The 72,089-nt window shown below is 44.0% G+C and overlaps 2 protein-coding genes across 2 annotated transcripts; one reads left to right on the plus strand and one right to left on the minus strand.

Annotated features, from left to right (window-relative positions):
• The first annotated feature begins 17,907 nt into the window (after nt 1–17,907).
• Nucleotides 17,908–21,643, plus strand: LOC124666497 (B3 domain-containing protein Os03g0120900-like). The gene is given in 5 exon segments (XM_047203847.1): nt 17,908–17,993; nt 18,752–19,183; nt 19,588–19,912; nt 19,989–20,427; nt 20,429–21,643. Coding segments are annotated over 5 exon segments (2,319 nt in total). The 5' UTR covers nt 17,908–17,927; the 3' UTR covers nt 21,486–21,643.
• A 118-nt stretch (nt 21,644–21,761) lies between these two features.
• Nucleotides 21,762–26,982, minus strand: LOC124660171 (putative ABC transporter B family member 8). Its single transcript, XM_047197968.1, has 9 exons — nt 26,676–26,982; nt 26,519–26,573; nt 26,242–26,420; nt 25,057–25,514; nt 24,422–24,962; nt 24,162–24,341; nt 22,796–24,073; nt 22,272–22,678; nt 21,762–22,171 (listed from the first exon to the last, which is right to left on the minus strand). The coding sequence occupies exons 1-9, from the start codon at nt 26,916–26,918 to the stop codon at nt 21,820–21,822; spliced, it is 3,693 nt and encodes a 1,230-aa protein (XP_047053924.1). The 5' UTR covers nt 26,919–26,982; the 3' UTR covers nt 21,762–21,819.
• Nucleotides 26,983–72,089: the final 45,107 nt, after the last annotated feature.

Consider the following 72,089-nt stretch of genomic DNA (forward strand, 5'->3'; position numbering starts at 1 on the left):
GATAAAAATAAAAAGTATACTAAAGAAGATTTTATTGCTAAGAAACATGGTAATGAAAGAGAACCTTGGGTACAAAAGCAAATGCCTTTTCTTGCTAAGAAACTAAAATCAAAGGAAGAAGAACACTATAATAAATTCTGTGATTGGATGAAACCTTTATTCTTGCAAATCCCTTTGGCTGATGCTATTAAATTGCCTCCTTATTCAAAGTATATGAAAGATATTGTTACTAACAAAAGGAAAATCCCCAATGAGGAAATTTCCACTATGCTTGCTAATTACTCTTTCAATGGCGAAGTGCCAAAGAAGTTGGGCGATCTAGGTATACCTACTATTCCTTGTTCTATTAAGAATAATTATGTTAAAACTGCTCTATGTGACTTGGGAGCCGGTGTTAGTGTTATGCCTTTTTCTCTTTATAAGAGACTTTACTTAGATAAGTTGATATCTACTGATATATCTTTGCAAATGCTCGATAAATCTCTTGCTATTTACTGTTGGTATATGTGAGGATGTTCCTGTTCAAGTTACTAATAAGCTGCTTGATATTAACTGATTTTGTTGTGTTGGAAATGCCCGAAGATGATAATATGTCTATTATTCTTGGGAGACCTTTTCTTAACACCGCAGGGGCTGTTATTGATTGCAATAAAGGAAAGGTTATTTTTGTTGATGATAAGGAGCATACCGTCTATTTCCCCAAGAGGATTGATAAAGTATGTGGAGTCAATACTATTTCTAATGTGAGAACTATCAAAATTGGAACTATTGATTGTCCTATATATGAGCCTAAAGAAGGATATCAAAATCTTATGATTGGATCCATATTAATACAATTCAAGGTAACATGATTGATTTGAGGTTTATTTCTTCTTATGCTATGTAAAATTTATTTGGTGGCAAGACTTGATCAACCTTGTTAACAAATACCTTTTATATGCATAGAGGAGGTAAACAACATCTCTTTCTCCCTCCACTTGTTTTACTTGCTGTAGCACTTTTGATTTGCAAAGTTCCTTAGTTAATTAGAGATTTCAAAATTTTCCTGGCCAGTAATAATAAACTTAATACCCAGAAATGTGCATTTTCAAAGTTTTCAAAAATTCAAAAAAATTATACCGTTGGTCCTATTTTTCGAAAATGCACCTGGGAGCACCTGGGGATGACCTGTGGGGCACCCCAGGGTGGCACCCCACAGGCTGGCGCGGCCAGCAAGGGGCGCGCCACCACGGCGTGTGGGCCCCCTTTACCCCACTTCGAGCATCTCTTCCTCCCGGACTCTTCTCTCTCCCGAAAAAATCGACACCAGACTTTCTCTCACTCGCGTTTTTGCTCAAGAGCTCGGGATTTTTCGATCTCTTTGCTCAGCCCAGATTTCTTTCTGAAATTTGGCACATTTGCTCTCCGGTATGTGACTCCTCCGATTATCCAAGTAGAATTTTGTTTGGTTGAGTATATCTTGAATATTTTGCTGCTGTAGGTAACATGTTTAGTGAGCTTGCATGCTTGTTCTAAGTTGTATAAACTAGTTTTGATGCATGATTAGTACTCTAGCAAGTTCCTATAGTAGTTCCCCTTGATTATATGTCACCAAATCAAGTTTTATATCATTTGTTGAAAAATTTCAGAAAAGGAGAATGAAGAACTTCAACTTTGGAGAATTGTTTCGGAGAGGGACAACCAGCACCGCAAGGCCCTCTAGGACCGCCACACGACTCAGGCGATCCTACAATGAGGATATCATCGCGCCAAGCTTCGCGCCCGAGGAAGACAATGGGACTCCTAATGCTTTGTCTTTCCCGTGTTATGATTTTCTGAGAAATGCAGGGTTATTGGATGATTTCTTCACCCTCGTCAACAGGGCAGGCTTAGCTGCCTATGTGGGAGATGAAAGGGAGCAATACTACATGCTCACCAAAATCTTCGTCGAGAGCTTCAAGTTCCACAACAAGCAATATGGGCCGACAGTTGCATTCAAGATCTATGGTAATCCTATTACTATGGAATTAGAAGAATTTTGTGTTGCATTGGATATTGCCCCTGTAGGTACAGCAAGGAGGATTGATGACAACCCCCGGGACATGTTGGAGCTCTATCGAGGGATCACCGATGATGATTGTCGCACCATTCAGCGTGGCAAGATAAGAAACATCCAACTCCCCGCCATTAAGTACTTTGCCTATTACATTGCTACTAGCATTCTTGGTAGGGAGAACACTAGCAATGTTTCTAGCTACCATCTTGCTTTCCTGAATGCTGTACTTACTGGACAGACACCTTATCATCTTGGTTCTCTTATTGCTCGCCGCCTGTCTAACAGGGGGCCTATTTTTGGAGGAACTATTGCATTACGCATTTTAACACATTTAAGATTTCCTCTTGATTCTAATGATGTGCCATTAACCCCTAGGAGGCTTGATATTGCTGCTATGAAAAGCCATCATTTTGTTACCGCTGATTCCACTTTAGATAATATGGTCTATAGAATGTTGTTTGTCGACGGGGATGAGAAGGAAATCCCTCTTCCCCGAGCAAGATTTGTTTAGCATTGACAGGGAACCATGGTCGCGCACTAAGGAGGAGGTGGAGGAAAAGATAAAGATACAAGACTTCCACCAGCAGCATGACTCCGAGGACGCCGAGCCCTCTTACGACTACACCGTCACGTATCCGGGTGCTTCTTCTAGCACATACCCGGAATATGATCCATCTTCGTCGTACTACGGAGATGCTACTTCATGGCCTCGATGGGATTGAACTCCACTTAGGCCAAAAGCCTAATCTTGGGGGGAGGTATACCGGCATCACTCATTATTTGCATATTATGGTTGCTGGATACTTGTACATACTTGTTTAGTTTGTTTGAGTGGTTTCCTAATGAGAGGGAGATGATATTTGGGGAAGTGCTGCCTGAAAACAGATTCTGGACTGTTACCGAAAAAATTCCCAAAAATAACCAGAATAGTATTTTGTGAAGCCAATTTTTGTGCATGTTCCCCAGGTTGTTATCTAACTTTCATTTGTTGAACACTTTTCGATTTGAGCAGTGGAAGAATTTCTTAAAAATCGAGTACTGTACTGCTGTCAAGTTTGACGAATTTCTGCTGTTTTGTGTTTATGTGAGTCTTCTAATTTGCTATTTCTTGTTTTTGCTTTGTTTCTTTCCCAAAACATAAAAAGACCAAAAATATTTCTGTTGTTTCTCTTCATCATTTGTTTATTTTGGTTTCTTACATTTGTTTCGCTTTATTTGCTATCGTTGGTTTGCTACAAGAAAACCCAAAAAGATTTTGCTTTGTTTGCTTGTTTCCTTTTGTTCTTGTTTCCAATTCGAAAACACCAAAAATATTTGCTATTTTTCTTTGGTTTGTAAAGTTCATCATGAGTTCAATGGTCTTCGGTGGCTGGAGCGTGGTTTTCATTTCATATTATCCAAGCTACACAAGTGAAAGGCAATAATGACGATCTACGACAATTGGATTGTGGTGAGAGGCTGGTATGAACTCTACTTGTTTTCATTTTTGTACATATACTCATCCATGTGAGCATGCTTAGTTGGTTCATGTGAGGTATATGTCATTTGAGAAAGTCTAGTAGTTCATGATCTCTCATGTTTAGCTCCAATTTATTAATATGAGTAGCATGTCATGGATGTTTGCTTGCATTATTTTATTTATAAGTAGGTATGGTATTGTGGTATCCTCCTCTGAATAATTCATTTATATCGACTTGGCACATGCTCACGCATGCATATGACTGAACAAAAGTCAATTAAGCCTCTATGATTTACGAGTGCTTCGAGTTCTTGTATCACTTTTATGCCTCCGTTAATTTATTTTGCCGCAAGCATGATTATGACGATTCATTGCTCTCCTGATTTGTCGCTCCCCAGTCTATTGCTAGCCTTCACTTGTACTGAGCGGGAACGCTGCTCGTGCTTCCAAACACCTGAAAACCAAGTTGTTCCAAAGTGTCCACCATAAATACCTATGCATGGCATTTCAAACCATTCCAAGTAAATTCTCATGCGCTACCTTTAAAACCTTCAAAATGCTTCTCAATTTGTGTTAATGTTTCATAGCTCATGAGGAAGTATGTGGTGTTTAACTTTCAACCTTGTCATTTACTCTTGACGGACTTTCATTATGGACTAGTGGCACATCCGCTTATCCGATAATTTTGCAAAAAAGAGCTGGCATTGGGGTTCCCAGTCCCAAATTAATTAACCTAAATAGACACTCCTCCATGGTATGTGATTGTTGGACGGCACCCGAAGGATTCGGTTAGCCATGGCTTGTGTAAGCAGAGGTTGGGGGGAGTGTCATCATAATAAAACTAAAATAAAAAGGCACTCCTTCGTGGTATGAGATTGTTGGCAGGCACCCGAGGATTCGGTTAGCCATGGTTTGTGAAAGAAGGGTTGGAAGGAGTGCCACATAAACATAAAAATAATTCATGGGAGCCGCTCTTGGAAGTCCGGTTGGCGAGGTAGTTGGTGTACCCATTACCATTCGTTGACAACAACAAACAGCTCTCAAAATAATTTTACTCCTGTTTTAAAAATGAAAAGCTCTAGCGCATGTTAATCCCTGCTTCCCTCTGCGAAGGGTCAATCTTTTACTTTTATGTTGTGTCTCCATTCTTTCTTTGAGCACTATCTTGAGAGCACAAGTGTCATTCTTAGTATAATATGCTTGTCTCAAAATATGATTGATTGTGGTATAACTTTGATGCTTTTATCTTTGACAATCACTACTTCTAGTCTTTCTATGAACTTCAGAGGTGCCTGAGCATTTATGTTTTGCTGATCAAATATGGGCTTGCGAGATACCACTTTATCATACTCTCTTATGAACATTGCAATCCTGCTTATATACATGATTCATGATGCTTATTATTAATTGTTGGTACCTCTCCATGATTGACATAGGTGTTAGATGATCTTATTTGTATGCATCTCATTATGAACTGCCTAAGTGTTAGCCATAGCATGAGAATATATACACCATATGAGCAAATGTGTTCGTGAAAGTTCTTTTATCGCTCAGTTGTTAACTGAATTGCTTGAGGACAAGCAATAAGTTAAGCTTGGGGGGAGTTGATACGTCCAAAACGTATCTACTTTCCCGAACACTTTTGCTATTGTTTTGCCTCTAATTTGTGTATTTTGGATGCAACTAACACGGACTAACGCTGTTTTCAGCAGAACTGTTCTGGTGTCTCGTTTTTGTGCAGAAATCTAACTTTCAGGAAAATCCTCGGAATTTATGCAGAAGGTCCTATTTTCCCAGAATATTGGCGGAGCCAGAAGGGCAAGCCAGGTGGGGGCCCGAGGGCCCCACACCATAGGCCGGCGCGGCCTAGGAGGGGCCCGCGCGGCCCTATGGTCTGGCGGCCTCGGTCAGCCCCCGATGCCCTCCTTCGGACTATTTATTGCCTTCGACCTAAAAACGCACGGGGAGAAGTGGAAGTCGCCAGAAAGCCTCCAGAACGCCGCCACATCGCGAAACTCCGTCTCGGGAGCCAGAAGTCTCCGTTCTGGCACTCCGCCGGGACGGGGAATTGGAGGAGATCATCACCATCATCACCACCGACGCCTCTTCATCAACCAGCCATGTTTCCCCCATCCATGTGTGAGTAATTCCCCCGCTGTAGGCCGAAGGGGATGGTAGGGATTGGATGAGATTGGTCATGTAATAGCATAAGATTGTTAGGGCATAGTGCCTAGTGTCCGTAATTGGTACTTTGATGATATTGTTGCAACTTGTTATGCTTAATGCTTGTCACTAGGGCCCGAGTGCCATGATCTCAGATCTGAACATGTTATTGTTTCATCATGATATTCATTGTTTTATGATCTCACCTCGCAAGTTGTATACACATGTCGCTGTCCGGAACCAATGGCCCCGAAGTGACAGAAATCGGGACAACCGGAGGGGATGGTAGTGATGTGAGGATCACATGTGTTCACGGAGTGTTAATGCTTTGCTCCGGTACTCTATTAAAAGGAGTACCTTAATATCCAGATAGATTCCCTTGAGGCCCGGCTGCCACCGGCTGGTAGGACAAAAGATGTTGTGCAAGTTTCTCATTGCGAGCACGTACGACTATAATTGGAACACATGCCTATTGATTGCTTTGTACTTGGACACCGTTTTATTATTATCTGCAAATGCCCTGCTATGATTGTTACATGAGTTTCTCTCATCCATGCAACGCCCGTCATCCGTCCCCGTGCCCACAGTATTTTAATCCTGCTGTTTACTATAATCACTACTGCTGTCTTTGTTACTCTGCTGCTGTTATTTCACTACTGCTACTGCTATATGTAGGGATTCGTTGCATAGAAAACAAAAAAATTCCTACCGCGAGAACGCAATCCAAGCCAAGATGCAATCTAGAAGACGGGAGCAACGAGGGGATGATCAAGACTAACCCTTGAAGATTTCCAAAGCCTATAAGAGTAGGCTCTTATTGCTGCGGTAGACGATCACTTGCCGCTTGCAAAAGCGCGCAGAAGATCTTGATCACGGTGCCACAATCGGGCAGCACCTCCGTACTCGGTCACACGTTCGGTGTTGATGAAGACGACGTCCTTCTCCCCGTTCCAGCGGGCAGCGGAAGTAGTAGATCCTCCTTGAATCCGGCAGCACGACGGCGTGGTGGCGGTGGCGGTGGAGATCTCCGGCGGAGCTTCGCTAAGCGTGCGGGAGAAGAGGAGGAGAGAGGGGGCGGCTAGGGTTTGGGAGAGGGGTGGCCGGCCACCTATGGGTGCGGCCAAGCTATGGGCTTGTGGTGGTCAGCCCCCTCTCCTATGCCCCTCATTATATAGGTGGAAGCCCCAAGTGTTGGACTACAAGTCTTCGAATAAGACCCGAACCAAAAACCTTCCATGTGTAGGGAAACCTACCCAAGGTGGGAATCCCACTTGGGGTGGGATTCCCCCTTCCATGAGGGGGTTGGCCGGCCACCCTTGGGGAGTCCACCTTGGACTCCTCCCCTTTAGGGTTGGCTGGCCATGCAAGGTGGAGTCCCTCCGGGACTCTACTTTCCATGGTGATTTCTTCCGGACTTTTCTAGAACCTTCTAGAACCTGCCATAAATGCACCGGATCATTTCCAAACTTGGAATATGACTTCCTATATATGAATCTTATTCTCCGGACCATTCCGGAACTCCTCGTGATGTCCGGGATCTCATCCGGGACTCCGAACAAATATTCGAACTCCATTCCATATTCAAGTTCTACCATTTCAACATCAAACCTTAAGTGTGTCACCCTACGGTTCGCGAACTATGCGGACATGGTTGAGTACTCACTCCGACCAATAACCAATAGCGGGATCTGGAGATCCATAATGGCTCCCACATATTCAACGATGACTTCAGTGATCGAATGAACCATTCACATACGATACTAATTCCCTTTGTCACGCGATATTTTACTTGTCCGAGGTTTGATCTTCGGTATCACTCTATACCTTGTTCAACCTCGTCTCCTGACAAGTACTCTTTACTCGTACCGTGGTATGTGGTCTCTTATGAACTTATTCATATGCTTGTAAGACATTAGACGACATTCCACCGAGAGGGCCCAGAGTATATCTATCCGTCATCGGGATGGACAAATCCCACTGTTGATCCATATGCCTCAACTCATACTTTCCGGATACTTAATCCCACCTTTATAACCACCCATTTACGCAGTGGCGTTTGATGTAATCAAAGTACCTTTCCGGTATAAATGATTTATATGATCTCATGGTCATAAGGAATAGGTAACTATGTATCGAAAGCTTATAGCAAATAACTTAATGACGTGATCTTATGCTATGCTTAATTGGGTGTGTCCATTATATCATTCACATAATGACACAACCTTGTTATTAATAACATCCAATGTTCATGATCATGAAACGATGATCATCTATTAATCAACAAGCTAGTTATACAAGAGGCTTACTAGGGACTCCTTGTTGTTCACATAACACACATGTATCAATGTTTCGGTTAATACAATTATAGCATGGTATGTAAACATTATCATAAACTCAAAGATATTATAATAACCATTTTATTATTGCCTCTTGGGCATATCTCCAACAGTCTCCCACTTGCACTAGAGTCAATAATCTAGTTTACATTTATAAAGATATAACACCTTGGCCTTCCGGTGCTTTATCATGTTTTGCTCACGGGAGAGGTTTTAGTCAACGGATCTGACATGCTCAGAACCGTATGTATTTTGTAATTCATTTGCGTCTCAACGCATCACTCATTTCCAAATGAGTCGGCATTAAATATGTTTGGTCTTCTGGTGGAACCTTAATTCCGCGGTCTGAAATATGTCACTAATATTGTCACACACAATATAGCTTCAAAGTTCTGACTCTGTCGCAACTACACCAAGCTCTCAAAGAACCTCTTGACTTAACATCCTTTGCCATTGTCAAAACAATGACATACTCTGCCTTCTTTTGTAGAATCTGTCACAATATTTTAGAACTCTTCTAAATCTAGCATAGACAACTTCTAGCTCATTGTGCTACCTTTCAAACAACACTTAGTCTAATTTGAGATTGAAATTTTATTTTCATATGTGACAAAACAAATATCGGTGCAACACCTTACAGCAATTTGTTTGTCATTTCTCCATACAAAACTATATATATATCCTTGGTTCTTCTTAAGTACTCAAGAATATTCTTACTATTTTTCAATGATCATCACATGAATCATTTTGGTACATGCTCATAACACTTTTAAGAGCACAGGACATCTGATTGTGTACATATTATCCGTGATCTATAATCACTCATGTGTTTTTACTCATTGAGTGTCTGATACACTCAAGTCTTGTTAAAACTTCACATGACAAGAATATTTTCTTAATATTTCTATATTGAACTATTTCAATATCCATTATATGTACTTTGACTTAAACTTATTTTGTGTTTCAATCTATCTTCATAGATTTTGACACTAGATATGTTTCAGTCCATATCCTTTCATTGAAGTTAATTTCTCAATGAAACCTTTTTAATCAAGTATATAATAACATCATTTATAACCAACTATATGTCATCTACATAAAGTATTATAAATATGTCTCAGCGCTCCCACTTAATTTCTTGCAAATGCAAGTCTCTTCATCGTCTCTGATGAAATCAAAAACTCTTTGATTATTTCATCTGGTGAAGATTCCAACTCCATGATACTTACTTCATCCGATTGAAGTTTGTATACCTATCTAGTATTTAACGGACTAGCAAAACTTTTGGTTGTATCTTGTATACACCTTTAATACACACTTCTTATAAGCAATGTATTTTGCCATCCTACTAGCATATCTCATAAAAGAAATATGTAGTGATTACTAGAATAATCCACATAGACTATAAGCATTGCTACGGAAGATCTAATCTTATCGTAGTCAACTCTTTGAACTTTGTCGTAAACAACTTTTCAACAAGTCAAGCTTTCATCAATTTTTATAGATCCATTTACTTTCAAAAAGTATTCATCTATCTTGGATTTCATGGCGTATAGCCGTTTTAACGGAGTCAGGGCCCATCATAACTTCTTTGTTTGTAGTTGGTTTATCATTGTTCAAAATCAATCCTTTGTCCACAAATCATTTATTTGATCACAAAGTAAACCATACCTACAAGGTTCAATATGTACTTCGATCTTCATGGCTAAAACACTTTGTAGTCATGGGAGCCATGATCGTTGTGGCCGCTTCCGGAACCAATTTCCGATGCTGCGCTACTCTGATCATTATGCTCAGGTTCATAAACCTTATCAAGTTCTATTGTCCTCCCACTCAAATACTTCGCTAGAAAACAATTTCTTGAAATAAGCAAGTAACATTAACAAACACTTTTGTCTTTTACTTCATAGTGGAAAGAATTCCCAATTAATTCTTTGGGATATCCAACAAAGACATTTATCCGATTTCGGTTGTAAACTTTTTAAACCAAAATTTAAAGAAAGGACTATTAAGGTTTATACCCATGCCATAACTCGTATGGTGTCATTTCTACGGATCATGATGATGCTCTTATTTAGTGTAAAAGCGGTAGTCTCTAAAGCATAATCCACAAAAATATAATGGCATCAACATTTTATCTCATCATTAATCAAACAAGGTTTGGATACGTCTTTTGGATACTTCATCATCACTATGATACTCCAAGAAACGTGAGTTGTAGAACAACTTCATAACTCTCTTTAGATGTTCGCTAAAACTCGTAATTCAAATATTTCCACCATGATCCAATCATAGATATTTGACTTTTCTATTACGATGATTTCCACTTCATGCTGAATTTATTTGAATCTATTCAAATGTTTCAAACTTCTTCCTTATCGAATATATCCACATATATATATATATTCAATTCATTGTTTGAAGTTTTCATGAAGTAGAAGAATCTCCCGCATACAACTATGCCCAGTGAACCATATACATCATCATGTATGTTTCCACTAAGTTAGTTGCCCGTTCAAATCTTGCCATATGAACGGTATTTCAGTCATTCCTTTTAGAAGAAATTTGCAAGCGCCAAATGATTCATAAATCAAATGACTCCAAAAATCCATTTTCATGGAGTTCCTTCATGCGTTCCTTTCTAACATGACCTAAATGGCGGTTCCACAAATAAGTGGAATTCAAATCATTTGCCTTATGGCATTTTAGCGTCAGTGTTATGTATGTGTGTTTCACCATTAAGATTTATAATAACTCATCCATCGTACATGGAGTAATGTCATAATTTGAACAACTCATTGTTTTCATTTGACCAGAGCAAAATAACAATTATTAAGTTCTTTATTATAAATTCTAAGGGCTAGATAGAATGCTAATGATGAACATAATAACACTTTATTTTGTTCCAGACGTGCATCCTTATCATATTCCTTGTCAGTCACTTAGGCCATTGTATTCTTGTATTGCGTTGTTTTGTATGACACTTCATACCAACCAATATAGTACTAATACCCAAGAATTTCATAGTGTGACTTAACTAGGAATACAACCATAACATGTATATCATTTATATACACCTGAGCTAGACTTTCTAGTCTTTTCTTTTCTTTTTGCCAAAATATCTTTTGCAGTTTCTCTTTTAGCTTTCCTCATTATTCAGAAAAACAATTCAACATCAATAACTTCTAGGTTTGTTGGTCAAATACCAATAACCTTGAGGTTCTTACTTTAAAGTTGATCATCATATGACAAGTGTTTCAGATTTCACTATTAGTAACTTTGTAATATGATGAACAATTTTACTCATAATTTTATCCATCATATCATGACGACTTTTCGAGACCATGTCTGTACATGCTAGGCTCGTAAAGTTTTAACCTTAGTATTTGCATGTGCAAATCTAACTTGCATCCGTTGTATGCACACGTAGAATCTATCAAACCCGATCATCACGTGATGCTTCGAAACGACGAGTCTTACCAACGGTGCATACTAAGGATGATTACTTCATGGATATGCGAATATCGTTAGTGCCCCAATGGTTGGAGGATTGGGACGCCTTGCGTCTTCAACCTTCGTACATTCCCATAAAACTTATGAGTTTATGTAGTCTCACCAAATTATATTCTATCATCTTGCAATAAGGTCTTAGATATCACATATATCTCATACCTTGATTATTTACGAAAACTAAATTTTCAGCTCCTTACTTTTCAAACAGATTTGAACTTCAAGTTTCACGGAGACAAGATAACTTTAGGTACTAATTGAAACCATAGCTCTTTGAATCAACAATGTGAGGTTTACTAAAAGTTTGCAATAGAACTTAATCATTTCTTGATTCATTAACAATACGGCACCAGTCCGTAAAGTTATTTGTCAGATTTAACAGTATTTCTATCTCAATTACAAGACTAACGCATAGTAGTAAACGGATGCCAATTCTACAAATTAATTCAAAATACTACTCAGACTATGTTTATGATAACTCGTCAAGCAAACCCAAGTATTCCGTGTGTGCAACATGGCTTACACCCGTTGTATGTTTGAGTTTATCACATCCGATCATCACGAGATGCTTCAAAACGTCAAACTATATCAACGGTGCATACGAGGGGAGAACACTTTATTATCTTGATATTAAAGTGAGGGATCATCTTATAATGCTACCGTCGCGTTCTAAGCAAAATAAGATGCATAAAGGATTAACATCACATGCAGTTCATATGTGATATGATATGGCCCTTTTGTCTTTGCGCCTTTGATCTTCATCTCCAAAGCACGGACATGATCTCCATCATCAACGGGCATGATCTCCATCATCGTCGGCGTAGCGTCAAGGTTCATGGCGCCGTCTTCATGGTTGTTCACCTCATGTAGCAACTATTACAACTACTTTGAAATACTACTCAACATGAAATTTAAAGACAACCATAAGGCACCTGCCGGTTGCCACAATACAATAATGATCATCTCATACATATTCATCATCACATTATGGCCATATCACATCGCCAAACCCTGCAAAAACAAGTTAGACGTCTCTAATTTGGTTTGCATATTTTACGTGGTTTAGGGTTTTCGAGTAAGATCTAATCTACCTACGAACATGAACCACAACGGTGATACTAGTGTTGTCAATAGAAGAGTAAATTGAATCTTCACTATAGTAGGAGAGACAGACACCCGCAAAGCCTCTTATGCAATACAAGTTGCATGTCGAACGAGGAACAAGTCTCATGAACGCGGTCATGTAAACTTAGTCCGAGCCGCTTCATCCCACTATGCAACAAAGATGCAAAGTACTCAAACTAAAGATAACAAGAGCATCAACGCCCACAAAACCATTGTGTTCTACTCGTGCAACCATCTATGCATAGACACGGCTCTGATACCACTGTAGGGATTCGTTGCATAGAAAACAAAAAAATTTCCTACCGCGAGAACGCAATCCAAGCCAAGATGCAATCTAGAAGACGGGAGCAACGAGGGGATGATCAAGACTAACCCTTGAAGATTTCCAAAGCCTATAAGAGTAGGCTCTTATTGCTGCGGTAGACGATCACTTGCCGCTTGCAAAAGCGCGTAGAAGATCTTGATCATGGTGCCACAATCGGGCAGCACCTCCGTACTCGGTCACACGTTCGGTGTTGATGAAGACGACGTCCTTCTCCCCGTTCCGGCGGGCAGCGGAATTAGTAGCTCCTCCTTGAATCCGGCAGCACGACGGCGTGGTGGCGGTGGCGGTGGAGATCTCCGGCGGAGCTTCGCTAAGAGTGCGGGAGAAGAGGAGGAGAGAGGGGCGGCTAGGGTTTGGGAGAGGGGGTGGCCGGCCACCTATGGGTGCGGCCAAGCTATGGGCTTGTGGTGGTCAGCCCCCTCTCCTATGCCCCTCATTATATAGGTGGAAGCCCCAAGTGTTGGACTACAAGTCTTCGAATAAGACCCGAACCAAAAACCTTCCATGTGTAGGGAAACCTACCCAAGGTGGGAATCCCACTTGGGGTGGGATTCCCCCTTCCATGAGGGGGTTGGCCGGCCACCCTTGGGGAGTCCACCTTGGACTCCTCCCCTTTAGGGTTGGCTGGCCATGCAAGGTGGAGTCCCTCCGGGACTCTACTTTCCATGGTGATTTCTTCCGGACTTTTCTAGAACCTTCTAGAACCTGCCATAAATGCACCGGATCATTTCCAAACTTGGAATATGACTTCCTATATATGAATCTTATTCTCCGGACCATTCCGGAACTCCTCGTGATGTCCGGGATCTCATCCGGGACTCCGAACAAATATTCGAACTCCATTCCATATTCAAGTTCTACCATTTCAACATCATACCTTAAGTGTGTCACCCTACGGTTTGCGAACTATGCGGACATGGTTGAGTACTCACTCCGACCAATAACCAATAGCGGGATCTGGAGATCCATAATGGCTCCCACATATTCAACGATGACTTCAGTGATCGAATGAACCATTCACATACGATACCAATTCCCTTTGTCACGCGATATTTTACTTCTCCGAGGTTTGATCTTCGGTATCACTCTATACCTTGTTCAACCTCGTCTCCTGACAAGTACTCTTTACTCGTACCGTGGTATGTGGTCTCTTATGAACTTATTCATATGCTTGCAAGACATTAGACGACATTCCACCGAGAGGGCCCGGAGTATATCTATCCGTCATCGGGATGGACAAATCCCACTGTTGATCCATATGCCTCAACTCATACTTTCCGGATACTTAATCCCACCTTTATAACCACCCATTTACGCAGTGGCGTTTGATGTAATCAAAGTACCTTTCCGGTATAAATGATTTATATGATCTCATGGTCATAAGGAATAGGTAACTATGTATCGAAAGCTTATAGCAAATAACTTAATGACGTGATCTTATGCTATGCTTAATTGGGTGTGTCCATTATATCATTCACATAATGACACAACCTTGTTATTAATAACATCCAATGTTCATGATCATGAAACGATGATCATCTATTAATCAACAAGCTAGTTATACAAGAGGCTTACTAGGGACTCCTTGTTGTTCACATAACACACATGTATCAATGTTTCGGTTAATACAATTATAGCATGGTATGTAAACATTATCATAAACTCAAAGATATTATAATAACCATTTTATTATTGCCTCTTGGGCATATCTCCAACACTATAAAACTGTTACTACTGATAAACTCTTGCGAGCAAGTTTGTTTCCAGGTGCAGCTGAATTGACAACTCCGCTGTTAAGGCTTTCAAGTATTCTTTGTCTCCCCTTGTGTCGAATCAATAAATTGGGTTATACTACCCGCGAAGACTGCTGCGATCCCCTATACTTGTGGGTTATCAATCTGCCGCGGTGCAATTTTTGAAAACAATCTCGGCAAACATATTTATTTGTATGCTATGTTTAATAAATGGTTGTGTTTTCAAAAACCCTATAAAATAGTTTGGGAACGGCGTTTGGGGGACGCGGCTAGGGAGCGACGTCCCCCAAACACGGCACAAAGAAAACACGTCCCCCAAACGTTCGATCCGACACCGTTTAGGGACGCTTTGTGGACGCGGCTGGAGATGCTCTTAGAGCATCTCCAGTCGCGTCCCCCAAACCGTCCCCCAAAGGGATTTGGGGCGCGCCGGATAGAAAATGCGTTCCAGCCGCGTCCCCCAAAGCCCATTTTTGTCCGGCGCGCCCCCATACGGTGTCCGGCGCCCCGAGCCCGTCCCCGTCCCACAGGGGACGCACCGGGGATGCCGGACACAACGAAAAGCGAGACGGGGAGTGGCGGGGCCGACCCGTCAGCGGCACAGGGAAAATTCGTCTCACACTCCCGCCAAATCCCGCCGCTCCCGCCAAATCGCGCCTATACCGCCGCGCATTTCAGGCCTCCCAAAACGTATCCCGCCGCCGATTCATTTCTCCTATCCCGCCGTCCACCCGCCGTCCACCCGCCGGCGCTACCCTCTCCACATGGCGCCGCCGACAGCCCCCAAAAAGATGCCGAAGAAAGCGGCCAAGAAGCCGCCGGGCAATGGGACGAAAGGGGCGACAACGCCGTTCGCGAGGCCGCGGAAGGCGCCGGCTTTGAAGAAGAAGCCTGAAGGATGGACCGACGATGAATGGCAGCAAGATTGCCTGCGCCGGAAGCTATCGACGGCGGAGCGGAAAGGACGGAGGGCGGTGGAGCTGGAGAAGAAGGCTGCGGCGGCGCGCCGGCACCAGGCACATACCGGCCGGGTGTATCGCCGCCACCAACGCGAGCCCATATAGTACGAACGTGCCGGTGTACGTTCCGGGAGTCTTCTCTCCGTCGTCATCCGCCTTCTACAACGACGGCCCCTCCGGCACTCCCGGGTGCGTGACGCCTAACTTGTCGCCCCACTACCAGGATGCGCTGCCGCACGGCGTCTTCAACCCCAACAACCTCTACTCCCCGGCGTACGAGAAGCGCGAGCCAGGACCCAGTCCGGACGGCGGCCCTTTCACCGGCCGCAGGGGTCCGCTCGAATACGACGGCGCCGGTGCTGAGGAGGACGGCGGGGTTGAGGAGGAGGACGACGAGGAAGAGGACAGGGTGGAGGACGACGAGGAGGACGACGATGAGGACGAAGAGGGCGGCAAGGAAGATGACGACGAGGGTGCCGGTGACGATGATCTCGTGGAGGTAGACGCGGACGGCGTGAGGACGAAGAAGAAGAAGAAGAAGGCGTCGGGCACACGGGGCCCGAAGTGGACGCCTCTGGAAGATCTTTATCTTTGCGAGTCGTGGGCGACGGTGAGCCATGACTCCATCATCGGCGCCAACCAAAAAGGCGGGAAGTATTGGGCGAGGATCAAGGCCGAGTTCGATGAGCGCAAGCTCATCAACAGTGAGTACAAGAAAGTGCCAATGAAGAGGAGCCAGAAGGCAATGTCGACGCGATGGGCCATCATCCAGGCGTCGGTGAACTCCTTCCATGGGTACCATCGGGACTTAGAGACCAGAGGCGACAGCGGCGCCGACGTCGCCCAACTGGTACGACTCTTTCTTCCATAATCCGTAGCGCCTACATTGTGTTCGATGAAATGACTCTGCTTCCTTTGGTTAGTTTGATAGGGCCATGGAGGTTTATGCGAGGAACTCAGATGGGCATAAGCCGTTCGCGCTGATGCATTGCTATAGCAAGCTCAAAGTGAATGAGAAATGGCGGTTGACGCGCCTGTCGCTGTCCAAGGGGAAGGACGCCATTGATCGGGACGCGCCGCCGGCAGCTTCGACGAGGGCGTCCCTGCGGCAACAAGGCTGCCAAGTCCGCCTTGGCCGACGCTGCGTCGTCTGAGAAGACGCAGGCGTCGATCACGAAATGCCTCGCCGACGTCTCCTCGACCTTTCTCTCCCGCGCCCAAAAGAACGACGAAAGGTGGGCGGAGCTGCTCAAGAGGCAAGAGGAGAAGCTGGAGCTCAAGAAACGCAGGGACGACATGTCCCTGCTGAGAACGTCGACGAGAGGGAATGTCTCCCCGGACGCGAGCGGCGCACAACTTCTTCAAATGCCGGATTCTCGACGACATCGAAGCCAAAATGGCGGCGGCGGACGCGGCGGCCCGGGCAGCGGCATCGGCGGCGGCGGCAGCGCAGCAAGAGCGAGGCGACGCGTCTTCTCTCGCTACACCTGCGTCGGCCTCTGCGTCGGCGACGGAGCAGACGCACCATGCACAACAACATGCAGATCGCGGCGAGGTCATCATGCTCGACGGGCCTGCGTCGACTCAGGATACGACGCCGTCGCCCAACCCCTTCCCCTTCTTCTGATTTGCATGCACCACCGGTCTGTAATATGATCGCGCGCCCAGTACTTTGATCGATCGCCGCTACTCTACTCTGATCGCGACGAATCGGCGGGAACGATCTCTTTTGAATGCATCTATTTGAATTTCTGATTGGGGGCGGCGTTTGGGGGACGCGGCTGGAGAGCGACGTCCCCCAAAGACGGCACAAACAAAACACGTACCCCAAACGCTCGATCCGGCGCGGTTTGGGGGACGCTACTGGAGATGCTCTTAGAGATACCTAGTCAGCATCAATTTAATCGGAGCGGAGGGAGTAAAACCGATGTCTGACCTGGAATTGACACTGCTACATGAGGGTCGACTTGACGGATGTATGCAGTCCCTTCCATGTGTGGCAAGCAGTGTACAGCACGAAACCAAGCCATATTTGTCTCCAGGTGGCAATAAAGACGGAGCGGTTTCCGCCTTTGCCAGCGGGCACCGGGCACCGGGCACCGGGCAGGACGATTCCGCCGAGGTCACGGCAAAGCCAAACCAAGCAGTCTACCCAAACACCCAAGCCGCACTCACTCTGTTGCCTTTGCCTCTGCTACTACCTCCCTTCTCCTCGGGAACAGAGGAAACGAGGGAGGGACATCGATCTGTGGATTTCTCCCATGGAAGAAGAGGAGGGGAGGCCTCGCTTCTTCAAGGTCCTCATCGGCGACTTCGCCCGCCGCCTCGTGCGTATTCCTTCCTTTCCTTACTTGGGCCGCCCTGTTTCACTTGTTTTGGTGTTTGCATGTGCGCACTTTTTGGTCTCTGTTCTCAAAGGGGAAAAGTAACGCGCTTCAGTTGGGTTCCTCACCATGTTTTTGTGTTTTATCCGGCCGATATCCTTGCATTGTGTATGTTATTGGCAAAATGTGCTATCCGATAGGGCGATAGGTGGGATAGATCATAGAAATGGAAGGCACTCAGTTCTAAATCTTTATATATACAAGTTTTCCTGTGGATTGATCGGAGGCTTCATATGAAACTCGTGTCTGTTATCTCAGATAAAAAAAGCCCATCGTTTGCATGTGCTTCTTCCTATAAAAATTGTTTGCATCTGCATGCGTGCGATTTGTAACATTTTTTAATTGACGCGATCTTGGCATATGTAGTTCAGAACTTCAAATGATATGCTCAACATGTTTCTTGGAAAAGGCAGCAATCTGGCGATGTCTGACGGCATGCTTGTTTGTAGGCCAATAAAGATTTCGGCTGCTCACATACTAAATTCATCTCCCTTTGCATGCATGTTCTGCATAAGTGAAAGCAAAGCTTCACATTCTGAGCATAGACTCGTGGTTTTCAGTGACACACATGGTTAAACAACATGCCTGTCATTTCAATCTAACCCTCTATTTGCAACAACTAGTCTTTTACATATAAAAGTGTCATTTGCAGCAAAGTGGAAATAGCTTCAGGTATGCCCTGACATTGCTTTCACTTGTAGGAGATACCTCGAGACTTCCTCAGCCACATTGCAGAGGTGGGCTTCAGGGGTTCCGGCATCTCAGCGGCATCATCTGTTAAATTGACGCTTAAGCGCTCAGAACGGAAGACTTGGACTGTCGAACTAGAGAAGGTTGATCGTTGTGTATTTCTGACCACCGGATGGCCCCAGTTTGTGGTGGACAATTCTTTGAGGGGATATGAGTTCCTCCTCTTCACGTACGACAAGAATATGCATTTTACGGTTTCGGTTTTTGGGTGGAATGCTTGTGAGAAAGCGGTTCCATCTTCAGGAAGTGGTGCTCAAGCTACTGAGATGGATAAATTCGCCTCTGGTAAGAGGGGTCATAGTGGTCATGAAGTAACAGAGGCCGCTAATAATCCCACCCGTAGTCATTCACTGGTTACGGTGGCAGATCAATCTAATACGGAAGTAATATTCTGCTCTAATCTTGGTTCTTGGGCAAATGATTGAATAAGTTTTTTAAAAGTCTTTTTTCTCTGTAGTTGTCGACTCTCTTGTTCATGCAGAGTCACTTTGTTGTCCAAATAGTTTATATAAGTTTATTTGCAAGTGTGGCAACATATGCTCAACAATAGAACACGAGTTCATCAAACAAAAATGTGAAATTGTCTTTGACTAGAACACAAGAGAAGATTCGGGATTAGAAGACTTATTTCTTCACGTCACTTTAGGAGATTCTAACGTCATTTAGTTATTTCATACTACTACATTTCACATTGGGTTCAGAGAGGAGCGAAAGGTTAAAACTGTTGATTACCATCTTAGTTGTAATGTTTCTCTCCTCAAACTGATAATCTTGTATCGACTTTTAGATACCCCCCTTTCAAATGATTACTCGAGGGAATGGGCATAGCTCATCACAGAGCTTCGTTGACCTACATCTTCATCAAGTAGACGGTTCTAAGGACGAGTTAAAGACATACTTATTGCTGAAGGTGCCGATGAATGACGATAGAGCTGTAGCAATAGCTGAAGTAATGAGAAGATTGCATCTTGACAAAGTGACAATTGACTTATTCTGTGCTACACTCTGTTTGCATAAGTGGAACTCGGATGCGGCTGCAGAGGATTTTGATGTATGTAGAGGAAAACCACAAATTCAGAACCAGTTTCTGAAGCAGAAACTTGTCCTGCAATGTAAGTATTTTAATTGCCTCATTTTTTTTATCATATTTGCATCTAGCACGCTGAAACACATTTTCTTATTGATCAGTTGATTTTATAAAGAGGCAACTACGATGCTTCTTCCCTCCGGAGGATGATTGTTCTACTCAAATACGTGATAGCAAGAAGAGCAGCCTTGAGGAGCCAAACTTGTCGAATCAGCCACTGCAGTTTGACCTGGCAGCAGTAAAGAGCAGGCTAGTTGGCGACCGCGAGTTATGTGATTTTTCTTACAAACAGAAGAGGAGAACAGGCAAGTGGCGATCACTGCAGACTTCTGAAACACCACGAAGATCACCAAGACTGGCGCGCTTGAATAATTCTCGTGGCAGCACAGAGACTGGATTGAAAGAAAGACCTGGAGTGGTAGAATCATCAGTAGCTGGCACAATTGATCGGGTGGAGAACAGAGCAGCTCAAGCGTCTTTACCCTACGAGAAGCCAGACAGTGTTTCAGAAGTAGATTGCCAGCATATTGTTGGTATGCTTGATTTTGTCAGTTAGAACTTACAAGTGCGCTCTAACATCTTGTACTGCAATTGAATCAATTTGTCTCTTTTTAGGTTCCTTATCTCGAGACTTCAAGAGACTCAAATCAACAAGAGGTGTGGTGGGCTTAAGTGAAAAGCCTGAACATAATCAAGGAGAAAATAAAGAAAAAATAGATCAAGGAAATAAGGGAGAAACCCTTCAAGAGCAAATCGATAGAAATGCTGTAGAGACTTATGACTCACTCATGGAGAGAGGTTGCATAGATACATCACCAGCAACCAAGTCCGAGGTGTCATCTTTGAGACTAAATGAGCTATATTTGGCATGGAAGCCCTCAGTACATGCCAATCCCCATGAGGAAATCTTACTTCATATTCAACGGGATAACTTTACAAGGACCATCTCACATGTTCAGGGGATTATTCGGAGTCGTCCTTCAGATCTACTGTGTGCAGCTATAATTGAAGCTGTTGTGCAGAAAGAACTTCTTAAATGGGATCCGTGTCTTGAGGATGTTGATGCTCAAAGGATAGTGATTGCATTACTAGAGCATGCTAAAAAAATCAAGGAGATTATCAATTTCAATATGGATAGCCGGAAGGAAGAATTTTCCACAAAGCTACATGATCAGCTTAAGTGGCAGCTCAAAGAACTGGAAAATGTATACACTTCCACGGAAGTAGATTACAAGAAAGTAACACTTGATGGTAGCATAGCTGTCTCGACTTTGCAAGAACAGAAAAAAAAATTGCATGCCCTTCAGGGTGAGATCAAAGACTCGCGACAGTCCATGATGATAGAGGATGAAATGCAGAAATTGGTGCATGAAGTTGCTGAGCAGGAAAGTTTAGTCCAGAGGTCTCTAATGGAAAGAGTAAGGGTTAAGACAGTTTTGAAGAGCTATGAGCAGATTCTTGTTGAAGCAAAAGAGCGGCTAGCCTTAAGTGAACTTGGATTAATTGATGTCGAGACATTGGTTAAGGTAGAGATGGATAACATGAGGAAGGAGCTTGAGATATCCAAAAGAAGCCTCCTAAATATCGTTTTCAAGTAATAGTAGAAAGATGATCTTGTTCAGTCGTAGGTATTTCTTCTTCTGGCTATGCTCCGCTTTGCTGTAACCCTTTAACATTGTTCTAGAAGTTAAAATCCGCAGCATGTTTATCAGGAGTGGAGGAAAGCATGAATCTCAAATTCTCAATGTGCATAGCCCTGCTTGTTTTCTGTTGTTCTTCCTAAATTAAGCTGATGATTGAAAAAAATGTCTCCTGAATTGAGCTGATGATTGAGTTTTTTTTTTTGGCTCAAAACATGTCGATGGATGCTGATCTTACACTATAATTAGGCTATGATATTAATTATTGCCGTGGTTACATTATACAATCAATCTACTTCTGAAGGGTTGCCAGGTTATAGAATGCTCCCTTCTTGTTCATGAGCTGTGGATAAGTACCACGCTCAATCACCTTGCCCTCTCCTAAGAAGGCTATTGAGTCTGCGTTCTTGATTGTGTTTAGTCGATGTGCCACCACAATTGTAGTCCTCCCTGACATGATTCGATCAAGTGCCTCCTGCACCACTTGCTCTGACTGTGCATCGAGAGCACTTGTTGCTTCATCAAGTAGTAGTATAGCTGGATTGCGGATTATTGCCCTCGCAATTGCAATTCTTTGCTTCTGTCCTCCTGATAATTGTATACCATGCTCTCCACAATCAGTGTTATATCCGTCCTTCAGAGATCTGAAAAGAAGCAATAAAGCTTTAAATTCCATATATGTTGGATAGTGGGATTACATAATTTAATGTATATGTCCAAGCCAGAGATATAACTAAGACTTACGAGATGAACTCATGTGCATTTGCCGATTTAGCAGCTTCCACAATCTCTTCTTCATCAGCTTCTGGCTTACCGAAGGCAATGTTGTCCCTGACGCTACCAGAAAACATCGCAGGTTCCTGACTGACTAGAGCGGTAAATCCTCGAAACCAAAGAATATTCATCTCCCTCACATCCATACCATCGATCCTTACAGCACCTCTATCAACATCGTAGAACCTCTGGATCAAACCTATGATAGTAGATTTGCCACATCCACTTCTACCCACCAGGCCAATACTTGTTCCTGCTTTGACGTCCAAGCTAAAATCCTGCAGGATTAGGCATTCTGGTCTTGTTGGATATGCGAAATCTACCTTTTTGAACTCTATTCTTCCTTGTATTTTGCTCTTTGGATCGTCCTTTTCCACCTGCAATGTAGCTGTGTTATTTTCTCTCTTACAGCAATCTAGCATTGTAAAAATAATTGTTTTTGCAAGGATGCCATTCTACACAATGCTCATGAGAGTGTGAAAATGTGTTGTTACCTGTGAATTTTGCGGAGAGATAGATTTCCTATCTAGCACCTCGAACACTGAGGCTACAGCGTTTGCTCCCTTTGCCAGGTCGGAAGTCATGCTGCCAGCATCAGCAATCAGCTTTCCTGTGCTTACCAAGACGAAAAAGGTTTTGAAGACATCACCCGCTGTGATCTCCCCAGACTGTGCCAATTTCCCGCCATACCAGAAGTCCAGTGCCCATGATAAGAATGTGAGGCAAGGTGACAGCCCTGTGGTTATCCCCGCTACCCACGACTTCTTCCTTGCTTTCCTCAGTGGTCCCTCTTGCGTATGCTCGAAGAGCTGAAGAATCTTTGATGAGCATCCAAATGAGGTTACCATCCTGTGGTTGTAAACAGCTTCTATGGCAATCTGAGTACTTTGGTACTGCGCCTTTGCCAAGTCCCTTGACACATTTGAGAGAACTATCTTCTTGGCATAGTAGCAGATCATCGTACAGGGCTGCACAGCAATCATGACAAGAGCAAGTTTCCATGCTACTACTAGGCCCATTGTCACTGCAATTACAATACCACAAGCTGTTTGAAGTAGCAGGGATATTCTGTCTGCAACAAGGGTTTTAACAAGAGAAGACTCATCACTTAGCCGAGAGCACAGTGAACCACTTGAGTTAGTGTCTTCATCAAACCATGCTGCCTCGAAGGTTAAGATTTTTTCAAGTACTTGGACTCGGATGCGCCTAACTAGATGCTCCCCCATATAGGCGAAATTGTAGTGTTGCAATAGATTAACAACTATGGATACGACGGACAATGAACAAAATATCATTGCGTACCGGCTGATAATTGCATTCATCTCATTGCGGTCCTGAACAAAGAATGCAGCAATCATACCTCCGATGGTGAGAGCATAGATGGGCTGCAACGAACCATATACCAATGCAGACATGCTGCCTATGACTGCTTGTTTCCACTCTGGTGCATTCATTGCAAGAAGCCTGGAGAAAGATGGCGCGGGAGGGGAAACATGTGACCCAGTTTCCTTTAAAACACCTGGCGTAAGTGGCATGGGACTTGCTCTGGACATGCTGAGACGGCTGGCACTGGTCCTGGCTGCAGAAGAGGCCCTAAATTGGTCACTTTCTTGATCAATGTAGCTCACCATCTTCTGCAACTTCACAAGTCGTGAATATGGGCCACCCTTGTTAATCAATTCCTCATGTGTGCCAATTTCAGCTATGGTACCCCCATCAACTACTGCAATCTGATTGGCATTCTTTACGGTGGAAAGCTTGTGAGCTACAACCTGATCAGTAGTAATGTACAATGAGTGCTATAGTGCCAAAGGATTTGAGAAATTCTAAGCCTGGCATTCTAAAGAAGGAAGAGCTTACCAGTGTTGTTCTTCCCATAGATGCTTGATCAAGTGCATGCTGCACCAGCTTTTCTGATTCCGAGTCAAGTGCGCTTGTGGCTTCATCAAGCAACAATATAGCAGGGTTCTTGATGACCGCCCTTGCGATGGCAATGCGCTGCTTTTGACCACCTGATAGCAATGCTCCACGCTCACCAATCTACAAGGACAGTAAAAGCACCGTTAAGACAGGGAGTTAAGGCGCTTGCATGTTTGTTTCCTTACGATGAACAAACATACCTTGGTCTCATATCCCTCTGGAAGCCCCCTTATGAAGTTGTGAGCGTTTGCTGTCATGGCTGCTGCATACAGTTCATCCATGGTTGCATCTGGCTTTCCAAATAAGATGTTCTCCTTTATGGACGTGCCGAACAGTGCATGATCTTGGCTGACAAGTCCCATCTTGCTCCTGATCGACTTGAGCTTCAGTTTCTTAATGTCGACGCCATCGATCTTGACAGTTCCTTCAGTGGCATCATAAAAGCGCTGCACCAGTGCTATTGCGGTAGACTTGCCGCTGCCACTAGACCCGACCAAAGCAATTGTTTGGCCAGCAGGAATCTGGAGGTTGAAGTCTTTGAGGATTGTCATATTAGGCCTTGATGGGTACACAAAGCGGACAGATTCAAACTCGAGCTCGCCGCGGACTTGATCCAAAACAAGCCCCTCTGGGTCATCATCGTTGATCTGTGGCACACGGTTTATCCGTTCGAGAATTCTCGTGGCAGCAACGGAAGCCTCAATGAAATGTTTCAGCTCTGGGATTGCCATTCCAAGGGCTCTGCAACATTTCAGGTTTTTTTATTGTTAAGCTTCTGTTCTACATAATCAAATGTAAGTCAGTAGGGGAGGAGGGAGGGTTATGACGAACTTACAGGCCACCCAGAACGAAGGAGATTCCTGCAGCGTATATCCTTCCTCCACTTTCATGGTGGTACATCACCAATCTACTGCCATACCAGGCGAGGAAGGCCCAAATGGCGAAAGCAAGGCCAGTGAATCCTACAGCGAGACCTTTGGCAATGCCCTGCTTGATCCCCAGGTTGATGGTCCTGTCAAGGATTGCTGTATACTTCTGGATTATTCCTTTCTCTGCGGTGAATGAATAAATGGTCTTGATGGAGCTGAGTGCTTGCTCGACCAGGGAGTTTGCCTTGGCGTACTCACGGCGCGATTCGCGGGAGAGATACAGGAGGTACTTGCCGTAGATGAGACCAGGGATGATGAGGAGCAGGACTAGAGGGTAAGAAACCAGAGCCAGCCTCCATGAGAAATAGGTGGAGAAGGCCAGCCCAGAGACAAAGACTGTAGAGTGCACAAGAAATAGAGGAACCTGTTCAAGATCAAAGAAAGAAAATCAGTCAGATCTGCTGTTAGCTCATGAATTAAAGGTTGGTAACTTTTGTTCTTGTTCTCTAAATTTCCTTTTTATCAAATCCAGATCAACTAATCCGGCCAGTCTCATTGTTAATTGCTTCACCTCCGGTAGAGCTAATAATGCATCTATGCACTTGTTTAATGCAGTGGTTGTCTTAGGAAGCAGTATGTGAACATTCCATGCTGAGTTCGTCATGTGCTCCCATATTTCCCTGTTGGTCCACCATTACGGTGCACGCGTTTTTTTTTTCTTTCCAATTTCTTATGGCAGAGCCTGACAGATGAAGCATCCCTGTCGTCTAGATTCGACACCAAAATCATGCGATGGTCTGGTATCATTAATTAGTCAAACTACTATTGTGATGGTTCGGAGTATTTGATTCACTACGGATTCAGTGACGACCTACAGTTAGCGAAGCAGGGTAGGTATGCCACCATCAGTCACAAGGAACGTTGCTCTTGTCCTTGGTTCATCTTAAACAAAGCACCGCCAGTCCTAATTAAGCTCAGATCAACCAAGAAGGAACAAGGTTCCAACTTCCAAGGTGGATCTATGGACTGAATAATCATATAAAATTAGGCAGGTGTTACCTGAGAAGACTAGATCCTATGATAATTAAGGTAATTGAAAATCAAATTAACTAGCAAAATTTGGGGTTTCACATGACTGGGTTGGTGTGTACCTTCTCGCTGAGGACCTCCTGGATGAGTGATGCGTCCTTGGAGATGCTGTTGATGATCTCCGAAGTGGTGGCCTCCTGCGAGTCGAAGAAGGCCACCTCCTGCCGCAGGATGGCCTGCAGGTACAGGTGCCTGATCCGGAGCACCTGCCTCTCGCTCGTCCGGCTCCAGCAATACCCTTCTGCGTGTGTCCACACGGAGTACAAGATTGTAAGGATACTGGCAAGCTAGAACATAGATCTGTGTATGTATATTCGCTGCAGCAAGTTCGAAGGTTACCCATGGACGCCACCACCAGGATGGCGAAGGCCAGGTAGACGAAGTTCAGGCACGACTGCACGAGGCGGGCAACAACCACAGTGTTAGTGTCACTGGCACTGGGAAAATGAATGATAAAATGTGCACAAATTCATGTGTTCCAGCACTAATTAAGAACCTTCTCGATGTCATGCATGAAGTCCACGCTGCCGGCACGGCCCTGCTGCTGGGCGTGGCCGCGCCCCAGCGAGTTCATCACGTCGCTGGCGAAGATGAGGAGGAGGTTGGTGGAGCACCCATCGCCGATGGCACCCAGCGTGCCCAGGACCATGAGCAAGACATCCACCCGATCCGCGAACTTGAACAGGCCGCGGATGCTCCGCCGCTCTCCGCCGCCAGTGCTCGCCGGGGCGCTGCTCATCTTTGAACTGCCCGGGTGTAGCACAGTAGTGGTACTAGTAGCACTGCCCACAGCACCGATCGCTACGCTACCTTTGTTGTGTTTGCTGCAATGGACTTGGCACTGGGGCTTTATATAACACAGGAATACACGCGCGTGTGCTCTTGGGTCGTTGTTAACTTTGGCCTTGAAAAGTTGGTCGGTTAGAGCGTCCTCAGTTGCAGAAATATAAGCATGATATGATGTTTTGAAAGTAGTACATAATAAAAAGAAAACAAAAAATACACTATACCAACATCATACCATGAGGCATATGAACATGAATACAGTGTATTTCTGGGGTTTTCGATATAATTTCAGAACATTGGATGATGTAATTTTTGCACCATATGCATATATAATTTCAGAACATTGGATGATGTAATTTTTGCACCATATGCATATGTATATTATGTCCTCTACTCGCCAATGAGGGTTGTTGTGTCATGTGTGCCTAATATTATAGACATTTATTTTTATTTTTACTTTTCTTATGTGTGATGTTGCATTTATAGTAATCTTATACTAGTATAAATAAGATTTATCGTATCTTTACTAATTAATGCAACCTTTTTGCCAATTGGGCTTGTAGTGCAGTGTGGGGTTTGGTCTCTGATAAAGCATGCAGGTTGCTATAATTGCTATCTTAGTCAAGTGAAATTGCTTTTTGGGTATAAAGTTAACGGGACAAAAGAGTCGTTTCAATCCTACTATACCAACATAGGCGGTGGTATTAATACCGTGCCAGACTCAAATACTGCCGGTTAGGAGGTTGTCCATCACAAAATTTATATGCTTTTTCCGGTCCTAATTAATTGTTGCACCTTACGAGTACACTTATACTAGATATAGTATATAGGTGCGCGAATAAATTTGAACCGGATGGAGTAACCCAAGACACAGCCTCATACCCGGTTTATCTCATGGTATGCTGTAAAAATTCATAAATAATCATGAAAGTGCATAACATTATTTCATAATGTATCACATGCCGTCCAAGGTATTTTTTTTCAGGTTTTCACATATTGTTCATTTAGGTAAAAAGTGAATCGAGGCTACACCATTGCCTTCTCCATCACCTTCCTCTACACTCGCTCTCCACTGGTCGGAGTTCAGTTACTCTCTGACTCTGTTGTCGTTCTCACCAATTATCTCCATCCTCAAAATCTCACCTCCTCCCTCGTCCCATGACTCTGTCTTCGTCGTGGACTTCCTGAACCATCTCCCCTCCACATCCACACGTTCACTTGCTTGCTCTGATGCTTTCCGCACACTTCTCCTTACAGCACATGTCTCCAAACCATCTCGGAGGCGAACAAGGATTGGTGGATCAGGGCATCCATGCATACACAAATTCTCGAAATGAATCCAGTAGGTGAGATTGTGCTGATTTGCCTTAAAAAAGGTAAGACATTCTTGCTTCCTAATCACAACTTACTACTGTTGGGTTAACACATTTTCCTTGACTTGCATTCGCAAATGGCAATGCTTGCACAACTGTAACATGATGAGCTCATCATTTCCAAATTGCGATGCAATGATGCTGCCGATCGAGTAAGCTAATCACGAAAAGCTGTACCATAACCTTAATGGAAGCGCTTTACGTTTACCGGAAAAATTACTTACTTTAAACACACATCTGCTTCTTTACCCAACCCACTAATCCATTTTCCGGTTGCAGGCAGCTGCAAATTTCAACACATGATGTACATCGAAAGCAACTAGCTAGTAGCTCTTGTTTTGTTCTTTAGCTAGGACATGTTCCATAGAAAATTATGGGTGCCAGACAGGTCAGTGGTACAACTACTATTAAACTGATGGATCAAAAGCTATTTTCGTACCGTTTTGCACGCCCTAATTAAGCTCTAGGTTTGAATAGCGCATGGCGGTCAATGTGAGTAGAGTATTTTTTGTGCGAGTAGAGTACTTCTCTTGCTGCTTCACTTTTGACGCGTCAAAATACGCATGCACACGATGTACATGTCACATTTTAATATAAGTAGTAGAGCAAGGTTACAGCCACCTCATCTCCCTCGCAAGAACTGGATTTTGAGCGAGGGGCCAAAAATCTTTCACCAAAAATACTCAAAAGCCTTCACTTCCATACAATGGTTACGTCTAAGCTAGCTGAATGCCCGTGCTTTGCTAGAAAAAATACAATAAATAATAAATAAATCATTATATTTCGCAAACACTCAGTCCGAGTGTGGTTATTCACCTCTTCAAATCTTTGTCACCTATAGAACCACGATTGAGGATAAAATACCGTATGATTGAACTTGGACATTCAGTACGAGGGTCGTGTAGTGTTGGCTGCCCATTTGGCTGCCGCCATTGTTACCAAACCGAATCACGATTGTTTGGTACTACACGATGTTGCTTTGTTTATCAGTTGTTGCTTGGAGATGGAATGTGATATGGATTGCCCTTGATTTACGGGGGATATTATATGTGATATGATCGTCTTTTTTTCAAAGAGAGATTCGCAAGAAACATGTGGATGTGTGGGCTGGTGATTAGTTTTTATTTTATTTCGATAACAAGGCAAGAACCAATTAATTTGATAGCTCGTTAACGGAAAAGGAAAGAAATAATTTGATTTTTTATTTCAATAACAAAGAAAGAAACTACTCATTTGACAGCATGCTAACGAAATAAGAATGAGATTATTTGATTTGATCTAGAACTTAAGACTAACATGAAAAAACAAGTTCAGCTAGGGAGGAACCCAACCGACTTTTTGTTAAGAGGGAAGATGAGCACTAGGAATTGAACCTCGACGAGATTCAAACCCTAGGGGTGCCACTGCGTGCCCTACCACTGGGCTACTGCCCTGTTCTCATGGCTTTGCAAAACTGGTAGCCAAAATCCAATCTCGCCGCCTGCAACCGAAGATGTGCCACCTTGTTTCCCCTGGAAAAAACGCATTCATCAGAACATACTGATCCTGGACAATTTCGCAAATGTGCAAGCAATGACCAAGCAGATGAAGAGGAAGAAGTGTAGCACCCTACTCCTAAAGATTTATATCCAAAAGGTTTTAGACACTTTGTCCTGGGACTTCTTGACCGCCATCCTGGTGCACCTAGGCTTCAGAACCAAGTGGGTTGATCTCATTGCCTACCTACTGCACACTGCCGGCACAAGAGCCTTGATCAATGGCAACTTAACAAATCATATCGACCATAGGCGTGGTTTGAGACATGGTGACCCCCTTTCCTCGCTCCAATTTGTCATTTCCATGAACACACTCGTAGCAATCATCGATGTTGTCGTCTTCCTCGAGCCAAGTGCAACTGATCTTGTAGCCATCATGAAGCTATTTGACATCTTCGCATTGGCTACTGGTCTGTGCTTGCGCGTGACAGGGCTTGCAACGGCGCCAGAAAGTAGCTTCTTGTGATGGTAAAGCACACGTCCGTTGGGAACCCCAAGAGGAAAGTATGATGCGTATAGCAGCGAGTTTTCCCTCAGTAAGAAACCAAGGTTATCGAACCAGTAGGAGATAAAGACCACGTGAAGGTTGTTGGTGAAGGAGTGTAGTGCGGCGCAACACCAGGGATTCCGGTGCCAACGTGGAACCTGCGCAACACAATCAAGATACTTTGCCCCAACTTAACAGTGAGGTTGTCAATCTCACCGGCTTGCTGAAAACAAAGGATTAAACGTATGGTGTGGAGAATGATGTTTGCTTGCAGAGAACAACAGAGAACAATGATTGCAGTAGGTTGTATTTCAGATGTAAAAGAATGGACCGGGGTCCACAGTTCACTAGTGGTGTCTCTCCAATAAGATAAATAACATGTTGGGTGAACAAATTATAGTTGGGCAATTGACAAATAGAGAAGGCATAACAATGCACATACATATCATGATGACTACTATGAGATTTACTTAGGGAATTACGACAAAGAACATAGACCGGCATCCAGCATGCATCTATGCCTAAAAAGTCCACCTTCGGGTTACCATCCGCACCCCTTCCAGTATTAAGTTGCAAACAACAGACAATTGCATTAAGTACTGTGCGTAATGTAAACAATACAAATATCCTTAGACAAATCATTGATGTTTTATCCCTAGTGGCAACAACACATCCACAACCTTAGAACTTTCAGTCACTGTCCCAGATTCAATGGAGGCATGAACCCACTATCTAGCATAAATACCCCCTCTTGGAGTTATAAGTATCAACTTGACCAGAGCCTCTACTAGCAACGGAGAGCATGCAAGATCATAAACAACACATATATGATAGATCGATAATCAACTTGACATAGTATTCCATATTCATCGGATCCCAACAAACACAACATGTAGCATTACAAATAGATGATCTTGATCATGATAGGCAGCTCACAAGATCTAAACATGATGGCACAATAGGAGAAGAAAACCATCTAGCTACTGCTATGGACCCATAGTCCAAGGATGAACTACTCACGCATCAGTCTGGAGGCGGGCATGGTGATGTAGAGCCCTCCGGCGAAGATTCCCCTCTCCGGCAGGGTGCCGGAGGAGATCTTCAGAATCCCTCGAGATGGGATTGACGGCGGCGGCGTCTCAGTAACTTTTCTCGTATTTTGGCTCTCGGTACTAGGGTTTTCCGATACGAAGGAATATATAGGCGAAGAGGCAGCGTCGGGGGAGCCAGGGGGTGGGCTCCCCACACCTGGGCGCGCCAGGGGGCTGGGCCGCGCCGCCCTATGGGGTGGCCCCCCTGCTGGCCGCCTCCGACTCTTCTTCGATGTTCTGGAACCCTCCGTGGAAAATAAGGCCGTGGGCTTTTGTTTCGTCCAATTCCGAGAATATTTCCTGTGTAGGATTTCTGAAACCAAAAACAGCAGAAAACAGGAACTGGCGCTTCGGCATCTTGTTAATAGGTTAGCACCGGAAAATGCATAAAAATGATATAAAGTATGAATAAAACATGTAGGTATTGTCATAAAACTAGCATGGAACATAAGAAATTATATATACGTTTGAGACGTATCAAGCATCCCCAAGCTTAGTTCCTACTCGCCCTCGAGTAGGTAAACGATAAAAAGAATAATTTCTGAAGTGACATGCTACCAACATAATCTTGATCAATACTATTGTAAAGAATATGAGATGAATGAAGTGACTCAAAGCAATGGTCTATAGTTTGCTAACAAAAAAGATAATGACTAAACAACTGAATCATATAGCAAAGACTTTTCATGAATAGTACTTTCAAGACAATCATCAAAAAGTCTTGCATAAGAGTTAACTCATAAAGCAATAGATTCTTAATAGAAGGTTTTGAAGCAACACAAAGGAAGATTTAAGTTTCAGCAATTGCTTTCAACTTTCAACATGTATATCTCATGGATAATTGTCAACACAAAGTAATATGATGAGTGCAAATAAGCAAGTATGTAAGAATCAATGCACACAGTTGACACAAGTGTTTGCTTCTAAGATAGAACGAAGTAGGTAAACTGACTCAACATAAAGTAAAAAAAAGGCTCTTCGCGAGAGGAAGCGAGGATTAAATCATGTGCTAGAGCTTTTCAAGTTTTGAAATCATATAGAGAGCATAAAAGTAAAGTTTTGAGAGGTGTTTGTTGTTGTCAACGAATGGTAGTGGGCACTCTAACCCCCTCGTCAAACAGACTTTCAAAGAGCGGCTCCCATGAAGGACGTTATCTCTACCAGCAAGGTAGATCATCCCTCTTCTCTTTTGTTTACACATGCACTTTAGTTTTATTTATGGATGACACTCCTCCCAACCTTTTTCTTTCACAAGCCATGGCTAACCGAATCGTCGGGTGCCTTCCAACATTTCACATACCATGGAGGAGTGTCTATTTGCAAAATTAAGTTGCTTACTGATGAATCAGGGAAAAATATGTGAAGAGAATTATTAATGAAAGTTAATTAATTGGGGCTGGGAACCCCGTTGCCAGCTCTTTTTGCAAAATTATTGGATAAGCGGATGAAGCCACTAGTCCATTGGTGAAAGTCTGCCCAACAATATTGAAAGATAAAACACCACATACTTCCTTATGAGCTATAAAACATTGACACAAATAAGAGATAATAACTTTTGAATTGTTTAAAGGTAGCACATGAAGTATTTACTTGGAATGGCAGAAAAATACCACATAGTAGGTAGTTATGGTGGACACAAATGGCATATGTTTTGGCTCAAGGATTTGGATGCACGAGAAGCATTCCCTCTCAGTACAAGGCTTTGGCTAGCAAGGTTGTTTGAAGCAAACACAAGTATGAACCGGTACAACAAAACTTACATAAGAACATATTGCAAGCATTATAAGACTCTACACTGTCTTCCTTGTTGGTCAAACACTTTTACCAGAAAATATCTAGACCTTAGAGAGACCAATCATGCAAACCAAATTTCAACAAGCTCTACGGTAGTTCTCCACTAATAGGTTTAGACTACATGATGCAAGAGCTTAAACATGATCTACTTGAGAGCTCAAAACAATTGCCAAGTATCAAATTATTCAAGAAATTATACCAATTACCACATGAAGCATTTTCTGTTTCCAACCAAATATCAATAAATACAGCGGCTTTCACTTTTGCCATGAACATTAAACGAAGAACACCAGTGTTCATATGAAAAATCAGAGCGTGTCTTTCTCCCACACAAGGAATGCTAGGATCCGATTTTATTCAAAGAATAAAAATAACAAAATGAAAATAAAAACACACAGATGCTCCAAGTAAAGCACATAAGATGTGACGGAATAAAAAATATAGTTTCACTAGAGGTGACCTGATAAGTTGTTGATGAAGAAGGGGATGCCTTGGGCATCCCCAAGCTTAGATGCTTGAGTCTTCTTGAAATATGCAGGGATGAACCACGGGGGCATCCCCAAGCTTATACTTTTCACTCTTCTTGATCATATTATATCATCCTCCTCTCTTGATCCTTGAAAACTTCCTTCACACCAAACTCAAAACAATCTCATTAGAGGGTTAGTGCATAATCAAAAATTCACATGTTCAGCAAGGACACAATCATTCCCAACACTTCTGGACATTACCCAAGGCTACTGAAATTTAATGGAGCAAAGAAATCCATTCAAACACAGTAAAAGATGTAGGGATTTGTTGCATAGAAAACAAAAAAATTCCTACTGCGAACACGCAATCCTAGCCAAGATGCAATCTAGAAGACGGTAGCAACGAGGGGATGATCGAGACTCACCCTTGAAGATTTCCAAAGCCTACAAGATGAGGCTCTTGTTGCTGCGGTAGACGATCACTTGCCGCTTGCAAAAGCGCGTAGAAGATCTTGATCACGGTGCCACGATCGGGCAGCACCTCCGTACTCGGTCACACGTTCGGTGTTGATGAAGTCAACGTCCACCTCCCTGTTCCAGCGGGCAGCGGAAGTAGTAGCTTCTCCTTGAATCCGGCAGCACGACGGCGTGGTGGCGGTGGTGGTGGAGAACTTCGGTGGAGCTTCGCTAAGCGTGCGGGAGTGCTGGAGGAGAGAGGTGGCGGCTAAGGTTTGGGAGAGGGGGGCGCCGACCACTAGGGGGTGCGGCCACCTTGTGGTCTTGGGGTGGCCGGCCCCCTCCCCTTGGCCCCTCATTATATAGGTGGAACCCCCAAGTGTTGGACTACAAGTCTTCGAATAAGACCCCAACCCAAAACCTTCCATGTAGTAGGGAAACCTACCCAAGGTGGGAATCCCATGGGGGGGTGGCCGGCCCCCTTGGTGGAGTCCAAGGTGGACTCCCCCCTCTAGGGTTGGCCGGCCATGGGGAGGTGGAGTCCCTCCGGGACTCCTCCTTCCTTAGTGATTTCTTCCGGACTTTTCTAGAACCTTCTAGAACCTTCCGTAAAATCTTCCGGATCATTTTAAATCTTATAAAATGACTTCCTATATATGAATCTTATTCTCCGGACCATTCCGGAACTCCTCGTGATGTCCGGGATCCCATCCGAGACTTCGAACAAAACTTCGAACTCCATTCCATATTCAAGTTCTACCATTTCAACATCAAACCTTAAGTGTGTCACCCTACGGTTCGCGAACTATGCGGACATGGTTGAGTACTCTCTCCGACCAATAACCAATAGCGGGATCTGGAGATCCATAATGGCTCCCACATATTCAACAATGACTTTAGTGATCGAATGAACCATTCACATACGATACCAATTCCCTTTGTCACACGATATTTTACTTGTCCGAGGTTTGATCATCGGTATCACTCTATACCTTGTTCAACCTCGTCTCCTGACAAGTACTCTTTACTCGTACCGTGGTATGTGGTCTCTTTATGAACTTATTCATATGCTTGCAAGACATTAGACGACATTCCACCGAGAGGGCCCCGAGTATATCTATCCGTCATCGGGATGGACAAATCCCACTCGTTGATCCATATGCCTCAACTCATACTTTCCGGATACTTAATCCCACCTTTATAACCACCCATTTACGCAGTGGTGTTTGATGTAATCAAAGTACCTTTCCGGTATAAGTGATTTACATGATCTCATGGTCATAAGGACTAGGTAACTATGTATCGAAAGCTTATAGCAAATAACTTAATGACGTGATCTTATGCTACGCTTAAATGGGTGTGTCCATTACATCATTCATATAATGATATAACCTTGTTATTAATAACATCCAATGTTCATGATTATGAAACTAATCATCCATTAATCAACAAGCTAGTTAAGAGGCATACTAGGGACTCTTTCTTGTTTACATATCACACATGTATCAATGTTTCGGTTAATACAATTATAGCATGGTATATAAACATTTATCATAAACATAAAGATATATAATAACCACTTTTATTATTTCCTCTTGGGCATATCTCCAACAGTCTCCCACTTGCACTAGAGTCAATAATCTAGATTACATTGTAATGTACCTAACACCCATGACATTCTGGTGTTGGTCATGCTTTGCCCTAGGGAGAGCTTTAGTCAACGGATCTGCTACATTCAGATCAGTGTGTACTTTGCAAATCTTTACTTCTCCATCTTCGATGTACTCGCGAATCGAGTGGTAACGCAGCTTGATATGCTTCAGCCTCTTGTGTGACCTTGGTTCTTGTGCATTGGCGATGGCACCCATGTTGTCACAGTAAATGACTAGTGGGTCCAATGCACTAGGAACCACACCGAGCTCTACAATGAACCTCTTCATCCATACCGCTTCTGATGAAGCCTCTGAAGCCGCTATGTACTCTGATTCTGTTGAAGACTTCGCCACCGTGCATTGCTTCGAGCTTGCCCAGCTTACTGCAGCACCATTCAATATAAACACGTACCCAGACTGTGACTTAGAGTCATCAGGATCAGTGTTCCAACTTGCATCGGTGTAACCACTTACAACGAGCTCTTGGTCACCTCCATAACAAAGAAACATATCCTTAGTTCTTTTCAAGTACTTCAGGATATTCTTGACCGCTGTCAAGTGTTCCATCCCTGGATCACTTTGATATCTGCTAGTCAAACTAATAGCATGTGCTATATCCGGTCTAGTACATAGCATGGCATACATGATAGATCCTACTGCCGAGGCATAGGGGATATTACTCATCCTTTCTCTTTCTTCTGCCGTAGCCGGTCCTTGAGTCTTACTCAAGACCTTGCACAGTAACATAGGTAAAAACCCTTTCTTACTTTCGTCCATTCTAAACTTCTTTAGAATCTTCTCCGTGTATGTACTCTGTGATAGCCCTATTAGGCGTCTTGATCTATCTCTATAAATCTTGATGCCTAATATATACGACGCTTCACCAAGGTCTTTCATTGAAAAACTATTATTCAAATAACCTTTTACACTTGCTTAATAGTTCTATATCATTCCCAATCAATAATATGTCATCTACATATAATATCAGGAATGCTACTGAGCTCCCACTCACTTTCTTGTAAATACAGGCCTCTCCATGACACTCTGTATAAACCCGAAGTCTTTGATCACCTTATCAAAACGTCGGTTCCAACTTCTTGATGCTTGCTTCAGTCCATAGATTGAACGCTGAAGTTTGCATACTTTGTCGAGCATTTTTAGGATCGACAAAACCTTTGGGTTGTACCATATACAACTCTTCCTCAATGTCTCCATTAAGGAATGCCGTTTTGACATCCATCTGCCAAATCTCATAATCGAAAAATGCAGCTATTGCTAACAAAATCCTCACAGATTTTAGCTTCGCTACGGGTGAGAAAGTCTCATCGTAGTCAACTCCTTGAATTTGTCGGAAACCCTTTGCGACAAGTCGAGCTTTATAGACGAGTAATATTACCATCGGCATCTGTTTTTCTCTTGAAGATCCATTTATTCTCGACAGCCTTGCGGCTATCAGGTAAGTCTACCAAAGTCCACACTTTGTTATCATACATGGATCCCATTTCGGATTTCATGGCTTCTTGCCATTTGTTGGAATCTGGGCTCATCATCGCTTCTTCATACGTCGCAGGGTCCTCATCATTGTTATCCACAATCATGACATTTAGACAAGGATCATACCAATCAGGAGTGGCACGTTCCCTTGTCGATCTGCGAGGTTCAGTAGTTTCCTCGTTCGAAGTTTCATGATCATTATCATTAGCTTCCTCTGTTGCCGGTGCAGGCGGCACAGGAACAACTTCTGGTACTGCGCTACTCTGATCAACGAGTAAATATTCATCAATCTCATCGAGTTCTACTTTTCTTCCAGTCACTTCTTTAGTGAGAAATTCTTTCTCAAGAAAGGTTCCGTTCTTAGCAACAAAGATTTTGCCTTCGGATCTGTGATAGAAAGTGTACCCTATAGTTTCCTTAGGGTATCCTATGAAGACGCATTTCTCCGCTTTGGGTTCTAGCTTGTCCGGTTGTAACTTTTTTACATAGGCTTCGCAACCCCAAACTTTAAGGAACGACAGCTTAGGTTTCTTATTAAACCATAATTCATACGGTGTCGTTTCTACGGATTTTGATGGTGCTCTATTTAAAGTGAATGCTGCTGTCTCTAATGCATAACTCCAAAATGATAACGGCAAATCAGTAAGAGACATCATAGAACGAACCATATCTAAGAAAGTTCGATTACGACGTTCGGATACACCGTTTCGTTGTGGTGTTCCCGGCTGTGTCAATTGTGAAAGTATTCTGCATTTCTTTAAATGCATGCCAAACTCATAACTCAGATATTCACCTCCGCGATCAGATCGTAGAAATTTAATCTTCTTGTTACGTTGATTTTCTACTTCACTTTGGAATTCCTTAAACTTCTCGAAAGTTTCGGATTTATGTTTCATGAAATAGATATACCCATATCTACTCGGATCATCCGTGAAGGTTAGAACATAACGATAACCACCGCGCGATGCTACACTCATTGGTCCGCACACATCGGTATGTATGATTTCCAATAAGTCGGTAGCTTGCTCCATCATACCGAGAAAATGGAGTCTTAGTCATTTTTCCCATTAGACATGCTTCGCATCTATCAAGTGACTCAAAGTCAAGTGATTCAAGTAATCCATCGGTATGGAGTTTCTTCATGCGTTTCACTCCAATATGACCAAGACGACGAGTGCCACATATAAGTAGAATTATCATTAAATTTAATTCGCTTAGCATCAATGTTATGTATATGCGTATCACTACTATCGAGATCTAACGGAAATAAGCCATTCTTTTCGGGTGCTCGACCATAAAAGATATTATTCATAAAAATAGAACAACCATTATTCTCAGACTTGAATGAATAACCGTCTTGCATTAAACAAGATCCAGATATAATGTTCATGCTCAACGCGGGTACAAAATAACAATTATTTAGGCTTAAAACTAATCCCGAAGGTAGATGTAGAGGAAGTGTGCCTACAACGATCACATCGACTTTGGATCCGTTTCCAACGCGCATCGTCACTTCATCTTTCAGTAGTCTTCGTTTATTCTTTAGTTCCTGTTTCGAGTTACAAATATGAGCAACCGAACCAGCATCAAATACTCAGGTACTAGAACGAGAACCAGTGAGATAAACATCTATAACATGTATATCAGATATACCTTCTTTCTTCTTCTTGACAAGGCCGCTCTTCACATCAGCCAGATACTTGGAGCAATTACGCTTCCAGTGTCCCTTCTCCTTGCAGTAATAGCACTCAGCATCAGGCTTAGGGCCGTTCTTAGGTTTCATAGGAGGCGTGGCAGCTTTCTTGCCACCCTTCTTGAATTTTCCCTTAGACTTGCCCTGTTTCTTGAAGCTGGTGTTCTTGTTGACCATCAACACTTGGTGCTCTTTCTTGATCTCAATCTCAGCGAGCTTTTAGCATGCCAAAGAGTTCAGGTAACTCTTTGTTCATGTTCTGCATATTGTAGTTCATCACAAAGTTCTTGTAACTTGGTGGCGGTGATTGAAGGACACGATTAATCCCCGATCCGTTAGGAATCACTATTCCCAAGTCACTGAGTTTCTTCGCATGCCCGGTCATAACGAGCATGTGCTCACTAACGGAGCTGCCTTCTTCCATCATACAGCTGAAGAAGTGTTTCGATGCTTCATAGCATTCCATGGCCGCATGAGTTTCAAATATAGCTTTCAGCTCATTGACCAACTCATGAGGACCGTGGTGCTCAAAACGTTTTTGAAGATCGGCTTCCAGACTGCACAGGATGGCACACTGTACTTGAGAGTACCGAGCTTTCCGAGTCTCGTAAACATTCTTTACTTCATCGGTTTCAGTTTCTGCAGGAGGGTCACCTAGCGGTGCATCAAGCACATATTGCAGATTTCCGCCAGCGAGGAAGATCCTCACATGACGGAACCAGTCGGTGAAGTTGCTACCGTTGCTCTTAAGTTTTTCTTTTTCTAGGAACTGGTTAAAATTGATTGGGGACGCCATATCTACAACATATATTTGCAATAGTTTAGACTAAGTTTATGACAAATTGAGTTCAAATTTTAATTCAACATAATTAAAAATCTAGATGAACTCCCACTCAAAACAATATCCCTCGCATTGTCTTAGTGATCACACGAACCAAATCCACCGCACCTAAGTCCGATCATCACGAGACAAGGTGTGATTTCAATGGCGAACACTCAAAGTGTTCATCATATCAACCATATGATTCATGCTCTACCTTTCGGTATCACGTGTTCCGAGACCATGTCTGTACATGCTAGGCTCGTCAAGGCCACCTTAGTATCCGCATGTGCAAAACTGTCTTGCACCCGTTGTATGCACTTGTTGATTCTATCACACCCGATCATCACGAGATGCTTCGAAATGACAAGTCTTGGCAACGGTGCTACTAAGGATGAACACTTTATTATCTTGAGATTTTAGTGAGGGATCATCTTATAATGCTACCGTCGCGATCTAAGCAAAATAAGATGCATAAAAGGATTAACATCACATGCAGTTCATATGTGATACGATATGGCCCTTTTGTCTTTGCGCCTTTGATCTTTATCTCCAAAGCACGGACATGATCTCCATCATCTTCGAGCATGATCTCCATCATCGTCGGCGTAGCGTCAAGGTCAATGGCGCCGTCTTCATGGTTGTTCACCTCATGTAGCAACTATTACAACTACTTTGAAATACTACTCAACATGAAATTTAAAGACGACCATAAGGCTCCTGCCGGTTGCCACAATACAATAATGATCATCTCATACATATTCATCATCACATTATGGCCATATCACATCACCAAACCCTGCAAAAACAAGTTAGACGTCTCTAATTTGGTTTGCATATTTTACATGGTTTAGGGTTTTCGAGTAAGATCTAATCTACCTACGAACATGAACCACAACGGTGATACTAGTGTTGTCAATAGAAGAGTAAATTGAATCTTCACTATAGTAGGAGAGATAGACACCCGCAAAGCCACTTATGCAATACAAGTTGCATGTCAAGCGTGGAGCAAATCTCATGAACGCGGTCATGTAAAGTTAGCCCGAGCCGCTTCATCCCACTATGCCACAAAGATGCAAAGTACTCAAACTAAAGACAACAAAAGCATCAACGCCCACAAAACCATTGTGTTCTACTTGTGCAACCATCTATGCATAAACCTGGCTCTGATACCACTGTAGGGATTCGTTGCATAGAAAACAAAAATTTTCCTACCGCGAGAACGCAATCCAAGCCAAGATGCAATCTAGAAGACAGGAGCAACGAGGGGATGATCGAGACTCACCCTTGAAGATTTCCAAAGCCTACAAGATGAGGCTCTTGTTGCTGCGGTAGACGATCACTTGCCGCTTGCAAAAGCGCGTAGAAGATCTTGACGGTGCCACAATCGGGCAGCACCTCCGTACTTGGTCACACGTTCGGTGTTGATGAAGACGACGTCCTTCTCCCCGTTCCAGCGGGCAGCGGAAGTAGTATCTCCTTCTTGAATCTGGCGGCACGACGGCATGGTGGCGGTTGCGATGGAGATCTCCGGCGGAGCTTCGCTAAGCGTTGCGGGACAGGTGGAGGAGAGGGGGGCGGCTAGGGTTTGGGAGAGGGGGAGGTGGCCAACCACTATGAGGGGGTGCGGCCACAATGGCTTTGGTGTGGCCGGCCCCCTCCCCTTGCTCCTCATTATATAGGTGGAACCCCCAAGTGTTGGACTACAAGTCTTCGAATAAGACCCAAACCCAAAACCTTCCATGTGTACGGAAACCTACCCAAGGTGGGACTCCCACCTCAAGTGGGATTCCCACCCTTCCATGTGGGGGGTGGCCGGCCCCCTTGGTGGAGTCCACCTTGGACTCCCCCCTCTAGGGTTGGCCGGCCATGGGTGGTGGAGTCCCACCGGGACTCCGCCTTCCAAAGTGAATTCTTCCGGACTTTTCTAGAACCTTCTAGAACCTTCCAAAATTTCACTGGATCATTTTCAAACTTATAAAATGACTTCCTATATATGAATATTATTCTCCGGACCATTCCGGAACTCCTCGTGATGTCCGGGATCTCATCCGAGACTTCGAACAATACTTCGAACTCCATTCCATATTCAAGTTCTACTATTACAACATCAAACCTTAAGTGTGTCACCCTACGGTTCGCGAACTATGTGGACATGATTGAGAACTCTCTCCGACCAATAACCAATAGCGGGATCTGGAGATCCATAATGGCTCCCACATATTCAACGATGACTTAGTGATCAAATGAACCATTCACATACGATACCAATTCCCTTTGTCACGCGATATTTTACTTGTCCGAGGTTTGATCATCGGTATCTCTCTATACCTTGTTCAACCTCGTCTCCTGACAAGTACTCTTTACTCGTACCTTGGTATGTGGTCTCTTATGAACTTATTCATATGCTTGCAAGACATTAGACGACATTCCACCGAGAGGGCCCAGAGTATATCTATCCGTCATCGGGATGGACAAATCCCACTGTTGATCCATATGCCTCAACTCATACTTTCTGGATACTTAATCCCATCTTTATAACCACCCATTTACGCAGTGGCGTTTGATGTAATCAAAGTACCTTTCCGGTATAAGTGGTTTATATGATCTCATGGTCGAAAGGACTAGGTAACTATGTATCGAAAGCTTATAGCAAATAACTTAATGACGTGATCTTATGCTACGCTTAATTGGGTGTGTCCATTACATCATTCATACAATGATATAACCTTGTTATTAATAACATCCAATGTTCATGATTATGAAACTAATCATCTATTAATCAACAAGCTAGTTAAGAGGCATACTAGGGACTCATTGTTGTTTACATAACACACATGTATCAATGTTTCGGTTAATACAATTATAGCATGGTATATAAAAATTTATAATAAACACAAACATATATAATAACCACTTTTATTATTGCCTCTTGGGCATATCTCCAACAGTATAATGGTGTATCAATGGAACAAGAAGGCAATGGGAGACCCCCCACATCGATGAAAAATCAACAGGGTTTTTCCAGAGCCTGGCCGGTCCCAGACCCGGTCAGACCGGCCCTGGCACCGGACAGCCCGGCGCCGATCGGCCCCAGTGCTTGTGCCATCCGGGCAGGATCCAGTAAAGGTTCGGCGAGCACCCGGTCAGCGTCCGGTCGCCGGCCCGGTTTGGACCGGCCAATCCGGTCCATGGCCCGGTCGGACCGGGTTCCAGACCGGCTGCCCCGGCGCCCAACTGGACTACGCGCTTGTGCCATCCGGGCAGGATCCAGTAAGCCTCAGAAGCTCGTCCGGTCAAGACCCGGTCCCAGCTCCAGTTGAAACCGGATGGTCCGGTCACTGGCCCGGTCTGACCGGCCTGTGCACCAGCCAGTCCGGCGCCAAATCCAGTCGACCGGGTTCCTCGAGGAATTTGATGATGTGTCAAGTGAGCAACGGCCAGATTTCTAAGAACACTATAAATACCACTTCTCCTACATTTGAAGGGGTAGGCACTACACTACAAGCTGTTCTTGAGCTCTCTCTCTCTCATACTCCATTGCTAGAAACACCAAAAGCCTCAGATCTCCCTCCTCCTCCACCCAAACTCAAATCCCTCCGGGGAAACGATAGAGGAGGACCCGATCTACTGTTCTACCAAGCCAAATCTAACCCCTTGTATTCATCAAGAAGCTTGCTTCCTAGGGTTCCTTGGAAACCCTAGGTGGGCAAGTGTAACATCCCAAGAATTTTCAAAATAAAACAAATGAATTTCACTAGTTCCAAATTTTGGAACCAACAAAAACTTTTATTAATTAAGTAGGATACATATAGATCTTGTTTAAATCTTGTGTTTTGCCATGATGAGTGTTATTATGCTTATGTGCTAAACCCTAAAACCCTAAAGTGATCAAGTGAAGATCACCAACCAAATAAAATAAAAGAGAAAGAAATCAAATAAGAAAAACCTTAAACCCTAATCTTCTCCAAAAATCATTTGGATCTATTTTTGAGAAACCAAAATAAAATAGAAGACATATGGGGGCATATAGCCCTAATAGGTAAATCTTGAACCCTACCTTTTTAATTATGCTAAATGGTGGTGAACCATTGTGAACCACACTAAACCCTAAACCTCATCCCTCTCTTCACCACCCTAGTTAAAATAGAATAAAAGGAAATTAAATAAGAAAGAGGCATATGCGCCTATGGCTACTTTTATAAATCTTTACCCTAGAACTTTCCACTTTGTTTAGAGGTTTGGAAAACCTTCACACACTTTACCTAGTACTTATCAAACCAATTTCAAGTGGTTTCCAAGAAAATTAAAAAGAAACTAAAAATGCCATAGAGGCATATGAGAGTAAAATAGCAAATTTGTGAATTTGAGAAGATTGACCCTAGGACTTGTTGTAAATGGTTGGATCACTTCCATATACCATTTCAACACTCAACAACACCAAATGGGTCAAGCCAAGTCAAATTTAAAATGAAATGCAACATATGCATAGAGGCACATGTGGCACATAGCCATAATACCCAATTCTTGTTCTATGACTTTAAACCTTGACCAAATGGTGTGAAACCATCTCTCAACCTAATATAATACTAAATTGACCCTAACCCATGCCCAAGTAAAGCAAGATCAACACTTTACAAAAATAATGAAAAGTGACACATCACCTCTTATGTGTTATGGCCATTTTTGCAAATCTTTGAACAAGACCATTTGAAATGGTTTCAATGGTTTGAATATGTTTCAAAACTAATAAGAATCATCTTAGAGTCAACCAAAGTCAAATTAAATGGAGAGAAATCACATAGTGAGAAATTCCCCAATTTCACTCACATACACTTAGCCCAATTTGCAAATCTTCAACCAAGGCCACCATTGCTTGATCTCTTGCTTGTAGAATACTTATATATGATAAACAAACACATTTGCATCAAAGAAACAAGAATCAAATCAAAGGAAAATTCAAAACTCACATACATGTGATAATGGTCATATGACCCATTTATAAAATCTTCCCTACTTTACACCCCTGCATTTGACTTTTCTTCAACTAAACTTGGTCAACTATGACCATGTCATCCAAGACCAAGTCAAGGTCAACAACTTCCATGTTGACCATCTCTACTGAAGTTGACTAGGTTGACCAGAATAGAATGGACAAGTGAGGATGTTGAAATAAAGAGAAGATGACACACTTTTTGAAATCTCACAAAACTTCACCAAAATGACCACCACCACCACAAAACCCTTTCTCCATTTATATAAATGAAGTGCACCAAAAAGAATTTCAAATTTTGAAAAGAATTTTCTTGCGGCCATTTAGTCGAACACATTGCAGGCATCATTTGGCAAATAAGAGACATGCTATTATCCTCTGGATCTTTGCCTAAACTACCTTTATTTCTGGATGATCATTGCTCCCCTATCACCCCTACACCAAGCCCAAGTACTTGCATCGGTTGTTTAAGTTGGAGAAATGCCAAGACTTTGCTCATGCCGTGAGCATGCACACACACACGCAACCCTCCTCTCCGGCCACCATCTTGGCGCCTCTCCTTGTCCTGGAGCATCTATACCCCTCCAGTACCTCGACGGTACACGCCCCAGCGACGCTCGACCACGCCATTGGCCGAACAAAGCGTGCCCAGACACGCCCAGGACGTGCCAGGCACGCGGTGACCGCGCCCCGACCCAACCCTGGACGCGCCAGAGCACGCCGTCGACCCGTCGCCCTCGTCCGCCTACCCCTCTCTCACTTTGCACACGCACGGCCCTCGGCACCAGCTACCTACTGGACATGATCAATAGCTCGCGGGAGCCCCGTCACCGTCGCAATGATCTGAGTTCTGCCGCGCCGGTACTGCGAGGACGGCCACGATGCTAGCACGCCTCAGACCATCATTGGCCACGCCAGCACGCTCTCTAGCCTCGCCTAGTCATCACCTACCTCGCGCGACCCCTACCTTGCCCCTTCACCGCTCCAGACGGCCGCGCCATGGACGACCTCCACAAGACCCCACGGTCACCTTCCGTCCTATAAATAGAGGCCATTTCAGCCTCCCTTCTCCACACAGAACCTGCTCCCCTCCTTCTCCTTGATCTCCTTGACCACCTCTCCCTTCCCAATTTCACCGGAGTTACTCCAATTCGAAGCCGACGGCCGCCGGAGTCCGCACATCACCATCGCCGATTCACGCCGCCCCGAGCTCCGCCGACGGTACCAGTCGACTCCTCGTCCTCGACAACCTCGCCGCACACCCAGAGGAGCCCCGCGGGAGCCTCCGTCGCGCCGCCGACCCCCTACCTCGCCGGCGCTGCAAGCCTCCTCCCCCGGCGACGACGACGACGGTCGACCGTCGGATCAGCGTCTGATCGCACGGCTCAAGTGAGTGGATACCGTTTCGGTGTAAAATAGAGACTGACACGCAGGCCCCACCATGTCAGTTGGCCCGCGGCGCGCTGAAGCGTTACCGGGCCGGCCCAGCGCTGTTTCCTCAGTTTAGCCCGTTTACTTTCCCGCCTAAAGCCCAGAATTCAAATTCGTTTAATTCTTTTGTGGTTTAAATTCAATACTGGTCTGTCCTATAATTTGAATAGTTCAAATTCTACAAACTCAAATTTAGTAAATCAAAATGTTCTAGAAAGCTTATGATTTGCTCTAACTAACCCCACTGGAATCAACCCCTTACCTTGTGTAGTTTTTGAAAAGCAAAAATAACAAAACAGATACTTTTCTGTATTCAAATAAATCTTAAAAATCAACCACATTGAATTTTGAAGTGAATCCAATTGCAATAATCCACATTTAACAAACTCTAATTTATTATGTAAAAATATGATATAGGTTCTGTTCATGATCATGGGCTAGATTCAAAAATTGGCTATGTAGTCAATACTAGCTCATTTAAACTTTATCCAAATTTTAGAATTTTAAATCTATGAGGTGTAGCACCTCATTTACCTCATTCTCACAAGTGATATGAAGTAATGTGTTGACCTTTAAATGCTTAGGCTCATACTTGCTCACTTGTAGATTTTTAGATCTAAATAGTATTTACAATTGCCATGGTATTTAATTCACATGAGATGATGAATATCATTTAAACCACTTTTCTCAAATACTAAGTGAGAAGTGTTGACCTTGGTCAACATGGGATCATCCCTGGTTATTTGAGAATATGAAATCACCTCAATAATAGTTTTTATTAAATTAGTTACAACTATGTGTTAAATCATATGAGAGGTATTCCTCTCATTTAAATCTTGTTCTCAAGTAATTCAACATGAGATAGTGACCATGGTCTATATACTCTCATATTGAGTTATTTGGTGGCATTAAATCACTATCATGTTATTATTAAATTGCATGAGGTATGGAACCTCATTTAAATCACTTTTCTCAAATGATAAGTATGAAGAGGTTGACCTTGGTCAACCTAGGTCATATATTATTCATAAGAGAGATTAAATCTTAAGAAGAATTCAATGAGAGGGAATTATTTCTCCAAACCAAAGAGAAACCTTAATTTAAAATTTCAATGAGAGGAAATTATTTTTCCAAATGTTAAATAAAGAAACCCTAGTATAATTTGTGAATAAATGTAAGTAGTGATGCTAGATCAATGGTGTGAGCCATTAAGGCTAAATAAGACTACTTAAGTGTTGTTTGGTGATTGTATCCTCGTCTTCGTTTATAGACGCTAGTACCGGAGACTATCAAGAGGAAGAGGTCTTCTACCAAGAGGAAGAGCAAGAAAACTTTGATCACATCACCAACCAAGGCAAGCTAACACTCTTGCAAGGTTCCCTTGTGCAAAGCTCTACAAGAGCAAGGCACTATTACATTTTACTTTATGAACCTATCCCAAGTTTTTACCTTCCAAGTTTTACTTGATTTTTATTTATCAAAGTTACTTTTTGATTTATGATTCACTTGGTTGAATTATAGAGTAGTACAAGAGAATCACCCTTAGCCTAGCAAGCTCCAAGATACTTAGCACCCCTCATGACTAGTTGCTAGTGCTCAATATTAAAAGTGACTACTCTAGTTGGGAACTTGTGATTTGAAATGACTTTGAAAACCTTGGAATGATGAGTCATTCTATTGAGAGATTTTGAAGGTGAATATGACTGGTGAATGACTTGGTGAATTTTATCAAAAACACTGATGGTTGGGTTCGGATGCGATACCATTCCAATTTTACAAGTACCCCCACAATACCTGAATCTGGGTAAGGCTTAGCTGGAAACTTATGTATTTTAGTATGGGTTCCCTCTGAACAAGCGTCATAGGGGTTATGCTTGATGCTGCCTCCGTACTGGTGAAGTGATGTGAAATGACGTGAAATGAGGTGAATGTCCGGCCCAAGCCCTGTGCAGTTCCCGGGTTGACTGCGGTTTTCACCGGGAGGCCAAGCTCATGGGGAGAGGTGCTCATACTAGAGTATGTAAATGAAAGGTTAGGATTGGTAGTTCGCGTCATCGCGTACGATAAATCGAGGGCCGATTACCCCGACGAACTATTGCAATTGTTGTGGCACAAGTGTACAACCTCTCGCGAGTTAAACCTATTCGAATAGCCGTGTCCGCGGTTATGGACGGTTGGAAAGGCCATACTTGTTCCGTCATCAGAACTTTTCTAAAAATATGAATGGTGACTTGTGATTTGAATTGAAAGGTGACTTTGACTTTGAATCACAACTGAGTTGTGGGAATGACACTAATGTTCCCACTTGAGTTAGTTGAGCAAGTAAAGGTTTTTGATTAATAAGGTGTTTACGAAATAAAACTGGCTTTATGCAAATGAAACTAGAGCTTAGAACCCCCTTACTATAGTTGATAGTATTTACCATAGTATTAGTTTGCGAGTACTTTAAAGTACTCATGGCTGTGTCCCTGGCTATTCAAATGGCCGGACTATGAAGACGAGTACCGAACCCGGAAGAAGGACAGCGGGACGTCTACGACAACTAGGATCACTCCCGACGTCAACGGTTGCTCGTGGAATAGATGGACTACTCCTACGCTACTTTCGCTTCCGCTATGTGTTATGTAATGAATAAATAGAACTTCTATTATTGTAATAAGACTCGGATCATGTGATCCTTTATTTGTAAGACGATTATGGTATGTAATGAATGATGTGTTGTGATATCAATCTATTATGTCTCGCAAAAACAATATTCCTGGGATTGCGATGAATGGCATAATAGGCATCTGGACTTAAAAATCCGGGTGTTGACAAGTTGGTATCAGAGCCATTGTTGACCTTAGGAGACCCTAGTTAGAATGGACGTCTGAAAATTTTAGTTTCAAAACAAATGAAATGACTATTTAAGAAAACTTATTCTCACTCTTATCATTGAGATCTTTTTCAAATAAGAAAGTTATGCTCTATTCTTCTTATACTACTACATAAAATTTTGACACACTTCTCTAACTTACTCATCATAATTCTTCACAGATGGAGTACAAATGGGAGTTTTATCAGCTTGGTCACGGAGGCGACCTAAAGTTCGAAAAGGATTTGAAGCAACTAGTGGACTATCTGGGACACCCGTATCCCGAGTTCTTCGGAATACCCCTCAAGGCTCAGTTAGGAGAACCACCTCGGTGGGACGTTTCTACTGATCTACGAAGGAAGCTTGATGCCCCGGTATGGGAAACCATCTGGTTTTCACGTAACGGGAAACACTTGGAAGGAAGGACTAGACAAAGCTATGCAAGAAGCAATGTTCCGTCTGTGTGGACAAAATGCGGACAAGATCAAGAGCACTCGTTTCATCTACTACCCAAGACATGACTCCATGGGAAGACCGATGACCATGCCCCCACCACAACCCAAGATGAACCCCTATGAAGCACCTCAGGACTTCGAGCAGTACAAAACTCGCGAGGATTTGGACAACGCCCTCGCCTCTCGCCAAGCACATCACCTGTGAAGAAGAAGAATCCACCCGGAAGAGTAGTATCACCCCAGCACTTAAGTAGGTGTGAGTTGTATCAGGATCCCCTTGTATCGTAGAGCGATGAATGGTTCTTCAAACCAACGGTGTGTTAGATTTGTAATATGTGATGCTTGGTATGAATGAAAAAGTGTTGTCGGTGTTACCCCTGCAACACTACTCAAAATTTCAATTTATGAACTTTTTAAACCTTAACAAAACAAACCATAGAAATTTCCCTCTTATCTTATCACCTACATCAATGTTTAGATGGCCCCACCAACCCGCAACGCCACCCAGGATGCCATGATGCAACTGCTGCAGACAATGATGGCAGACCGAGAAGTCGAGAGAGCTGAACGCCAAGCCAACATTGCTGCACTGCAACAGATAGCTCAGAACAATCAAGGCCATGGAAACCACGATCACCCTGGATCGAAGCTGAAGAACTTTCAGCACACCAACCCTCCGATGTTCAACAAGACTGAAGAGCCCCTCAATGCTGATGACTGGCTCCAGACCATGGAGAACAACCTCGAAGTTGCGGGAGTTGAAGCCGCAGAAAAAGTGTTGTTCGCCACCCACTACCTGTCAGGACCTGCCAGAGCCTGGTGGACAAGTGCCCGTGCAATGAATGCGGGACAGATGATGACCTGGGAAGACTTCAAGCTGAAGTTTAGCAAATACCATGTGCCCCAAGGACTGATCAAGAAAATGAGAGACGAGTTTCGTGAACTCAAGCAAGGAAGAATGTCGGTGGTGGAATACCGCGACAGGTTTCTCACTCTGTCAAGGTACGCCCCGGATGAGACCGACACCAATGAGAAGAGAAAGGAAAGATTTCTGAACGGACTACACGACGAAATGCAGACTGTGTTGGTGAACATTCCGTTCGCTGACTTAGAAGCCCTCGTGGACTCAGCCATACAGATGGAAGGAAAGCTACACCAAGCCAATGAGAACCGCAAACGCAGAATGATGAACCAGAATGGACCCCACCATACCCAGAAGTACCGCAATCACTCCTCTGGAGGATTCAACCCAAGATACAACAAGCCCCCTGCTCAGAGTTATCGCCCCAACTACACCAACAACAACGGAGGACCCCCGAAGACCGGAGGCAACAACAACAACAACAGCAACAACAACAACAACCACCCCAACAATAGCAACAACAATGGAAACAACAACAACACCAATACTGCCCCAAGGACTGGAAGCAATGCTACCCCCGTAATCCCCAAAGACAAGTCCACCGTCAACTACTATGAGTGTGGAGTTGTGGGTCACTTCTCCAATGAGTGCCCCAAAAAGCTTGCCAGGATTGCCGCCAATACCGCAGCACCTGCTCAGCAACAGCGCCGCTTTGCCGGAAGAAGGAACCAGAACAACAACAACGGCCGTCTCTACCACATGACTGCCACTGAAGCTCAGGAAGCACCCCAGACCATGCCAAGTATGTCTTCCTGTTAATAAAATGCTCAATCTCTCTTAGGAGCCTAACTTTTCTTAAAATCTCGGGACGAGATTTGTTTAAGGGGGAAGGGTTTGTAACATCCCAAGAATTTTCAAAATAAAACAAATGAATTTCACTAGTTCCAAATTTTGGAACCAACAAAAACTTTTATTAATTAAGTAGGATACATATAGATCTTGTTTAAATCTTGTGTTTTGCCATGATGAGTGTTATTATGCTTATGTGCTAAACCCTAAAACCCTAAAGTGATCAAGTGAAGATCACCAACCAAATAAAATAAAAGAGAAAGAAATCAAATAAGAAAAACCTTAAACCCTAATCTTCTCCAAAAATCATTTGGATCTATTTTTGAGAAACCAAAATAAAATAGAAGACATATGGGGGCATATAGCCCTAATAGGTAAATCTTGAACCCTACCTTTTTAATTATGCTAAATGGTGGTGAACCATTGTGAACCACACTAAACCCTAAACCTCATCCCTCTCTTCACCACCCTAGTTAAAATAGAATAAAAGGAAATTAAATAAGAAAGAGGCATATGCGCCTATGGCTACTTTTATAAATCTTTACCCTAGAACTTTCCACTTTGTTTAGAGGTTTGGAAAACCTTCACACACTTTACCTAGTACTTATCAAACCAATTTCAAGTGGTTTCCAAGAAAATTAAAAAGAAACTAAAAATGCCATAGAGGCATATGAGAGTAAAATAGCAAATTTGTGAATTTGAGAAGATTGACCCTAGGACTTGTTGTAAATGGTTGGATCACTTCCATATACCATTTCAACACTCAACAACACCAAATGGGTCAAGCCAAGTCAAATTTAAAATGAAATGCAACATATGCATAGAGGCACATGTGGCACATAGCCATAATACCCAATTCTTGTTCTATGACTTTAAACCTTGACCAAATGGTGTGAAACCATCTCTCAACCTAATATAATACTAAATTGACCCTAACCCATGCCCAAGTAAAGCAAGATCAACACTTTACAAAAATAATGAAAAGTGACACATCATCTCTTATGTGTTATGGCCATTTTTGCAAATCTTTGAACAAGACCATTTGAATGGTTTCAATGGTTTGAATATGTTTCAAAACTAATAAGAATCATCTTAGAGTCAACCAAAGTCAAATTAAATGGAGAGAAATCACATAGTGAGAAATTCCCCAATTTCACTCACATACACTTAGCCCAATTTGCAAATCTTCAACCAAGGCCACCATTGCTTGATCTCTTGCTTGTAGAATACTTATATATGATAAACAAACACATTTGCATCAAAGAAACAAGAATCAAATCAAAGGAAAATTCAAAACTCACATACATGTGATAATGGTCATATGACCCATTTATAAAATCTTCCCTACTTTACACCCCTGCATTTGACTTTTCTTCAACTAAACTTGGTCAACTATGACCATGTCATCCAAGACCAAGTCAAGGTCAACAACTTCCATGTTGACCATCTCTACTGAAGTTGACTAGGTTGACCGAGAATAGAATGGACAAGTGAGGACGTTGAAATAAAGAGAAGATGACACACTTTTTGAAATCTCACAAAACTTCACCAAAATGACCACCACCACCACAAAACCCTTTCTCTATTTATATAAATGAAGTGCACCAAAAAGAATTTCAAATTTTGAAAAGAAGTTTCTTGCGGCCATTTAGTCGAACACATTGCAGGCATCATTTGGCAAATAAGAGACATGCTATTATCCTCTGGATCTTTGCCTAAACTACCTTTATTTCTGGATGATCATTGCTCCCCTATCACCCCTACACCAAGCCCAGTACTTGCATCGGTTGTTTAAGTTGGAGAAATGCCAAGACTTTGCTCATGCCGTGAGCATGCACACACACACGCAACCCTCCTCTCTGGCCACCATCTTGGCGCCTCTCCTTGTCCTGGAGCATCTATACCCCTCCAGTACCTCGACGGTACACGCCCCAGCGACACTCGACCACGCCATTGGCCGAACAAAGCGTGCCCAGACACGCCCAGGACGTGCCAGGCACGCGGTGACCGCGCCCCGACCCAACCCTGGACGCGCCAGAGCACGCCGTCGACCCGTCGCCCTCGTCCGCCTACCCCTCTCTCACTTTGCACACGCACGGCCCTCGGCACCAGCTACCTACTGGACATGATCAATAGCTCGCGGGAGCCCCGTCACCGTCGCAATGATCTGAGTTCTGCCGCGCCGGTACTGCGAGGACGGCCACGATGCTAGCACGCCTCAGACCATCATTGGCCACGCCAGCACGCTCTCTAGCCTCGCCTAGTCATCACCTACCTCGCGCGACCCCTACCTTGCCCCTTCACCGCTCCAGACGGCCGCGCCATGGACGACCTCCACAGCACCCCACGGTCACCTTCCGTCCTATAAATAGAGGCCATTTCAGCCTCCCTTCTCCACACAGAACCTGCTCCCCTCCTTCTCCTTGATCTCCTTGACCACCTCTCCCTTCCCAATTTCACCGGAGTTACTCCAATTCGAAGCCGACGGCCGCCGGAGTCCGCACATCACCATCGCCGATTCACGCCGCCCCGAGCTCCGCCGACGGTACCAGTCGACTCCTCGTCCTCGACAACCTCGCCGCACACCCGAGAGGAGCCCCGCGGGGAGCCTCCGTCGCGCCGCCGACCCCCTACCTCGCCGGCGCCGCAAGCCTCCTCCCCGGCGACGACGACGACGGTCGACCGTCGGATCAGCGTCTGATCGCACGGCTCAAGTGAGTGGATACCGTTTCGGTGTAAAATAGAGACTGACACGCAGGCCCCACCATGTCAGTTGGCCCGCGGCGCGCTGAAGCGTTACCGGGCCGGCCCAGCGCTGTTTCCTCAGTTTAGCCCGTTTACTTTCCCGCCTAAAGCCCAGAATTCAAATTCGTTTAATTCTTTTGTGGTTTAAATTCAATACTGGTCTGTCCTATAATTTGAATAGTTCAAATTCTACAAACTCAAATTTAGTAAATCAAAATGTTCTAGAAAGCTTATGATTTGCTCTAACTAACCCCACTGGAATCAACCCCTTACCTTGTGTAGTTTTTGAAAAGCAAAAATAACAAAACAGATACTTTTCTGTATTCAAATAAATCTTAAAAATCAACCACATTGAATTTTGAAGTGAATCCAATTGCAATAATCCACATTTAACAAACTCTAATTTATTATGTAAAAATATGATATAGGTTCTGTTCATGATCATGGGCTAGATTCAAAAATTGGCTATGTAGTCAATACTAGCTCATTTAAACTTTATCCAAATTTTAGAATTTTAAATCTATGAGGTGTAGCACCTCATTTACCTCATTCTCACAAGTGATATGAAGTAATGTGTTGACCTTTAAATGCTTAGGCTCATACTTGCTCACTTGTAGATTTTTAGATCTAAATAGTATTTACAATTGCCATGGTATTTAATTCACATGAGATGATGAATATCATTTAAACCACTTTTCTCAAATACTAAGTGAGAAGTGTTGACCTTGGTCAACATGGGATCATCCCTGGTTATTTGAGAATATGAAATCACCTCAATAATAGTTTTTATTAAATTAGTTACAACTATGTGTTAAATCATATGAGAGGTATTCCTCTCATTTAAATCTTGTTCTCAAGTAATTCAACATGAGATAGTGACCATGGTCTATATACTCTCATATTGAGTTATTTGGTGGCATTAAATCACTATCATGTTAGTATTAAATTGCATGAGGTATGGAACCTCATTTAAATCACTTTTCTCAAATGATAAGTATGAAGAGGTTGACCTTGGTCAACCTAGGTCATATATTATTCATAAGAGAGATTAAATCTTAAGAAGAATTCAATGAGAGGGAATTATTTCTCCAAACCAAAGAGAAACCTTAATTTAAAATTTCAATGAGAGGAAATTATTTTTCCAAATGTTAAATAAAGAAACCCTAGTATAATTTGTGAATAAATGTAAGTAGTGATGCTAGATCAATGGTGTGAGCCATTAAGGCTAAATAAGACTACTTAAGTGTTGTTTGGTGATTGTATCCTCGTCTTCGTTTATAGACGCTAGTACCGGAGACTATCAAGAGGAAGAGGTCTTCTACCAAGAGGAAGAGCAAGAAAACTTTGATCACATCACCAACCAAGGCAAGCTAACACTCTTGCAAGGTTCCCTTGTGCAAAGCTCTACAAGAGCAAGGCACTATTACATTTTACTTTATGAACCTATCCCAAGTTTTTACCTTCCAAGTTTTACTTGATTTTTATTTATCAAAGTTACTTTTTGATTTATGATTCACTTGGTTGAATTATAGAGTAGTACAAGAGAATCACCCTTAGCCTAGCAAGCTCCAAGATACTTAGCACCCCTCATGACTAGTTGCTAGTGCTCAATATTAAAAGTGACTACTCTAGTTGGGAACTTGTGATTTGAAATGACTTTGAAAACCTTGGAATGATGAGTCATTATATTGAGAGATTTTGAAGGTGAATATGACTGGTGAATGACTTGGTGAATTTTATCAAAAACACTGATGGTTGGGTTCGGATGCGATACCATTCCAATTTTACAAGTACCCCCACAATACCTGAATCTGGGTAAGGCTTAGGCTGGAAACTTATGTATTTTAGTATGGGTTCCCTCTGAACAAGCGTCATAGGGGTTATGCTTGATGCTGCCTCCGTACTGGTGAAGTGATGTGAAATGACGTGAAATGAGGTGAATGTCCGGCCCAAGCCCTGTGCAGTTCCCGGGTTGACTGCGGTTTTCACCGGGAGGCTAAGCTCATGGGGAGAGGTGCTCATACTAGAGTATGTAAATGAAAGGTTAGGATTGGTAGTTCGCGTACTGCGTACGATAAATAAGGGCCAGTTACCCCTGACGAACTATTGCAATTGTTGTGGCACAAGTGTACAACCTCTGCAGAGTTAAACCTATTCGAATAGCCGTGTCCGCGGTTATGGACAGTTGGAAAGGCCATACTGTTCCGTCATCAGAACTTTTCTAAAAATATGAATGGTGACTTGTGATTTGAATTGAAAGGTGACTTTGACTTTGAATCACAACTGAGTTGTGGGAATGACACTAATGTTCCCACTTGAGTTAGTTGAGCAAGTAAAGGTTTTTGATTAATAAGGTGTTTACAAAATAAAACTGGCTTTATGCAAATGAAACTAGAGCTTAGAACCCCCTTACTATAGTTGATAGTATTTACCATAGTATTAGTTTGCGAGTACTTTAAAGTACTCATGGCTGTGTCCCTGGCTATTCAAATGGCCAGACTATGAAGACGAGTACCAGAACCCGGAAGAAGGACAGCAGGACGTCTACGACAACTAGGATCACTCCTGACGTCAACAGTTGCCTGTGGAATAGATGGACTACTCCTACGCTACTTTCGCTTCCGCTATGTGTTATGTAATGAATAAATAGAACTTCTATTATTGTAATAAGACTGGATCATGTGATCCTTTATTTGTAAGACGATTATGGTATGTAATGAATGATGTGTTGTGATATCAATCTATTATGTCTCGCAAAAACAATATTCCTGGGATTGCGATGAATGGCATAATAGGCATCTGGACTTAAAAATCCGGGTGTTGACAGCAAGAGTGGTCCGGAAGCATCCAGGCTGTGGATTTTCTCCTGACAAGATTGTGAAGGTTTGGAGGCTACCTGAAAGTCTACCACAAGTGAGTGAGCTATTCCTTCGTGGGATAGGCTCCGGAGAATAGGGTGAGCCTTCGTGGCGTGGGGAATCCTTCGTGGGACCTCCACCCCTCCAAACGTGACGTACCTTCTTGCAAAGGAAGGGAACACGGGAATACATCCTCGTCTCCGCGTGCTATCGGTTATCTCTAACCGAACTCCTTACTTGTGATTTAATCGCCTGTGAGAGCCTTCGTGCTCGAGTTAGTTGTATCCTCATATAGGTTGTTTCACCTAGTTTGCATTAGGCTCATCTTTATATTCCGCAAAGCCTAATATTGCAAAGAAAGAATTAAAATTTGTAGAAACCTATTCACCCCCTCTCTAGGTTTACCATCTCTGAACTTTCAATTGGTATCAGAGCCTGGACTCTTATTAAGGGCTTCACCGCCTTAAGAGTGAGATGGATAAACTATTCGAGGGTCTAGATGAAGACTCTAACCTTTCGGTTAAAGAAATGAAATCTAGATTCTTGGCATATGATGCCGAGAAGAAGAAAAAGGAGGATGACCTACAAAGCCAAATGGCAGAGATGACTGCCATGCTTAAGAACTTGACTAGTGGGACTCCTAGTGCGGTTTCGGCCTCTCAAGGGAGTTTCCATGAAGTCAACCATGACTATCCCAAAAACACTTCACCCATGCCTCATATAAACCATAGTGGGAATGTTCCCCATTTTGATGGAACTCACTTTCCTTTTTGGAAATCTGCTATGGAATCTCATATTTGCAGCTGCAGTGTGGAGCTATGGGAGATCATTGTTATGGATACCGGGAGCCACATGATCCCATTCAGTTGACCTCCACCGAATTCTACAACCATCAACTCAATGCCTCCGCACGTGACAAGATTAGGAGTGGCATCAACCGCAAGCTCCTTGATCAAGTCAATGACATTGACTCCGCTAAAGAGTTGTGGGATCGAATCATAGTACTCCAAGAGGGAACCGATTTGATCCAATCAGCTCTTTATGAGACCGCAAAGCAAGAGGCCCATCAGTTCATGATTCGAGAAGGAGAATCCGTGGCCGATGCTTATGCAAGGCTTGGTGCTCTTAGAGTAAGGGTCAAGGGACTTGGAGTTGAGAAGTACAATGACGGCTTCGAGATGAATGAAGCATTCATAAAGTCCAAGGTCATTGCTATGATTGCTGTCAAGCAAGAAGACACCAACCTTGCACTCAACTTGCAAATCATGACCAAGAGCGCTGATCTGAACTCCGATGATCTAGTCTCCTACGTGGCCGCCAATGAAAACATGGCCAAAGCAGGAAAGAGGCTCATGGCAATGAACCGTGTTGATGAAGCCTCACACAACCATGAAGCGTCAACCAATCTTGCTCTCAAAGCTAGAGCCGACCATGGAAGCAAAGAAGACTATGAAATTGAAGAAGATGAAGAGATGACTTCAACTAGTGACATTGCTACCGACTTTGCTTTCTTTGCCAAGAAGTACAAGGCAAAGTTTCCAATGCTCCTCAATGACAAGAAGAAGAAGAGAACTTGCTACAATTGTGATGAAGATAGCCACTTTGCAAATGAGTGCCCTTATGAGAAAAGGGTAGACAAGCCAAAGTTCATCAAAGGGGTCAAGCCAAGATTGAAGCCAAACCCAATCAACGATCGATACAAGAAGAACAAGGGAAGAGCCTTTGTTGGGGCCGAGTACTTGTCCGATGAAGAAGAGGAAGATGAGGAGAAGGAGGCCGGAGTGGCCGGTTTGGCTTTCTCTAAACCCGGGTCACTCTTCACATATGACTACTCCAAGGATTACTCCACGGAGAATGATGTTGGCTCTTCCTTCATGGCAAGAACAACTCAAGATGATGACTCCGATGACTCTCCCTCCTCTACAATCATTGGCTATTGTCTTATGGCAAGAGAAACCAAGGTAATGGAACCCCCACCTTCTCTATCTAGTGTTCTCGATGATGAAACTGAAAATCAAGAAGAATTAATTGTGCTTAAGGAAATTTACGATGTTAGATGCACCCTTCATGGTGAAGCTCTTGTCAAGTTTGATTTCTTGATGGACTCCCTCAAGGAAAAGGATGAGTCCATTGAGAAATTAGAATATCATTTGAATGAAAAGGAATGGAGATTCAATCTCCTAAGACAAGAGCTAAAAACCGAAAGGTGCATATCTCAAGGCCTTAAGCAACACATTGAAACTTATGAACTAGATAAAGTTAAGGACCTCGAAACTATTGAAAGGGCTCAATCATTGACCCAAGAGCTCAATGCCTCAAAGGAGGAGCTTGAAGTTGCTCATGCTTCTCTCACTAGGGATCTTGACCATCTTGAAAGAGCTAACAAGCTTGTTAAGGATGAGCTCAAGAGACTTGGAGAGAACCATGATCTTCTCCAAGAAACCTACAAGAAGGCTCTTGGATCAATGAAGGATCCCATTGTTGTAGAAAAAGTTGCTAGTTCCTCCACCTCCTCTACTAGTGAGCATGCTAAACTTGTTGAGGGACATGTTCGTTTACAAGAGGAACTCTCTTTGCATGTTGAGACCAATGCATATCTTGAATCCTTGGTGACCAAATATGGTCTCGACTATCATCCTAATGAATCTTCTTGTGAGCAAGCATCTATTCTTGAGGAAAATGTTAGGTTAACAAAGGAACTTGCAAAGTTCACCACCGCCAAGAACAAGATGGGATTGGATGACCTCTTGAGTAAGCAAAGGTCAAACAATCAAAAGTTTGGACTTGGATATGTTCCCAAGTCCTACAAGAAGAACAACTACAAGAAGAAGAAACCTGCTCAACATAAGAACAAGAAGGTCACTAATGATGGCAAAGCCTCAAAGGGCAAAGCCACTAGTGGTGACAACACGGGGCCAAACAATCACTATGCTTTATTTGTTGATTATTATGGTGATGTCTATGCTAACTATGTTGGCCCTCGTAATGGCTATGCTTATAGAGAGTACTCAATTTGGGTACCAAAAGATATTATTGCCATTGAAAAGTGTAAGGGTATTTTACCCTTATCCATTATTTTGGTAACTATGACACCGTGCTAGTGTATTTGGTCTAATACATGTCTACAAGATGATCCCCAGGTATTAGCCAAAGAGGTTTAATGGTGTAACAATGGAACAAGATGGCAATGGGAGACCCCCCACTTCGACGAAGAATCAACAAGGTTTTCCGGTGCCGGCCGGTCCCGGACCCGGTCCGACCGGCCACGGCACCGGACGGCCGGAGGCAACCGGATCCGGCGCTTGTGCCATCCGGGCAGGATCCGGTAAAGGGTGTGCGGTCACCGGTCGGCGTCCGGTCGCCAGCCCGGTTTGGACCGGCCCATCCGGTCCACGACCCGGTCGAACCGGGTTCCGGACCGACCACCCCGGTGCCCAACCGGAGTTTGCACTTGTGACATCCGGGCATGATCCAGTAAGCTCAGAACCTCGTCCGGTCAAGACCCGGTCCCAGCTCCGGTTGAAACCGGCCGACCCGGTCACAGGGCCGGTCGGACCGGACTGTGCGCCGGCCAATCCGGTGCCAAATCCGGTCGACCGGGTTCCTCGAGGAAAACTGATGATGTGGCAAGTTGCAACGGCCAGTTTTCAAAGAGCACTATAAATACCCCTTCTCCTACCTTGGAAGGGTTAGGCAACATACTACAAGCTGTTCTTGAGCTCTCTCTCTCTTACTCCATTATTAGAAACACCAAAAGCCTCCGATCTCCCTCCTCCTCCACCCAAACTCAAATCCCTCCGGGGAATCACTAGAGGAGGACCCGATCTACTCGTTCTACCAAGCCAAATCTCATTCCCCCTTGTATTCATCGAGAAGCTTGCTTCCTAGGGTTCCTTGGAAACCCTAGGTGGGCAAGAGGAGTCCGGAAGCATCCGGGTTGTGGATTCGCTCCGGGCAAGATTGTGAAGGTTTGGAGGCTACCTCAAAGTCTACCACAAGTGAGTGAGCTATTCCTTCGTGGGATAGGCTCCGAAGAATAGGGTGAGCCTTCGTGGCGTGGGGAATCCTTCGTGGGACCTCCACCCCTCCAAACGTGACGTACCTTGTTGCAAAGCAAGGGAACACGGGAATACATCCTCGTCTCCGCGTGCTATCGGTTATCTCTAACCGAACTCCTTACTTGTGATTTAAACTGCCTCGAGAGAGCCTTCGTGCTCGAGATAGTTGTATCTTCATATAGGTTGCTTCACCTAGTTTGCATTAGGCTCACCTTTATATTCCGCAAAGCCTAATATTGCAAAGAAAGGATTAAAATCTGTAGAAACCTATTCACCCCCCTCTAGGTTTACCATCTCTATACTTTCAATTGGTATCAGAGCCTGGACTCTTATTAAGGGCTTCACCGCCTTAAGAGTGAGATGGAAAAACTATTCGAGGGTCTAGATGAAAACTCTAACCTTTCGGTTAAAGAGATGAAATCTAGATTCTTGGCATATGATGCCGAGAAGAAGAAAAAGGAGGATGAGCTACAAAGCCAAATGGCGAAATGTCTACCATGCTTAAGAACTTGACTAGTGGGCCTCCTAGTACGGCTTCGGCCTCACTAGGGAGCTATCGCGAAGTCAACCATGACTATCCCAAAAACACTTCACCCATGCCTCATATAAACCATAGTGGGAATGTTCCCCATTTTGATGGAACTCACTTTCCTTTTTGGAAATCTTCTATGGAATCTCATATTCGCAGCTGCAGCGTGGAGTTGTGGGAGATCATTGTTCATGGATACCGGGAGCCACAAGATCCCATTCGGTTGACCTCCACCGAATTCTACAACCGTCAACTCAACGCCTCCGCCCGTGACAAGATTAGGAGTGGCATCAACCGCAAGCTCCTTGATCAAGTCAATGACATAGAGTCCGCTAAAGAGTTGTGGGATCGAATCGTAGTACTCCAAGAGGGAACCGATTTGATCCAATCCGCTCTTTATGAGACCGCAAAGCAAGAGGCTCATCAATTCATGATTCGAGAAGGAGAGTCCGTGGCCGATGCTTATGCAAGACTCGGTGCTCTTAGAGTAAGGGTCAAGGGACTCGGTGTTGAGAAGTACAATGACGGCTTCGAGATGAATGAAGCATTTATAAAGTCCAAGGTCATTGCTATGATTGCCGTCAAACAAGAAGACACCAATCTTGCACTCAACTTACAAATCATGACCAAGAGTGCCGACCTCAACTCCGATGATCTAGTCTCCTATGTGGCCGCCAATGAAAACATGGCCAAAGCGGGAAAGAGGCTCATGGCAATGAACCGTGTTGATGAAGCCTCACACAACCATGAAGCGCCACACAATCTTGCTCTCAAGGCTAGGGCCGATCATGGAGGAGAAGAAGAATATGAATTTGAAGAAGAGGAAGAGATGACCTCAACTAGTGACATTGTTACCAACTTTGCCTTCTTTGCCAAGAAGTACAAGGGAAAGCTTCCAATGCTCTTCAACGACAAGAAGAAGAAAAGAACTTGCTACAACTGTGATGAAGATAGCCACTTTGCAAATGAGTGCCCTTATGAGAAAAGGGTAGACAAGCCAAAGTTCATCAAAGGGGTCAAGCCAAGGTTGAAGCCAAACCCAATCAATGATCGATACAAGAAGAACAAGGGAAGGGCCTTTGTTGGGGCCGAGTACTTGTCCGATGATGAAGAGGAAGATGAGGAGAAGGAGGCCGGGGTGGCCGGTTTGGCTTTCTCTAAGCCCGGGTCACTCTTCACATATGACTACTCCAAGGACTACTCCATGGAGAATGATGTTGGATCCTCTTTCATGGCAAGGATAACTCAAGATGATGACTCCGATGACTCTACCTCATCTACAATCATTGGCTCTTGTCTTATGGCAAGGGAAACCAAGGTAATGGAACCTCCACCTTCCCTATCTAGTGTTCTAGATGATGAGAACGAAAATCAAGATGAATTAATTGTGCTTAAGGAACTCTATGATGTTAGATGCACCCTTCGTGGTGAAGCTCTTGTCAAGTTTGATTTCTTGATGGACTCACTCAAAGAAAAGGATGAGTCCATTGAGGAATTAGAATATCAATTGAATGAGAAGGAACGGAGATTCAATCTCCTAAGACAAGAGCTAAAAACCGAAAGGTGCATATCTCAAGGCCTTAAGCAACAAATTGAAACTTATGAACTTGATAAAGTTAAGGACCTAGAAACTATTGATAGGGCTCAATTATTGACCCAAGAGCTCAATGCCTCAAAGGAGGAGCTTGAAGTTGCTCATGCTTCTCTCACTAGGGATCTTGACCACCTTGAAAGAGCTAACAAGCTTGTCAAGGATGAGCTCAAGAAACTTGGAGAGAACCATGATCTACTTCAAGAATCCTACAAAAAGGCTCTTGGATCAATGAAGGATCCCATTGATGTTGAAAAGCTTGCTTGTTCCTCCATTTCCTTTACTAGTGAGCATGCTAAACTTGTTGAGGAACATGTTCGTTTACAAGAGGAACTTTCTTTGCATGTTGAGACCAATGCATATCTTGAGTCCTTGGTGACCAAATATGGTCTTGACTATCATCCTAATGAATCTTCTTGTGAGCAAGCATCTATTCTTGAGGAAAATGTTAGGCTAACAAAGGAACTTGCAAAGTTCACCACCGCCAAGAACAAGATGGGATTGGATGACCTCTTGAGTAAGCAAAGGTCAAACAATCAAAAGTATGGACTTGGATATGCTCCCAAGTCCCACAAGAAGAACAACTACAAGAAGGAGAAACCCGCTCAAGATAAGAACAAGAAGGTCACTAACAATGGCAAAGCCTCAAAGGGCAAAGCCACTAGTGGTGACCGCACGGGGCCAAATGATCACTATGCATTATTTGTTGATTATTATGGTGATGTCTATGCTAACTATGTTGGCCCTCCTAATGGCTATGCTTATAGAGAGTACTCAATTTGGGTACCAAAAGATATTGTTGCCATTGCAAAGGAACCCATTAATCGATGGGTTCCTAAATCCTCTACTTGATTTTGTAGGGGTATTCCTCCGGTGGTCCAAAATGGGTGTTTGATAGTGGATGCACCAATCATATGACCGGAGGAAAAGGTGTGCTTGATCAATTCATTGAAGATATCAACAAGAAGTCAAGCATCACCTTTGGTGACAACTCAAAGGGAAAGGTACTTGGGTATGGCAAGGTAGCAATCTCTAAGGACTTGTGCCTTGAGACGGTTATGCTTGTTGAACACCTTGGCTATAACTTACTTTCTATATATCATCTTGCCGATGCCGGTTACAATTCATATTTCACTAAATATTATGTGCAAGTCTTTAGGAGTGACAATCTCAAATTGGTCCTTGTTGGATATGTGGAGAACAACCTTTACGTGGTTGACCTCTCGAAAGAGAGCCCCTCCTTCTCCACATGTCTAATGGCGGCCAAGCATGACGAAGGTTGGTTGTGGCATCGCCGCCTTGGTCATGTTAACATGAGGAATCTTAAACAACTCCTAAAGGGTGAGCATATTGTGGGACTAACCGGCATTTCTTTTGAGAAAGATCGTGTTTGTAGTGCATGTGTAGCCGGAAAGCAACTCAAGAAGAAGCATCCCATCAAGAGTATTGTTACCACATCTAGGCCTTTGGAGCTCCTTCATTTGGATCTCTTTGGGCCATCACATTATGATACTCTTGGTGGGAGCAAGTATGGACTTGTCATTGTTGATGATTACTCAAGATACTCTTGGGTCTTTCTCCTTAAGTCTAAGGACGAGACCCATAGAGAGTTCATCACCTTCGCCAAGAAAGCTCAACGTATGTATGAATCCGAGATCAAGGCAATTAGGACCGACAATGGCACCGAGTTCAAGAACTACACTATGCAAGAGTTTGTTGATGATGAGGGCATCAAGCATGAGTTTTCGGCGCCATACACCCCTCAACAAAATGGTGTTGTTGAAAGGAAGAACCGGACTATCATTGAGATGGCAAGAACCATGTTGAGTGAATTCAACTCACCCCACAACTTTTGGGGAGAAGCCATCTCTACGGCCGTCCACTACTCCAACCGGCTCTTTCTCCGTCCCCTCCACAACAAAACCCCATACGAGCTCCTTACCGGTAACAAGCCTAACGTCATGTACATTCGTGTTTTTGGATGCAAATGTCTTGTTAAAAACAACAAAGGAAAGCTCGGTAAATTTGAAACTAGAACCATAGAGGGTATATTTGTTGGATATGCGGAGAACTCTCACGCCTATAGATACTACAACCGGTCCACCGGGACTATTGAAGTATCTTGTGACGTGGTGTTCTTGGAGGATAATGGCTCCCAAGTGGAGCAAGTTGTTCCATGTGTTGCAGATAATGATGATGATCCATCTAGTGCCATCAAGCATATGGGCATTGGACACATCCGGCCCATGGAGGTTCATAATGATGATCAAGATGATGGAGTAGATGTTTCAAGCACGCCACAAGTGGAGCCTAGCTCAACTCAAGTCGAACCATCAAGTGCAACTCAAGAACCATCCTCTACTCAAGATGAGTCTCAATCCGAAGAACAAGAAGAAGATCCTCATTCCACGGAGCAAGACCATGATGATGATCAAGAAACATCCTCAACTCATGATCAAGCTCAAGTGGTCCCTCATGATCAAGTACTAGCAAGAGATGAATTCATTGATCATGAAGGAACCGTTCGGAAGATCAAGGCCGCTACAAGGGCAAGTGACATGAAAGTGGATCAAGTCCTTGGTAGCATCTCAAGAGGAGTGGTAACTCGTAGACACCATGCATTACTTATCACTTATTGTCAACATCATGCTTTTGTGTCTAGTTTTGAACCACTTAAGGTACATGAAGCCTTGGTCGATCCGGATTGGGTAATTGCCATGCAAGAAGAATTGGAGTGTTTCACTCGTAATGAAGTATGGTCTCTAGTTGAGAGACCCAAGGATCATCGCATCAATGTCATTGGGACCAAATGGGTATTCAAGAACAAGCAAGATGAGAATGGCATTGTCATACGAAACAAAGCAAGGTTAGTGGCGCAAGGGTTTGCCCAAATAGAAGGTATGGATTTTGAGGATACCTTTGCGCCGGTAGCCCGTCTTGAAGCTATTCGTCTTTTGCTTGCATTTGCATCTTTCCACAATTTCAAATTATATCAAATGGATGTGAAAAGTGCATTTTTGAATGGTCCCCTAAAAGAAACCGCATATGTGGCTCAACCCCGGGTTTCGAAGACCCATGCCGACCCAACCACGTGTATTTACTCCATAAGGCACTCTACGGTCTCAAGCAAGCTCCACGTGCTTGGTATGAGTTCCTTAGGGATTTCTTACTACATGATGGGTTTTGCATGGGTACGGTCGATTCCACCCTTTTCACCAAGCGGGTTAAAGGGGTGGCCTCTTTATATGTCAAATATATGTTGATGATATTATCTTTGGTGGAACTAACCCCAATCATAACAAAGCTTTTGAGCTATTGATGACTAGGAAATTTGAGATGTCCATGATGGGAGAGTTGAAGTTCTTTCTAGGCTTCCAAGTGAGGCAACTTGCAAAAGGCACCTTCATCTCTCAAGAAAAGTATGTGAGGGACATGCTCAAGAAATTCAACATGACCAATGCGAGTCCAATGAAGACACCCATGCCCGTAAAGGGGCAACTTGGTTCATGTGACGGTGAGAAGGATGTGGACATAAAGGTATACCGCTCCATGATAGGATCCTTGCTCTACCTTTGTGCCTCTAGGCCGGATATCATGCTAAGTGTAGGGATGTGTGCTCGTTTTCAATCCGCTCCCAAGGAGAGCCATTTAGTGGCGGTCAAACGGATACTAAGATACCTTGTTCTCACTCCTACTCTCGGGCTATGGTATCCAAAGGGGTCAACCTTTGAACTCATTGGCTATTCGGATTCCGATTGGGCCGGTGATAAGGTTGATCGAAAGTCTACCTCCGGGGCTTGCCAATTTATTGGCCGGTCATTGGTGAGTTGGTCATCCAAGAAACAAAACTCCACCGCCCTATCCACCGCCGAAGCCGAATACATATCCGCGGCATCTTGTTGCACTCAATTGTTATGGATGAAGCAAACCTTGAAAGACTATGGTGTGTCTCTTGGTACGGTGCCTCTTCTTTGTGACAATGAAAGTGCAATAAAGATCGCCAACAACCCGGTTCAACATTGTCGCACCAAACATATTGACATTCGCCATCACTTCCTACGTGATCATGTTGCCAATAAGGATATTGATCTCACTCATGTGGGAACAACCTACCAATTGGCGGATATTTTCACTAAGCCTTTGGATGAAGCCCGCTTTGTTAACTTGAGAGGAGAACTTGGTATTCTTGATCCTAAAAACTTGGATTGATTAACTTCTTGCACTATATTCTTGCATTTATCTTGCTATCTAGCTTAGAGGCATAGCACATATGGGGATAGTCATCCTACCATGTCTTGGTATGATGCATACCTATGTGTGCAACATAAATAGACCCAATGTCATTATATGGACCCAAGCATGTCTCTTCGTGGTCACATGACATTTGCGCTTTCACATAGGGGGAGTAATCCCCCGCCCCTCATTGAGCCTTCATTACAACTTGATTTGACTATATAAGGCCAAATGATCTTATTGCAAACATCATTTCCAAAATGACTTATGATTCTTGATATATACTTCGAATCATGCCCATTGTTGCTATTCACATTTTGTTTGGATTTTCTCTCCAATGGGTATGCCTAGAGAACTTTGTGTTTCCAACCCCATGTCTATGCTCATCTCATCATCATCTATCTATCTATATGTACATGTCATCATCTGAGCACTCACACACATTTACACAAAGATTAGGGGCAAAACGAGTCAAAATAACACAATTTTGGGCAAACTGACTTCGGCCGGTCACTGGCCCGGTCGGACCGGCCTTTGCGCCGGGTCGTCCGGCGTCTGGCCCGGTCGACCGGGCAACCAACCGGTCGTGCGGCTGTTATGTCTTGGAGGAGGATACCCCTTGGGGGTCTTCTTCCTCATTATCCCCCACCTCCAAAACTTCCATGGCCGCCGCCTCCCCCATCTCCACCACAGCCTAGACCCTTCCCACCACTAGTTTCTCCTCAAACTACACCCAACCGTAGATCGGGATCTCTCAAGCTTCTTCACCAAAGGATTTGGTCCTTCTCAAGCTCGTTTGGGAGATCGTGGGGATTTGGTCCTCAAGCCCTCTTGACGTGTTCTTCTTGCTCACTTGGGCAAAAAGGACAATGTCTTCGGGTAAATCTCCCTTCCATTCCCTCTCCTTCTTGCTTTCCCTCTCCCATTGCCACATGTTGAGGAAAGTTGAGAAAAATTAGGGTTAGGGTTAGGGTTTGTAAGTCCTCATGCCATCTAGAGTGTCTCACACCCCTATGCACATTATTCACTCCCTTGGTATAGTCTATGTTCAAGTTTGTGAGTTTTTGCATGATTTTGTGGTCGAATTTCTGGGCAAACATCACAAGTCAGCAGCACCCGGTCTCAGACCCGGTCGACCGGCCTCTCAACCGGCCGTTCCGGCGTGTCGCCCGGTCAACCGGATTTACAACCGGCTCGTCCGGTCTGTAGTCCGGTCCGACCGGCCCGTGCGCCGGCTCGCCCAGTTCTTCGCACAAACTCGTCGAAACACTTGGATATATGCTATGTTTCTTTGGCCTCCCTATATATTGATGACATGTACACTTACCTCATTGCTCTCCTCGCCCTATATTGCTTATTCACAGGAGATTGGAGCGGTGAGGACCGTGATACCACTGCCAAGAGAGGAAGGCATGCAGGACACCCACCACGACGTACGAGCGGTCGTGTGCCTACTGATGGTACCTCCTTTGGAAGAACCAAGTCGGTTCCCAACAGGAAGAGAGATAAGCATGTAGCCCAGGAAGAAGATGAGATCTTGCCAACATATAATGTTGGCGATGTACAAGTTGGGGCATGGAGAAGACTTAGAGAGTCCAACCCCTATCGCTTTGCAGAACCCACCTACACAGGGGGAGATGGCTTTTTCTGGACTAATACACAGCAAAGGATGTGGGAAGAGTACTATGACACCCAAGATCACATGAAGAATGGTACTTTTGTTATGCCCAAGGCCATCAAGAATGTTATTGCACTGCATGAAGACACCACGTTTCGCTTTGCGGTTGAGACCTTGAAGCGGATGGGGTTGTATGAGCTTATGTGCCTAATGCCCACTGATGAGTGCTACTGTCCGATCTTGGTGAGGCAGTTTCGTTGCACAGTCTTTTTCCATGATGATGCAGCTCGGACTATGACTTGGATGACTGGCAAACAGAAATACACTTGCAACTATCTTGATTTCTGTGAAGCCATGGGGTTTGGTGGAGGTCGTGCTCGTGGTTTCAAGATATACTCTCAGCAGAAATTCGCCAAGGGAGACATTGCCTTTTGCTATCCGTCGAATCCCACGCCTGGACCTCCCACTATTTCTGGCATGTACTACTCCTACCTGCTACTTGCCAAGCTCTTCCGTGAGACCCTCATCAGCAAGTCCGGCGATACAAGTGAATGCCGTGGCTATCATCTGAACTTGATGTACTACTGCCATCCCGAGTACCGGAAGCTCATTGATGGGTGTGATTTCCTCTACTGTGAGCTGCGGCGATGTGTTCGCGAACGGATGACACCTAACTATGCTCAATATGTCCAGCTGCTCATCAACAGGGTTGTGCCAGCACCTCTCAATACTCAAGGTGAAAGGGTTAGGATGGAAGCCTTCAGGATTCCTATCCAAGGTGACATACCAGATGTCCCTGAGATGATGCCCTATGAGCGCCGGTCCAAGGAACGCCATGACCATGCTAGCTCCAGCTCCTCTAGCCGCCCACAGCATGGTGTCTCTCGGTTCTTCTCTAGCTTATGGCAGATGTGCAAAAATACCAATGATGTTGCACACCAAAGCCTTGCCATGACCCAAGAGACGAGGAGGCGCCAAAATGAGTTCATGTCTGCTAGGAATGCCCCTGTTCCTCCTCCTGGTCCTGAGTTGGAGCCCGTACATGCACCTAACTGGGAGATGCCTCTTCTCACTGATCAGATGTTCCAGAATTTTGACCCCTCCTTGTACACCTTTGGCGGTCCTCCTCCTCGGCCTGCTCGTGTCCCTACCACTACTAGGGAAAGGCTTATAGCCGCACTCCTTACCGCCGGCAAATATGAGCTGAAGATGCCGGCGGTAATACCTTCCAGGGGGGCCTAACAGTACCGCCGGCGAACACGTAGGACGGCGCCGGGGTAGCTCCTTTACCGCCGGCGAAACGAAAATTGAGGCGCCGAGGGTGCAATGGGCCGCGGGGTCCCATTTGGGCCTAGCCTTACCGCCGGCGTATTGGGCCCAAAGCGCCAGGGATACTGGGCTCTACCGCCGGCGAACGCGCGCAGTAGATGCCGGCGGTATTGCCGAGCCGTGGTGGGCCACCTGGCCTTAACTTACCGCCGGCGTTTTATGTTGTAGGCGCCGGCGGTAACGTGCCCTACCGCTGGCATTTTATGTTGTAGGCGCCGGCGGTAACCTGGGCATGTCCATTTAGGACGACCAGCCACCTACCACCAACCACACACACTCATATGTGATGGCAAATCAACCCAAGCACTAGTTAGCTCATTCCCCCACCCATTTTAGCTATTTCTACCTAGCCCCTCTAGCATGATTTGCATAATCTAGATCTAGATCTATCTCCTCCCACCACCTTTTCCACTAGATCTAGCTAGATCTCTCCATTTCTTAGATCTCTAGATCTCTCAAGCATTAAAGTCGACGTGTGGTGTCTCTCGGGTGCTTTTGGACGTCGCGGCAACTAATAGGTACATAACTAAATGAGTGGAATGTTCATATGTTGGCGAAAATTCGCGGTTATATCACTAGTAGTAGTGGTGGCAAAAGGTGGTCCATATATGTAAATGCATTGTTTTGCATTTGTTTACGCGTGCGTGGAACATTGAGTTGCCAATGTTTTGCCGGAATGTTGATTAACTTCCGTCTCGGCGAATTTTGGAACTCCAGCATGACAATATTTAGCAAAGGTCATGCCGAATTTTTTCCGTGAAAACCGAGACGGCGGTGTAATCAATTATCTTGTCTTGTAGGCGGCGATGGTCATCGCGATGAGGGAAAGCGTCGTGGATAGATACGTGGAACGCGCGACGGTCGACATGTATCGAAATAAGCGAAAGGATATAATGTGTCCTTGTCGAAGATGCAAGCTAGGATCGTTGTTTGACCCCTTCTCGTGCATAGTGAATCAACACCTGCTCAGGTATAGTTTCATGGAGGGGCATACTCAGTGGATGAGTGATGATGGAGATGATGATATCGATGGTGATGATGATGGAGATGATGATGGTGGAGATGATGATAACGAAGGTGATGGAGAGGATGCCCCACACGACAATGGAGAGGAGGTTGAAGAGGATGGCGCACACGTTGATGGTGATCAAGAAGGCCGGGAAGAACATGCGGCCGATGAGGACATGAGTAGAAATACCCCGCTAACCGCGGCCGTGCAGGACCGTCATGTTCAAGAACTTCTTCTCAGCAACACATCGACCGACCCCAAAATCGCTGGTAGACGGAAGGCTAAGCTGGATCAACTCGAGGTAGACTCGAGAACTCCGTTGTACGATGCAGCTCGTGGGACGGAGGAGAGCCATCTGAGATACGCTCTCGATATTATGGAGATGAAGGCAAAGAACAAATGGACGGACACAAGCGTGGACGAACTCTTCGGATACTTGAAGATCCACTTTCCTAAAGATAACACGTGTGCCGGTAGCCTACAGGAGGCCAAGAAAATCGTGTGCCCTCTCGATTTACCGCACCAGAAATACCACGCATGCATCGATGATCTGCGTAATATATCGGAACGAGCATGCCAATCTCGATACATGCCCACAGTGTGGCGAATCTCGATACAAGAGAAGGACAAGAAAATCTCCTCGAAAAGTTGTGTGGTACTTCCCGCTCACGCCCCATCTGCAGCGGTACTTCGTGGACCCCAAGGAAGCAAAGCTCATGCGCTGGCACGCGGAAAGAAAGGAGGCGGTGATGCGTGATGTGGAACGGGTTGAAAACCCAGTGCTAACACACCCTTCGGATGCAAGCCGATGGAAAACATTAGACGATGAGTATTACGAAGAATTC

Source organism: Lolium rigidum, chromosome 6 (assembly GCF_022539505.1).
Source record: "Lolium rigidum isolate FL_2022 chromosome 6, APGP_CSIRO_Lrig_0.1, whole genome shotgun sequence".
NCBI lineage: Eukaryota > Viridiplantae > Streptophyta > Magnoliopsida > Poales > Poaceae > Lolium > Lolium rigidum.

Bases quoted from the DNA above. Each gene is read 5' to 3' on its own strand.
- LOC124660171 (XM_047197968.1), bottom strand. From the start codon at position 26,918: ATGAGCAGCGCCCCGGCGAGCACTGGCGGCGGAGAGCGGCGGAGCATC. The intron at 24,074-24,161 runs GTAAGCTCTTCC...ACTACTGATCAG, and splicing joins CTATGGGAAGAACAACACTG to GTTGTAGCTCACAAGCTTTC. The intron at 22,679-22,795 runs GTAACAACACAT...GCTACATTGCAG, and splicing joins TCTCTCCGCAAAATTCACAG to GTGGAAAAGGACGATCCAAA.